Source organism: Arvicanthis niloticus, chromosome 25 (assembly GCF_011762505.2).
Source record: "Arvicanthis niloticus isolate mArvNil1 chromosome 25, mArvNil1.pat.X, whole genome shotgun sequence".
NCBI lineage: Eukaryota > Metazoa > Chordata > Mammalia > Rodentia > Muridae > Arvicanthis > Arvicanthis niloticus.
Genome location: NC_133433.1, coordinates 19484850 through 19556938, shown reverse-complemented (window position 1 = coordinate 19556938; position 72089 = coordinate 19484850). Strand labels below are relative to the sequence as shown.

General features: G+C 40.4%; 2 protein-coding genes across 7 annotated transcripts; one reads left to right on the top strand and one right to left on the bottom strand.

Moving 5' to 3' along the window:
• Positions 1 to 16206: 16206 nt before the first annotated feature.
• Positions 16207 to 61916, bottom strand: Tmem67 (transmembrane protein 67). Of its 3 annotated transcripts, XM_076924157.1 has the most exons (29): positions 61777 to 61916; positions 60729 to 61014; positions 59116 to 59204; positions 53123 to 53216; positions 50407 to 50506; positions 48948 to 49017; positions 48780 to 48854; positions 46805 to 46867; positions 44804 to 44958; positions 44592 to 44700; positions 43758 to 43835; positions 43178 to 43243; positions 40771 to 40927; positions 40137 to 40260; positions 38937 to 39042; positions 35457 to 35513; positions 34054 to 34152; positions 31299 to 31397; positions 30997 to 31083; positions 29928 to 30027; positions 29700 to 29839; positions 27680 to 27820; positions 24386 to 24466; positions 23878 to 23994; positions 20616 to 20732; positions 20407 to 20511; positions 19642 to 19744; positions 18022 to 18164; positions 16207 to 17307 (listed from the first exon to the last, which is right to left on the bottom strand). In XM_076924157.1, the coding sequence occupies exons 2-29, from the start codon at positions 60964 to 60966 to the stop codon at positions 17227 to 17229; spliced, it is 2994 nt and encodes a 997-aa protein (XP_076780272.1). In that variant the 5' UTR covers positions 60967 to 61014; positions 61777 to 61916; the 3' UTR covers positions 16207 to 17226. The 3 variants fall into 3 exon arrangements, with proteins under 3 accessions (XP_076780272.1, XP_076780273.1, XP_076780274.1); XM_076924158.1 differs by lacking the exons at positions 59116 to 59204; positions 60729 to 61014; positions 61777 to 61916 and having other exon boundaries at positions 17061 to 17307; positions 50407 to 50546; XM_076924159.1 differs by lacking the exons at positions 16207 to 17307; positions 18022 to 18164; positions 19642 to 19744 and having other exon boundaries at positions 20405 to 20511; positions 23942 to 23994.
• Positions 61917 to 61957: 41 nt separating this feature from the next.
• LOC143438528 (RNA-binding protein 12B-A-like) lies at positions 61958 to 69049 on the top strand. Of its 4 annotated transcripts, none has more exons than XM_076924160.1 (4): positions 62181 to 62314; positions 62475 to 62537; positions 65347 to 65396; positions 65929 to 69049. In XM_076924160.1, exon 4 carries the CDS (start codon positions 65957 to 65959, stop codon positions 68465 to 68467), a length of 2511 nt encoding a protein of 836 aa, XP_076780275.1. In that variant the 5' UTR covers positions 62181 to 62314; positions 62475 to 62537; positions 65347 to 65396; positions 65929 to 65956; the 3' UTR covers positions 68468 to 69049. The 4 variants fall into 4 exon arrangements, with proteins under 4 accessions (XP_076780278.1, XP_076780275.1, XP_076780277.1 ...); XM_076924161.1 differs by having other exon boundaries at positions 62253 to 62380; positions 65929 to 68616; XM_076924163.1 differs by lacking the exons at positions 62181 to 62314; positions 62475 to 62537 and adding an exon at positions 61958 to 61981 and having other exon boundaries at positions 65929 to 68616.
• The last annotated feature ends 3040 nt before the right edge of the window (positions 69050 to 72089 follow it).

Sequence of the window (72089 nt, the reverse complement as noted above, 5' to 3'; positions counted from 1 at the left end):
AATCAATTCAGATGTAAACCGCAGATGAATACTGTCTAAACTGTGTGCTCTTCTGTGCAGTCAGAAAAAGCAAAAATATTTGGTGGAATGGAGGCCGAAGAAGAGAAAGGATGGCCCATCTCTGATGCCAAGTTGAGGCAAAGTCGATTAGGCCATGTTTTTTTAAGGCATATTTTTATCTTCTGAGGTAACATTTTTTTCTTGTCAGATATACTCAGGGCTATAAACCAATGGCATATAACAAAGAAAAAAAAAACCTTAGTGGCTTTTTTCCCTTTGGGGCATATTAAAAAATTGGATTCTACTCTTCGTTTAGCTGGTTGATTGGGGGAAATGCTTCAAGGAGAAGTCCAGATAAGAACACATTTGCTAGATCAAGCAATCCTTACTTGACATCCTCCATAGGATACAAACTTACTGGCCTTTATTCTACTTCTTCTTTGAGAGATGAAACGTCTTTGTCTGCTGGTGCTGCTCAAAAGTTGCCTGTTAGACAACCAGTCCAGTGACCTGTGCTGTCTGCAGAAAGCCAGCTGAGCTCTGTGGTTCTGTCTCTAAGCAGGTGGGAATACAACCGCATTCCTTTCAATGCATTGGCTAGGAGCTCTCCCCTGCCAAGAACTGAACGCTTTAATTCTGTGATTCATCAAAGCTATCCCCTATACATGGTGTCAAATAACCTTTCTTTTCAGGAGTCTAACCCAGTAGCCTCCCAGACCTCAGGATGAAAGCAAGAGGCATGTACATGGTGTGCAGGAAGAACAAAGGAGAGACGCATTCAAAGCTGAGCCCCGAGTTACATAAGGCCCTGTGTTAGAAAAATCCATGACCCATAAAACATTTACCTACTTTGTGGGGTTTAAATAAAGCAGAGTGGTGTTCCTTTTTAAAGAACTACTTTACAGTTATCTTTCTGTCAGAATTCCAATTATTCTATGACTCAGTGGGTATGTGTCTAGCTTTTTAAAAAATCTCCTTCTTTATTATTTTGGATAAGAATGAAGTTTTCATATGAAGTTTGTAAAGGACAAATTTATATAAGAATGCATTGCAGCATCAAACACATACACACTTTATTTCATGTTTGAAATAAAATACTTTAAATGATATGTTAAGAATTGAGGCTTACCCATAGGGGAAGGGCATTTTCTTTGGCGTATCTATCTGAGTGTGAAGTAATGCAGTCCTGTCTAGAAACCCACTCAGGTCTGTGGCAAGAATGAGGGTCATCCACTTCACCTTACTTGGGTGTTAGGATAAAGCCCACCAGAGAAGAAGCCTACTCAATCTATATACACATGAGAGACATTTCCCCAGGTTTCATAAGCCTTGTCTACAGGCCCTGTTAGATTTCATCTGCAGCAGTACCTGGCTGGCTGCTCACATTGAAGAATTTCACCTTCTGCCGAACACTCTGGAGACTGGTTTTTTTTTCCCAGAACCCTTGCATATTGGGTATAGCCTGTGACTTGTTCTGTCCTGTGGAGCACGTTCAGACATGAGGTACTTACCTTCCTCTGACCCAGTGAAAGTTCCATGTGGCTGCTCACCAAGTGGCACAGGATCCAAACAGTCCCCTAAGGAGAGTTGAAGTCACAAAACAAGTGGCCACATGACAATCCTATATATGCATGTGACTGTGAACTTTGAGAAAGTAAAAAATAAAATCTCATTATCTCAAGTCAGTAAAGTCTGAGTATTTAGGTCTAGTTGTTTTAGCACTGGCTCTCACTGCATTACCCATCCATCGCCTCTTCTATCTTCGCCCCCCATTTCTTGCTCCTATTGTTTCTCAGTGTGTGTGTGTGTGTGTGTGTGTGTGTGTGTGTGTGTGTGTTAGCCAGAGGTTTATACTGAGCATCTTCCCTTATCTCTCCATTCAGTTACACTGGTGGATATTGAGCTCTGGAGACCCACTAGTCACCACATCCCTGGGGTTAGACTCACAGACGTATGCCACTGTGCCTAGCTCTTACATGGGTGCTGTAGATCTGAACTCAAGTTCAAATATCTTTATAGTAAGCATTTTACCCATGGAATCATCTTCCTAGCCTGTAGTTCTTTCTTCGTGACTAAATTAGGGTGTCTGTAGGTGGACGTAGGATTAAAGCCTTCACTGTGTTGAAATGACAACCAATTCAACTTTTTAAAGATCTTCCAATTTAAATACTTAAGATAATTTTTGTCGAACACCGTTTGAGTGGATAGTAACATAGACCATCTAATTCCCTTGTGATTAATTCTCTCTGGGAACTTGGACAAATATGGTTATCTCCATACTAATGACCCAGCGGATGTGTACATGACAACTCTTTACTGATACATATTAACACCAGTGTACACAGGCTTACAGATCAATATTAGCCAGAGCACTGGGCAGACTCTGAGTGTCTGCATGGCTTCTGGACTTTGTAGCCTGCTGTCAAGCTGCTGCGAAAGACATCTGAATGGGAAAGGCATCAGAACAGCTTATGACTGGCTCAGACTTCCAAAAGAATTCTAGTTTCAAGAGTGCATTAAAGAGCAAACAACTGAAGTTCAGGTCTGACCTTGCTTGAGACCTTGTAACTACATTCTTTCAGCTCTGGTGTGGCAGTTAACCCTTTCTTCTCTTTGCTTCTTCCCCCGTAGATGGTTGCTCTGAAACTAGATTCTAGGGGAACCCCATTTCAAGGCTACCTCAAAAAATAGACCCCAGGCAACTCATTCTGGATTTAACCAGAAAACCTTAATTTTGTTGTGCTTTACAAATTGCGTTTTGACATAGGAATTTGCTTTCGTTTTCGAGTGGGGAGACTCCCCCCTCCCCCCACCATGGGCCTTACAGGTTTCATACTGTAGAGTTAGGTTTCATAAGAATGCCACGTCTACTTCTAGTTTTAGCCTCACAAACGCCCAGTGCTGTCCTTATCTGAATCCACACACAGCACATCACTTTCTGAGCCCCCGACACAGGCCCACTCACACTCCACCATCTTCGCTTGCTGGATGTCTCATACACACCTCCTCGGAGTATTCCTGGAATCACCCTGCCTACTCTTCCTTCCTAATTGATGACATCACCAACTTCCTGATGATTCAGCACAACACTCTGAACCACACTGAACTCTCTTATCTACTTTCTCCACATTCGGTCAGCCCCGTTTGTAAGCTGTCCTAATTACTTCTAAATGATCTTCTTCCTCTCCATCCCTACTGCCCCCGGCTTGGTGTGGGAGCTGCTCATCAATCTGCATCCACCATTACAAGATTGCAATCAGCTCTCATAGCAACCTGCCGGATGGATGGCTGCCCTGACCATTCTTCAAACCACAGTAGAAATCATAATAGTTGCTACCGGGTTGCAACTTTTTAGCTAACAAACTGCTTTCTTGTACATCCTCACACTTCTCCTAATATTCTATTTTAAGCTTTCTTTTCAACAGGATATTTTGTTAATTTTTGAGATTTTCATTTAATGATTTTGATTACACCTTCTACCCTGCCCCCAATCCTCCCTCCCAGACCCGCAGCACGCACCTCCCCCATCCCACCCTACTCCTGCTGCTAGCTGATCTCTTGCTCTCTTTTTAAAAATAACCTTCCAAGTCAATTTGTGCCAGGCCTCCACTGGAATGTAGCCTGCCTACCAGGGACCTCCCTGACTCTTCCCTCCTCCGAAGATAGGAGGGAGAACTCACGATCCCTTCCCCAGATCTATGCCACAATGTCGGCAGGTCTTGTACAGGCAACCAGAGTGTTGTGACTTCATAAATATATATCCTGTCATGTCCAGAAGACACTGTTTTGCTCTGGTCCTCCTCAGCTTTTGGTTCTTGCAATCCCTTTGCCCCTCTTCCCTGATGGTCTCTGAGACACTTTGGAGGAAGAGTATGATACAGATGTAACATTTGTGGCCTAGTACACCACTGGCTGACGCTTGTTCTCTGCACTCTGACCAGTTGTGAGAGTCTGCATTAGCTATTATTTCGGATGAAGTCTGAGAGCTGGTCTAGCCTGTGAGTACAGAGAATGGAATTTAAGGAAAGATGGATACTATGCTTTAGCAGAACAATAGCAGCCTGTAAGCTCCCCAACCCTGGGGTGTTGGCCAGTACATCTCCCAACACTCTAACAAGAAGGTAACGTCATTATTCTAATTTAGAACAGGACACTGAGCCTTAAATGATTATATTGACCAAATAGTCTTGCAAAGATACAAAGAGCTGGGATTTGAATCCAGTTCTGAAGATCCTGTGTGTGTGTGCATGACACTGAGCCACTCCACCAAGCATGTATCGCCACTGTCTTCAGAAATCAATGCTTTCGGTCTGGAGGAATTTTTAAACTGTGCCTTAGAGCTTCTTCCTGGGTTCAGAGTACAGCTTGAGACGGAGCTTGCATTCTAGAGCGAAACCTTGGATCGGTTATTCGAGGTCTCTCAGCCTCAGCTTCTTAATGTGCAGAGTAAAGCTAGCAATGCTGTGTCCCCCTCCCCCACTCCCCAGCGCTGTCATGGGCCTTAATAAGAGAGCGCACATGATGCTCTTCTGCACTTTGCCTGTGATGTACTCACAGTGCTCAGTACTGTTGGATGTTAGGAAAAATTTAACAGTCTCATTGTGCTGGCTATTTTAAGTCATCTAAGAGGACAGAACGTCAATTGAGAAAATGCCTCCATAAGGTTGGGCTGTCGGGCAAGCCTGTAGGGCAGCAGTTTTCAACCTGTGGGTCTCGACCCCTTTGGGGGCTGCATATCAGATATCCTGAATATCAGATATTTTCATTACAATTTATAACAGTAGCAACATTACAGTTATGAAGTAGCAACAAAATAATCTTGTAGTCGGGGTCACTACAACAGGAGGAACTGTATTAAAGGGTTGCAGCATTAGGAAGGCTGAGAACCATTGTGGTAGAGCATTTTCTGATCAGTGATTGATGCAAGAGGCCATTCCACACCTGGGCTGGTGGTCCTGGGTTCTATAAGAGCAGGCTGAGCAGGCCACGTGGAACAAGCCAGTAAGAAGCACTCCTTCATGGCCCCTGCATCAGCTCCTGCCTCCAGGTTTGAGTTCCTGCCTTAGCATTCCTCAACAGACTCGGGGATGTGTAAGCCCAGGAAACCCTGTCCTCCTCACTGCTGCTTTTGGTCCCCAGGATGTTTCATCACAGCAACAGTAACCCTAGCTAGAAGACTCATCCTACACCATGTCCTTTTCATCTTCTATCCACAGGCAGACCAGATCACAATCTGTTACTTTCTCTATGAAGCTTTAAAAATATCAGTTGATGACCAACTCTCCCCCACAGCACCGTTTAAGTATCTGCCTCTATAGTTAGATATGTGGTTGGATAATAAAGTCCTTAAGAGCTGCATGAAATTTCTTCTGGGGCTGGTCAATAGGTCTTCAAGAACATCCCTTTTCATAGCAGATTTGAATTGTTCTTCCTGCAAACTCTTCTAGTCTGGTTCTTTCTTGTTTATCGAGTCTTTGCACTACGGCTCCCTGACTCCTCCCACTCCTGACTTCACATTTGTCCTTGAGGCTCTTTTTTTGCTCTAGCTTGCCAGCCCTGCAGCCTGACTCCATCTGGGGACAGTTATCAGACCTCAGCCCCAAGCCTGGATTGTGTCCCTAGGCAAGGCTGTTGCTTTGCTTTCTCTGGCATCTGACCTCACTCTGCCCCCTGCTCATAGCTTTTCCGGCGCTGACAGTACCCAAGGACTGACCGACGATAGTTCCAATAAGATAATCACAGCTCTTATCATCCCGCTGTCTGTTATTCATCTTTCTTGTCTGACAGATGAACTTTTCCAGGATGTAGAGACCTTGTCCTTGATATTAGTAGATTCTCCATAGGACCTGGTTTAGAATAAGCTCGTACTGAATGATTATTGGTTGGATATATTATTCCGTCTCAACCTGGTGACACTGGGTCCTCTGGCTCTGTCTGTTCTAAGTCCTTAAGGAGGTATTTCATAGCACGTGCACTGCCTCTCCATTACACAGCCAGGTTCAGGTAAATGGGAAGAGCAGATAGCGATGACTCTGTGTGAGTTTTAGAATTTTCACCAGAATATGAAAGTGTTTTACCATCTCACCTACGAAAGGCTTTTTTCTTACCCATTTCCATCATACGCCGTTTCTATAAACTTGAATGTTACCAACATCCTCTATTCATGTTGCTTCATTTATATATTCTCAGAAGTAATGCTCTGCATTTTACCAAAGTAGTTTGTTAACATTAATCTCCTACTCTGGTCCATTAGTTCCCTGAAGGAAAGCTTTTCTGATTTTCTCTCTGTCTGTATGTGCTTGTGTGTGAGTGTGTGTCAGTGTGTCTGTGACTGTGTGAATGTGTTTGTGTGTGTGTGTCTGTGTGTGTGTGACCTTGTGCCACCTATTACAAAGCATATATTACAAAATAGTGATTAAGTTGAAAGACACATAAGACTATAAGATAAGCTCATTTTCTGTTTCATTCAACTACCGTGGCTCTCCTCCAATACATTTCCCTTAACAACTAGTCCTTAATTATTTTTGGCTATAAAAAAAAATAGAGATACTTAAGTGATCATGCTTCTTTTTACTTCCGAATGTCTGTGGCCTGTGGTTCTCAGACTGTATTTAAGATCTTGGTGTTTCCTTGTCTCTGATGATCTCAGAATTAGTTTAAAGAATTTTAAAATGTTATTATTATTTTACTAAGAGACATATGCACCTTGAAATTATTCATTATTAAAATATACAAGGTCATACCACTTCTCACTTTCCTTTTACTCACAGACATACACTTTAGAGAAATATACATTATTAACTCAGTGAGATACTACAGACTGTCTACAGACAACTTATTCCTGATGTTGAAGGATGGTACCGGACATCATTGTTAGGATGTAATCTGGGACAAACTTTACAGAAGAAAACTTGATAGTATGTGTCATCTCACTTAAAATACATCTTTTTTTCCAACTATGGAATGAAATTTATTATAACAATAAAGAATATATATGATACAATGTAAAATGTAATACATAAAGTAAAAATGATTTGTAATTAATATATAGTAATATGGAAAAAGCAAAGGAAATGCTTTGTAATAAGCTTTTCTGAACTAAGTTGGGGCGGGAAGGAAACACTCAAGCAGGGCGAGCTGGGTCCTGCGAGATCTTATTCAAGGCTCAGGTCCACAGTCTAAGAGCATCACTTTGGGAATCTCTGCTGGCTAATGGTGGCATGGCCAATATCTTTTTGAAGAATTCTCCTTTCTGCACAAACCAGAAGATTCAAACAAATTCTGTCAAAAGCTGCAAGTAGTGGACAAAATAGTTTTCAGTTTAATAACTGGGGAAGAGAAGGCGAAATAGAAATCAAATGCAGTTCTGAGGATTCACGTCTCCAGTAATGGAGAAAATGACAGGCAGGAAGATAGCTTGTCCCATCCACGTGCTGCCTCAGCCATTGTCCTCCTCAGCAGTTGGTTCTGTGGAACACACAACGTTTAATGGTACTGGATAAAGAGGTTGTTCTGTTTAAAAATAAATCTTTTAAAATGCATATGCCTTTTCAATTCTTCTAGATATTCTCCTAAATATCTAATTGATACACGTGTAAAGTTATAAGTTATAGATAGCTAAATGGTTCTTCTCAGACTTTAGTAAAGGAAACAAACTCACCAAATGTTTGTGAATTGGAGACTGGGACAGTCGATCAAGTGCTTGGAAGGCAAGCATAAGGGCTGAGCTCAGATGCTGAGCTCGCACATAAGAAGCCAAGATGGCATCATGTGGCTGCAACCACATGAGGAGGCAAGCCCCATGGGGCTTGTAAGCCTGCCTAGTATAGCTCAGCAAGTTCCCAGCTCAGTGAATGACTCTGTCTTCAAAAACAAGGTGGGAAGGGATTGAGGAAGACACTAGCCTTCACACACAGGCATATATGTGTATGTTAATACCATACAACATACATGCAAATGCATGCTTGCACACACACAAACACATACACACAGATACACGCACAGACACATACACAAACACATACACATAGACACACAAACAAACACATACACACAGACACACAAACACATACACACATACACACATACACACACAGACACACACAAACACATACACACAGACACACACACAAACACACACAGACACAAACACATACAGACACATACACACGCAGATACACACAAACACATACAGACACATACACACGCAGATACACACAAACACATATACACAGACACAGACACAGAGTCTGTGAATTGAACAAAGTAGCATTTCTTAAATAAAGGGCAACACATACCACATGTTTGGGGTTACTGCTCTCAAGTAGGGTGTGCCTTGTTACACACAATAAAGAAGAGATGTGTAAACACTGATGGGGGAAGGGTTATTTTAGGAAGGACCACTTTCCTGAATCCTTTCCCCAGCTCCATTATAGGACAAACCAGAGTCAATGGGAAATCTCATGATTTGAGCCAGAGGTCTGAAGAGGAACTTGGAAGGGGAGAAAACAAGGGAGATAACAAGGGGTAAAAAGGCAGAAGGTGAGAGAGGAGGCCAGGGGAGAGGGACTTCTAGACGAATCACAGTAGGTGGTTCCAGGAGCCCAAGGAGACTCTCTTGTGCCACCTTCTGAGAAGCACACGTAAATGCACCAGAGAGATCTTACTCTCATGGACTGTACTTCTGCTCTTTTAAATGGTTGGTATACAGTAAGAGTTTCCTAATGATTCTGCTATACTAATAGGTTGGCGCCCAGTGCAGTTGGCATCAGAGAGGCTTCATCCAGCAACTGATGGAAACAGATGCAGAGACCCTCAGACAAATATTAGGTGGAGCTTGGAGAATCCTGTAGAAGCCAGGGAGGAAGGATTGTAGGAGCCAGAAGGGTTAAGAAGACCTACAGAATCAACAAACCTGGGTCCATAAGCGCTCACAGAGACTGAACTGACAATCAGGGATCCAGCACGGGACTGACTTAGGCCTTCTGCATGTATGTAATAGTTGTGTACCTTGGTCTTCATATGAGACTCCTTCCTAACAGTGGAAGCAGGGGTTGTCTCTGATTTTTTTTTTGCCTGTCTTTGGGGCCCCTTTCCCTAGACTCATTGCCTCAACCAGCCTTAATATGAGGCAAGTTTTACTGCAATTTGACATGTCATGTTTGGTTGATATCCATGAGAGGCCTTCTTTTTTCTGACAAGAAATGAAGGGTTGGGGAGAGGGGAGATGAGAGGGGAGGACCTAGGATGAGAGGAAGGAGGGGAAACTGTGGTTGGGTATAAAAAATAATTAAAGAGTTTAGAGTAGCAAACAAGGAAAAGGTACAACGTTGAAAGATAGTTTGAGAAAATGTTCAGTATTTGCTGACATGAAGAGCTATTTATGCACTCTGTGTGTCTGTGTGTGTGTGAATGAGAGATGCAAGAAACAAAAAAAGTGCACAGTAACCTTTTACTATAAAAACCAACATACACATACATATGTACATACATGCATACATACATACATATCCACAGACAGATGAGTTATGGAGTGAGACAATTTAAGAAAGTGCTAATATTTTAGGAACTGGATTTAGACATACAATATCACATAGGCAAAACCCCTCTCATACACTCCTCATTCCCATAGGGAAATGTGTGACATGAAAATCTATCAAAATCAGTTAATTGGACAATATTAAGTTAATCTGATATAAAGCTTGTACCACATACTACTCCCATGCTAGAGATATAATACTGTGAGCAGACTAAGCAGGCGTGACCTCTGCCCCCACAGAGGTGTCAGTCCTTCTGAGGGGCAGACAGAGCAAGTTCAGGCTGACACAGTGAAAAATGCTGTGACCACGTAGTGAGGATGCCATGATGATGGAGACACAGGACCCATCGTCTGGCTCCGAGCGAGAGTCAGTGATGGCAGCCTCTGGGGAAAACCTGAGTTCACAGGTAAAAGACAGGTCAAGAGTCCCCCCAAAACGACCATGATGGTTTGGAAGCTTCCAGAAGGAAGGTAAACCAGGGAAACAGACAGCACACTGCTGGATAACTGTTGATTCCCTGCCTGAGGTGTTTAGAGTTTGCATGAATGGGATAGTGAGGAGAGGGAAGGGTGGAGAGGGAGTGTTTGGAGTTGACCTTGAATTCTCTCTCAAAGGTCATCACCAATGGTTCAAGGATTCAGTAAATGGGTTAACCTTACTCTTAGGAAGAAACCATTATTTTTTTCACTTAAAAAGGGGAGGGTGACTGGAGAGATGGCTCAGAGGTTAAGAGCACTGACTACTTTTCCAAAAGTTCTGAGTTCAATTCCCAGCAACCACATGGTGGCTCACAACCATCTGTATGGGATCTGATGTCCTCTTCTGATGTGTCTGAAGACAGTGTACTCACATTAAATACATACATACATACATACATACATACATACATAAATACATAAAGAAAGAAAGAGAAAATCTTTACAATTAAACAACAACAACAAATAAATAAAAGCCCTAATAACCAGGGTCTTGCTATGCTGCCCAGGATGGACTTTAAGTCCCAGGCCTACATACGCTTCATTCTTATGGGACAATATATAAAAATATAATAAATGTTTTTATATATATTAATTTGTTTAAAATCAGTCCTTGAAGGATATTCAATCAAGTGTAATATGCTTTTTCCTTAGCATTTTAAAAAGTAAGACATATGTATCACATAATCCCATTATGCAAAAGACTATAGATAAGGCATATGTTATACATAATATAAAGAAAACTGTTTGGGGAATATGCTAAGCCAGAATGTAAGGAGATGGCATTTTTTCTTTTTACTTGTATGCTTCTGTATTTCCTAAAACTTCTATAAAGAATAAATATTATTTACTAAATAACATTTAATTAAAGGACATTTAAATGTACATAAACTATTTAGGGACAGAAAATGGTGTCATAAAGTTAAAAGTTGGTAACTCTCCTAATGATCCAAATGATAGTTTCTTTCTTTTGACAACACAACATAATTTTTCTTATTCTCAGATATTCCTTACCCATACAACTAATATATGTACATATGTTTGCATACATAATCATGTCATTTGCATACAACTTAGCCATCTAAGCCTGTGGTTCTCAACCTGTGGGTCACAACCCTCTTTGAGGTCTTCATATCAGATATTCTGCATATCAGATATTTACATTGACATTCATAACAGAAACAAAATTACAGTTACAAAGTAGCAATGAAATAATTTTATGCTTGGGGATCATCACAACAGGAGGAACTATATTAAAAGGTCATAATAGTAAGAAGGTTGAGAATCGATGCTGAGTCCAAGGCATGTTCAGAAGAATTCTGAGCCACACTGGCTGCATTTGTCGAGTAGGGTAAACAACTTATATTAGATCGGTCCTGAGGGAACTTTCCAGTGAGGGATGTACCAGTGTCCTTGGGCCTTCTACAGCACTGTTTTCCAGAGTCTCTGATAAGAGGTAAGCGACAACTGTATGGACCCAATAACCCTGATGATTTAGGATATTGCTTCCTCTTTGTAGAACTTAACAGTATATTAATTGGAGAGTGAAGACTCCACTTTGAATACTAATAATGTCAATCTCACAGGCTTTACAGAGGAATGCCTGAACCTGGACAGAGAGAGCTGTAGGAGAGCTGAGGCTGGTTTTCTGTTTGAGGCATAGCCAGAGGGAACTTTTGATGAGCTAGGCAAAGGACATTCTGGAAGGAAAAGGTTCTGCAGAGAGGGAAGTAGGTAAAGCAGAGAATGGGGATTTTAATGGCAAGGGGAGGGGCGGCTGTGCCCACAAGGTGCCATTAGCCCTTTTCTACAGTTTATTTTTATTTTTTAAACTTATTCTTCTCTCGTATGTCTGCACCAGAATTTCCCTTCTCTCCACTCTTCCCTGTACCCACCCTTCCATCTTCTTCTCTCCCCCATATCCATTCCTCTTGTTTCCCTTCAGAAAAGATCAAGCCTCCCAGCAATGTCAACTGAACATGGCATATCAAGTCAAGACTAGGCACATACCCTCATATCAAAGTGGGATAAGGCAACCTAGGAGGAGGGAAAATATCCCAAGTGGTGGCAAAACGTCAGAGACACCTCCACTCCCGCTGTTAGGAGGCCCACAAGAATGCCAAGCTACACAATCATAATGTATATGTGCAGAGCACCTAGCCCAGACCCATGCAGGTTCTGTGACTGTTCCTTCATTCTCTGTGAGCCCCTGTGAATTCTGCTTATTTGATTCTATGGACCATGTTCTCCTGGTGTCCTCCACCCATCTGGTTCTGACAATCCTCCCTCTAACCCCTTCTGCAGGGTTTCCTGAGCTCTGCCTAATGTTTGGTTAAGGGTCTCTGCATCAATTGCTGAATGAAGCCTCTTTATGACCATTGGGCTAGGCACTGATTCTGCAGAGTTATCATCACTTGCCTACAAGTTAGACCCTTCAACCCAACCTTCAACAATATACAGTCTAGGGACGAGCACTGTGCTTTTAATCAATGGTAACTTGGAGGTAGGTCCTTTAGCCTCCATTCTCTTACAGGTTATTTTCCTTTTGGCAACTTTCACAGAGTTAGGGAGGTTTTGAGTCACGGGCTCTCTGTGGTACTTTTTTTTTTTTTTTTTTTTTTTTTTTTGACATGTTCACTTTTAAGGCTATAGTTTAAAGATTAAGATTTTGAAGTGGTTCTATGAAGACAGGACTTCTTTTGGTTATCAATGGAAATGTGTGGCTTGAAGCTTAATAGTTAAACCAAGTCCTGAAAGGAGCACAGTAGATATTACTTACGGCTTCTGTTATGCCATTGTTGATAGTGATAACAAAATGATTTATTTCTATTGTTAAATTAAGCCCCGTGACTAAGAGGTCTCTGAAATGAAGGACTGATTGAACTGTGACAAATGATACAATGTCTCCAAGCCACCAGCAATGTGGCTAGAGAGCAGGTGGGCGAATATCCTCTCGATGTAAGGGGGTCAGGGTGTTGTACCATGGTTTGAAGGGGGAAAGGCAAGCATGGTTGACTCTGTTCCTACATAGGCTACGTGTAAAAGGGTCAGGACTGAGTGAAATGGGCCAAATCCTTGGTAGGAAGTTTGTCCATGAAGAGATGGTTTTGCTACGTCTTGACTGGTTGTTCCTGGAAGCAGAATGCCATGTGGTCACTGCCCTCAGCACATGGCAGTGACTGTGAGAACATTTTGTGTCTTTGATTTAGTTTCATGCTGTGGGGTACAGCGGACTTCTGTGGGTTCTCTGGCCAGCAACTCAGTTTAGGGCATCTCTGGACCCTCTTACAACAACATTCAGAACAAAGTAGTAAAATCCAACAGGGACAGGCCCCTGTCATTGAGAATCAGAACCACACTGACCCCAGCCAGAAGCAGACCTTTCCAAACCAGGACTGGCTCAGTGGTGTGTGGGGGCTTTGAGTTCTGAGCTGGGTCTCTCTCACTTCTAGATAATGGTCATTAAAGCCATGTAGTGAAGGCTTTGAGGGAGCCTCTGGAAAAGAAATAGTTAGTGTATTGAACCACATTTAGCTAGCTACAAAGTCCAACCTAAAACAAAGACTCACTCTGTCTGTGGCAGTGGGAGAGGTCAAAGGCACAGATGAGACGGATAAAACACCAAGTTTTGTTTTTTCTTGCTTTGAAATTTTCTGCCAGATTCTAAGCACATCCTTTCTCTCTGTTGCTCAATGTCTAATGATCCATCCAAGGCTCTGTTGGCCTTTTCACACGTTTCTGCTGCATGGAAACCTTCAACCTGATTCATATCCCATAATCCCTCGCTTCTGTTCATCTTTTGTCTCAATTAAAATAGCTTTTTCATACCCCCTTTCAGACCACTCAAACTACTCAGGAATGCTAATTTCATATTTTTTATCCTTGTACTCCATAGAAAGGTTGCACTTCTGGTGGGCAGAATGTCTCCTACCTTAAAAAATGCCTATACCCTAATATGTTACAGAAGGGAATTACCTGAAATACCCAGTGGGTCCAATACAGCCTCGGAAATCCTCATAATCAAAAGAGGAGGGCTAGAGGGACTGGAGAGAGATCTGAGGAAGCTCTGTGGCTGGCTTTCAGATGAGGAGGAAGCAAGAGTGAGGGATGCGAGCATCCGCTAGAAGCTAGTGAAGGCAAGAAAAGGGATCTTCCCTACAGCTTCCAGAACACAGGCAGCCTGGATGACAACCTGAGTCCAGTGAAGTGTTTTTTCAGACTTCTGATTCCCAGCACTGGGAGATGATCCCCTGTTGATGCAGGACACAAAACCCTACTCATGTTACAAAATTAACAAAATAAATACTGTACGGAATATATATATATACCTTTCCCTCTGTCTTCCCTTATCCACTGGTTTCTTAGTGCATAGGCTCAGTAGCTGTCACTCAAAAGCACAGGATACATATTTGTAAACTTATTGTGCTCCAGAGGAGCCAATGGTAAGGGCAGGGGGAGGTGGATCATCACAACAGCCAATGCCAATCAAAATCTCTGCTGGCTGTTCTTTCCTTTAAGTGTTTCTTGGGTGTCTCTATTACTTTCCAGACAATCAAGCTGAGACAGAGAACAAAGGCGACCCAGCCCCTCCGCAGCACCTGTATGTCCCAAACAACTGAGGAGTGGAGCCTGTTGCTGATATTTGGTGAAATGTCTTGTTTATATTTTCCATGACATTTGTAATAAACAAACAGACAGGAAGGATTCATAACTGGAGGATATATAAGGAGGTTGCTGATATATTCGAGAAATGACTAGGAAGTTGCTTGAGTAAGTGACAGTCCCATAACTTTTGGGTAAGTATGGATAAATGCCACTGCCCCTCAAAAGAAAATAAACAGGCTCAAAGTGGGGGCTTCTGCTGGTGGAAACTGGACCTGCCGACAGGCTGGTCATAACTCTTCCCATTCAACCAAGATTTTATGTGATTAATTTTTCTTTTTCTATTACGTAAATGACTAGAAGAAACAGACTAGAAAAGTAATAGCACAGCAATACTGAAAAGTGCAAACACTTCATAACGAAAGGGGGCACACCCATATGCATGAATACTTTAACACTGGCAAAATATATAACAGTTTTTCCTAATGTGGAGGTTTCAATCTTGCTATAAACGGCAAGAAAACAAGGTAAACTTAATAATCTTTGGAATTACATTGCCTTGTAAACGTTTTAAGTTGCAATACTAAGATATATAATGAGTTATTAAGGATTTAGAATATAGCATTGCAGAAGGGGCATTACTCAGTATAATAATACTCGTTAATAGTCTAATTAAAAATATTTTAATGCAAGTGGGTATTACATTAAAATGAGTAGAAAGAGATTCTATAAGCATTAGGTGATGTGCTTTTCTGTGATCTGAGGCCAGAGTTATGCTGTGTCTCTCTTCCTCAGTAGAGGACAGTATTGGTATTTAATTCAAAAGCTGGTTTAGACAGAGTAGGGACAGAGCGTGCTGGCTGGCTGAGCTGCCTAACACTCTGCTACAGTACAGAGGAAGCCAATGAAGGGAGGGATGACATGTGGGGAAGCCTAGGGCCAGAGGGTGGCCAGTTTCTGAGGCTCCGGAGTCCAGAGAGCACACACCTTCCTCACGTTAATATATATATATATTAGAAAAGCCCCGCGCTGTCCTGAAAAGCTCAGTGTGCTCTCCACTGCCACCTGCTGTTGATTGTGGGGAAGTCTTCACAATGGCCAGTTGGAAAGTTTCAGATTAAGATGACTTCATGTAGAGAAAACAATATGAAAGCTCCTCTATTCTAACAGCACTGACAACACGTGATAAAACTTTAAAAAAAAAAGAAGTCAGTGTGATGTCATAGTATTTTCCCTTTTCATCCTCAGCAAGTACAGCACAGACCTTGTATTTTGAGATTTATTTAAGGCTTTCACCTTAGTAGTAACTATTTATTGTGGAAAGAAAGCTGAATTGCTTCTAAGTAGGTGGTTTTAAAACTCCATGCTGCTTCATTTATTCACCTCTGTAGCTTTTATAAAGACATCCCTGTTCTGAGGCCCTTCAGAAACCATAGTTCTAAGGACTTCATTTTTTTCCCTCCTTCCTTTTTCTGTTCAGTCACCCACAAAACGAAAGCTCCAGCCCCGGCAGTGGTCAGGCACCCTGCCCTGACAGCACTGCATTCCTGAATGCTAGTTCTTCTGGTAGACACAAATCAAACAGGAAATAGAAATGCAAAAGATTTTATTATATATTCTCAATTCACAAATATATACAGTATGTACACAGCACTGCATTTACGTGGTCACACAGCATCACTGTGGAAAGCAGCGAGGCATGCTGGGTGGGGTGTGGCAACATCCTGCTGCACCAGGGCCCTCCAAGTATATGGCATGCCATGAAAAGAATTACTTAAGATTAAGTATATGGTTCAGGACTTAAATGTATCTTGAATCCTTTCTTTTTCCTTAGAAAATAATTACTGACTCATGAAGCTGAAGTTTGCTTTCAATAAATTAGTCAAAATAAGATGATATATTTATGGCCTATTATTGGTAATATTTAGTCATGATTAAAAACCAACATCTTTGAGGAGTACTCTTAAAAGACCAAAATGTGTGAAAAATCCTACGTTGCAAAAAATTTCACCCAGTTTAACAAATGTAAGTGACCACAGAGACCAGGAACATAGAGGACTGGATGTGTAACCCACCATGCTATGTCTAATGGAGACCTGCCCACTGACAGACAGAGTGAGTTATTAGAGAAAAGTCCACTGAGTCACCAATAATGCAAACCAAATTTTTAAGTAAATTTGAAAATACCTTTTAAAATTTATTTAACCATGATTATAAATAAAACATGCAAACACTGAACTGAATAGTAATTTTGAGTTTTCAAATCAATTTGAAACCATGAGGAAAAGCAGGCAGGTCATGTTCTGAAAGAATGACAAGGGCTGGGGTTAGCCTGCCATCAAGACCCGGAAGGGTGCTGGACGTGGGGCTGGGAGGGGTTTGTTTTGTTTGCTTGCTTCCTGGTTAGTGTTAATATATTATTTACTAAATTAAATACAACACGTAATGGGGAAATAGTATTTTTTACTATATCTTATTATTTTACAAACTATAAAAATAAATCTTTCTATAGATAAAAAATGGAAGAATAATATGTATTAAAGTTTTAAAAAATACAATAGCATCACGGCTTGGCCACATTACTGAGTCCTGAAGTTCTGTATCACCGATTAGATCAGAAATCTTTCATCCACTAATGTTTTGGTTGCCAAATTCTTTTGTCCTACTGTATTGCGGATAAATCGGAAAATCTGGAAAAGCAAAACAAGTAAGAAGAAAATTAAATAGGCAAATCAATTTAAAGTATCTAAATTAAACTAGCTAATTTCCCAACCACTTCATGTCATAAATGAGATACTTTAATTACTAGATAAAATTATTTTTAAAAATATACACATTGGGAAATGTTTTATGAATTAATATATACTTCTCATGCTCACAAGAATATACTTTTAAATACTTAAGGAATTTAACTCCTAAAACTATGTGAATATCAAAAATATCTCCCTGGTAAGGGCAGAATTTGTCTATGACTCTAAGTCCAGGGGTAATAAACCATGTAGTAACTCCTGCATCCTTCATGCAGGAGGCTCCACCAGTGAGGCTGTGCACAGTTGGGTACAGCCCTGAACCACGGCCCCAGTGCTTGTTCCTGTGTCTGAATGGGACTTAGGAAAATTCATGCTCACTCTTCATATGTGGGAGACTGGTGGTAGATAAGTATCTTCCTAGATGATCAAGCCACTTCTTCCTTCCACTGGGTCCCAGAGCATTTACTGTCCCAGGGGCAGAGTGCAGTGGGGTCTGTTGAATGGCTCTTCTTTCCTTTGGTAGTGTTAATCATATTCTAAACGTTCACAAAACCCTACTGAAAGTGGATGCTCTTACATTCTGTTAAGAAAATAAATACCCCCACTTCTAACATTTCTGCTTGAGAAGAAACCAGGATATGCTGTTAGATTTACCTCTTGTTGCAGGTAGGTGAGGAAGGATGCTAAAACAAAGTTCTGGCAAGCCAAGTCCACCACACAGAAGAACAACAGATCAAAGATGAGGAGTGTGGCCTCGTTCCCGTAATACAGCACACTGCTGAAAGAATGGCCTTCGTCTACAAAAACCATGTGGAAGATGTGTCAATCAGTGACAGAAAAGGTCTGTGCTACCTCTGGTGACAACAGATTAAACACGGAGTATGTTATGCTAACACTGAAGTCAAAGGTGCTAAGTCTGCCAGTCTAAAATGCTAGTCAAAGCACTCAGACAAATTCTGAAGCAGTAGTTTTAACATCAAAGCAAACGTTGATAATTGCTATAGTGTGCTTATCCATGAACGCCTTCTAAAGAGCAGTTAGTGCATATTCCTCCTCTGCCTATAGAGCTAAAAGGCTAAATTAATCTTAGAGGTCGTGTCTAAGATAAAGAATAAAAGATGAAAATTCAAGTCATAGCATGAGCATTTGAGAATTCCTGTGTCAATTTCCTACAGTTTTGTCCTCCTTGCACTCAACACGCAATTCTGTCTTTTTGGGGATTTGAACATCTTTTTTAAAAACCTGATAAGTGCTATAGACACTGTTGTCATGGAAAATAACAAACAAACAAACACAAACAAAAATCCAAACGTGCGCCTCCTCTTCCTCCCCAGAGCTGCTCTGCTATAGTTCCTTAATGGCACCTTTCCTGTCTCAAATTACCTCCATACTGGCTCAGTTCGCACACTTCAATACCCAGCCTATTAGCAGTGGCTTTCATTGTGTGTCCTCACCAAAATCAAATGCTGCTAATAACTCTCAAAATAAAGTTACCTTTTATATTATCAATTTTAAAAAAATACAGGTTAAGAATAATGGAATGACATTTATGAAATATTTTTAGTATTTCATACCCATGGATCAATTTACATATAGCTGGTGATGCATATTCAATTTTTTTTCGTGGAATGACTAGTCTATAAGATAAAGGGAAACTCATAAAACAAACTCTTTAAAAAAAATTTTTTTTAAATAGGGCTTGAAAGGTGTCTCAGAAGTTAAGAGCACTGGTTGCTCTTCCAAAGAACTGGGCTTGATTCCCAGCGCCCATGGCATGGCTCACAACTGTCTTGTAACTGGGGGATTCAATGCCCTTGTCTGACCTTGGTAGGTACCAGGCATATACATGGTACACAGATATATTTTTAAGCAATATATTTAAAAATGATTCCTATTACTAGCATAAGTTATTTTTTAAGACTTTGGCTAAAAGTAAATTAGATATGGAAGACAACCCAATTAGCATTCTTTAAACATTTTATAAGTCTGTCATTAAATGAATATTATAATAAAATAAAAATTTAATGTATTTGTTTTACTATCTGTTTGAGATATATGGCTAATTCTGAATGTAGCCCTTTGCTTTCTTGTATATACACATATTTACATTTCAATATAACATGGAACACAGAAATGACTATAGTTCAATCAGGTTGACCTAATTAAGTCCCCATTGTTTCTGTATAAAATTACAAAAATCAATGAAAAAAATAACTGAAAGCACCCTGCCTCCCCCAAACAGGACTGAAACTCAGCAAGGACATGAGAAGTCACCGTTGTAGAAGATGCTCTTCTCCATGGGCTCCATGAATTCCATCCCAAGGATTCTTTCAAGAAGCAACTTATCTTTTATAAAGTAATCCATTTCCTTATGAACCTAGTTTGAGAAGATAGTGATATAAAAAACTGTAATGAAATAAATGTTTTCTAATTAATGAAAAGTTAGAAGTAGAAAAACTGAGGAATAATATACAAAGAAAAACTTGTGTAAAATGAATCACTATCCTAGAATTTAAATTAATTAGTATTAATTTTTAAATATTAAAAATTATTTTAGAAATGTTTTAAATTCTAAATTCTTAAATTTAAGATTGAAAATCCTTAGGATTTTAACTTAATTTAAAATTAAGATCTTAAATCTTTAAAATGTTAAATTTAAGGCTAGATATACTGAAAACTGATTTATAAAATGCTTTTTAAGAATGCAACCATAGTGTAAAGATTTCAAATGAGAAACAACATTTTGGTGACAAAATCGAGTATAATATAAAATTCTACTATAGAATTTTATGGGACATATATAAGGGAGTCATCATTTGCTAATGGGCACATTAAAATCACATTTTTCTTTTAGATAATCTAACTTTATCTCTAAATTGTAAGTTGCTTGTGGCTATTTATTCCTAAGTACTAAATGTGACAGCAAACAGAAGCATGCAGTTCTCTGACATGGTGGACTAAAACTGTAACTGAATTCCCATTTAACTTTTCAAGATCAGCAGACCACCCTGGCTTCCATACAGACATCTGAATACATACGTGGTCAATGAAAGAGCCAAGGAACTTATTCATTGCGTGGTATGCCTTTATGCTTTGTTCAAAAGTACTCCCTGATGAACTCAGCAGTCTTGCTGGGCCATTTCTCTAATGTACAAAAGAGAAATGTATAAACATAACACACCTTATGCTTTGGAATTTAAATGACTTTAAGTATGGCAAAATTCATGTGAGCAATGCTTTATACAAACCCTTGTTAATGTCTCATGGATCCTGTCGTAGTGTTGTCTCATCTGACTAGAAACTGCAATCTGAAATGTCTGCCCATCCGTGTTGGGCACCAAACCTCTTTGGCTGCACAAATTTTCCTGAAAAAAAAATTTTTTTTTTAAATTTAAAGTAAGATAGAAATTAAGAAAAAAAAGAAAGCATACCATTTTCCTTCAGTTTGTACTACATGTTACAAGATTTTTTTAACCTATTGAAATCTTGCTGATATTGTACTTGAAACAAGACTAGTATTACTCAAGGCTCGCCACTGCCAGATGTGACCTCATTCCAGCTTTTGTGCAGTCTCCATGTCACCTCCTTCACTCTGCTCTACTTAAACCACCAAGTGTATTGTGTATTTGGTATTCTTGCCATTCTTTAATGTTTGTAAGAAAAGGCTGAACAGTGAAAGCTATAGACAGGTCACCTTCTCACAAGATTACACACTGACAAACACAAACTCACATTTTTGCACTAGCTCACTGTCTAGCCAGTTTCTACCGATGGCTCATGGTCCTATCAGATTCTGGCTCCATGACACCTGTTCACCTACGTCAGAACTTACTATTCTCTTTCATCTGGTCCCATTACAGCGTTTGTCTCCACAACTTAAAGGAAGATATATACAATGAGCTTCTCTATTTTAAATAAAAATTTAAATTAACAAGGTACAGGCAATTGTGGAGAATGAAGAATATATAAACTATGAAGAGGAACTAAGAAAAGAAGATTAGCTATAAATTTCAACAGCTGGACTAAATATATTTAAAGCACTTCATTTCTAGTTCTTTTCTAAGTCAAATACAGATGATGACAACAACAACAAAAAAACTGGAATCACACTTTTCTTTGTTAAACATTATATCCTGAGCAATTTTCCATGTCACTACTAGTCTATAAACCATTTGGGGGGTGTAGAAAGGGTGACTTTTTATTTATATATAAAAAGTGGCATCATAAAAGTGGTACATAGGTATGATCTGACACCTCTGCTCAGCCAGATTTGATGACCCCCGGTCTTCATAGCGTCCATCTGGCTGGTAAACCAATAATGATGGGGATCTTTTGGGCCTTGAGCTCCTTCACTGTGATGAGCAAAGGGTCGTCTTCTGCTCAAGGTCCACCGTCCTGGGCACATATGGAAAACTGGAGTACTCAGGGCCCAGCACCCACTGGGGCACACATGGAAAACTGGGGTGCTCGGGGCCCAGCACCCACTGGGGCACACATGGAAAACTGGGGTGCTCGGGGCCCAGCACCCACTGGGGCACACATGGAAAACTGGGGTGCTCGGGGCCCAGCACCCACTGGGGCACACATGGAAAACTGGGGTGCTCGGGGCCCAGCACGCACTGGGGCACACATGGAAAACTGGGGTGCTCGGGGCCCAGCAACCACTGGGGCACACATGGAAAACTGGGGTACTCGGGCCCAGCACCCACTGGGGCACACATGGAAACCTGGGGTACTCGGGGCCCAGCACCCACTGGGGCACACATGGAAACCTGGGGTGCTCGGGCCCAGCACCCACTGGCTTGCTAGTGCTTGCTCATGTGTGGGGAAGTGACTCTTGTTGACCTTCAGTTGTTCCCTAGCCTTCCTAGGCATTTTCAAAGACATTTACGCCTTCATCATCCTCCTCTTCAAAGTCATTGCCCCTGAAATTGTCCTCATTGTCTGACATGAGGACAACGGACTCCCATCTTTAATATAAAATATTTAAGCACTAACTTTAGAGATTTTATTGTAAAGATAAACCAACTTACATAATAACCTCAAACTTTTGCATGTTTTCTTGTTGTCTAAAAATCTAGACTCTATGTAGCTATTGTATTTTGAATTTTCCTCAAGTTAAAATCCACCTAACCAGTCAGACTATAGAGTCCCAAGAAGCTCCAGGTGTATACTACTCAAAATGTTCTCCATTTGTAAAAGTTTTCCTGATAACACTTGTTTTATGGGAGCCCATTTTATTAACTTTTATTAGCTTCAAAAAAGTGTGGTAAGTTGAAGAGGGAAAGCCATGGTTTTGGATATCAATATTGCTGACCTATTAGTTATATGCACTTTACCCTAATTTGCTATCATTTATTTATGACTAATATACATGTCTTATGTTACTAAAGTAAACTAAATTACTACTCACTTCCTAAGCCTTTCTATGAGTAATGCTTTTAATGGCATTCCTCGGTTGGACATCTTTTTTCTCAGGGGCTTATGGTTTAAGTTATTACAGGTAACCTTCCAACCCAGGGTCACTTCTAAGAGATAAGCAAGAGTCTAGCTCCTAACTTCTCCACCTCACAGATATGGCTCACTGACCCCTCAGGATTTCTTCCTACCAGTCCTTGTTCTTTTGGGGGAGTGTAGAGTAGAAAAAACAGAATCAGCCTTCACTCAGGTTTCAGCATTACCAACATTTAACCAATCTTTGTTCCATTTATCTCCCCAGGTTTCTTTTTATTTAGTGTATTTTACAGCAGACTTCAGATCCTATCATTTTGCTTGTGAATCTCTAATAAGGACTTAATAAAATAACTACCACTGTCATTTTTATAACTTACAAAATTATCACTTTAAAATAAGTTAACAGCAAATCCACTAAGCCAGATTTTATTCAAAGTCCATATCTCAAGCTTCATTGCTTTGTTTCCTAAGCGTCCCTCATGCACGGCATCTGCTCTCCCCCCTGCCCCGCATCAGCCTTCCTCTCCTTTTATGCTGTTGGCTTGTTAAAGACAGTCATTTGCTCGATGGCGCTTTGCACACTGGATGTGCTAAGAACTTCCATCAGTTCTGTCTAAGCTGCTCCTCTAGTCTTTTGTTACTTCCTATAAAACTGTGGTTAGATCTAAAGATTTGATTACACTCAGACTCAATTCTCATATCATAGCAGGAAGTGTACAGTGTCAGCTTGCTTCATTTTTAACTTACTAAAAGGAGTCCCTCACTGCGTCCTGATCATGCCAGCATGACCCTTTGTTAGAGTTCCCCATTGACAAGCACTGTTTTAAGATCCAGATGACTGCAGCCTGTTCTCACCCATTCATTAGTCACAGTGGAATGATGAGTTCCTAAGCTTCTCTGTTGCATTGATTACTCTGAAATGCAGTTTACATGGAAACTGCAGACAAACCAGGCTCTACTCATGCTCAGGTCATGACTTGGTTACCCTGCAACTTGCAAACGTCATTTGTCAAGATTACGTTTTCAACTTAAAGAAGATGGAGAATACGTTCTTACTGCCTCTCGCTTAAGGTTCATATTCATTTCTTCCATGTTAGTGTCTGCATGGCCATGGACTGACCTCCCATGAATGTAATATCCAAAACATCTGTGGGACAGCAGGAACACTGACACCTGCAGAAAGAGAAGACAAGTGAAGTGGAAACCGAAATAGCAAGGAAAATAATGTATTGTTCTGTATAAAGTTGATGGGAAGAAGCCTGGAGCTGTTTTCTAAGAATGCATGAAAAAAACCTCAGGGGCTGTAGGACGAATGAATCATTAATTCTTCCTAATTAAGAACTGCAGATAAAGAACAAAAACGGTGCGGCAGTAGTACTAACTTGTAGAACAGAATATCCATTCTTCAAAATTCGATTAGATCCAATCATCGCAAACTAACTAAGTAAACTGCTCTAGAACCGCTTGGTGAAATGGATGGGTACATGTTAATGCCTCTCTACACATACTTGTAGACACAAAGTTGAAAAGTAAGAGTTGCAAGATGATATCAGAAAGTACTCACATTACTCATGGAGCACAGATCAACGAACTGCCGGATTTTGTCTTCTATGAATCTCTCATAAAAGGCAGCAAAGAAAACAACCTGAAACAGTAAGTCACAGTCACGTGTGCTGCCTCCCTTGGGATGTCCGCCTTCCTTAATAACCACAGTGCAGTATTTTAAGAAAACAGAAGTTCCAGCCATGAACACAGTGGCCTCTAAAGGATCCTTGGGATAAAATCCCATTTGTCTGCTCTGAGTCTATCCTCAAAGGAAGCAAGAATCAGAATTATGTCAAGAGTTCTCGAGTGACCATTTTGAAAAGAACCATATTTAGAGCCCTCCCCACCATTCTCCTATCCCAACCTCTACTCTCCTTTGTTACCTATCTCACATTCCTGTCAAATATCTTCACCGCACTTGTCACACTCTAGGTAGCTCTTGTTAGTGTTAGGGCTTTCACTAACAACAGTGTCTATTAGAGGAAACAGGCTTACACCTAAGGATGGGTTAAAGACTCCATAGCAGCTCATTTGTAGTATGTCTTTAAATTAAACAACAACAACAACAACACACACACACTTTTAGAGAACATAAAATACTGACAGTCAAGATTTAAAATGTAAAAGCAGTGAACACTAAAGCCTGACTGTTAGACCATTTGTGAAGAGGTTAGACCCACTTGTGAAGAGGTTAGATATTAGGTGTAGTCTTAAAAACACTACCCCGCTTTCGCCTGGGACCTTGGCAGCGTACCAGGCCCTCCTGGCTCCCTTTTGTTCCACCCAACTAAGCTCTGGGATAGCCGTTGCCAGCCCTGACCAAGCTTCTCTTTACACCCACCTTTGCTCTGGGAGGGGTCGAGTTACCAGCCCATTCTGGAGACCCATGAATTCTTGGATTAAAGACACACACACACACATACACACACACACACACACACACACACAGAGAGAGAGAGAGAGAGAGAGAGAGAGAGAGAGAGAGAGAGAGAGAGAGAGAGTCAATTCTGTTACCTTTTAACTTGCCTGCTAAGCACAATTGCTGGGAGTAGATACCTCCCCCCTGGAAATGTGTGCCCTTACCAATTTATTATCTCCGTCCCTCTTTCCGCCCTAAACTTAGTGGCTTGTTCCAAGTAGCCCCTGCCAAACATCTTTGGCCACCCGCCCATAGCGCGGAGGCCACAGGCCCTAGCTCTCCCCAAGGAGAGATTGCAGCATTCTCTTTCCTCTGAAGCATGGCAGAAAAGCCCTTCTCTACTTCCCTGCGGCTCCTTTTCCTCTTGGGACCCAGAAGTCCCACCTGTACTTTCTTCCCAATTGGCTCCCAGCCTTCTTTATTGACAAATCAAGAACCACTTAGGGAACTAGACCTTAGTATCAGTTAGACCTGCTTGGGAACAGGCAAAGGAACTCACAGCTATATTTGAGGGATGACCTTAGAACAAACAGAAAGGCTTTATCATTGGTCTGAAGGCAAAGCACAGAATGTCAGCTACTGTCCTAACCACCTTCCCCATTTCTTCTTAACCACAGGCCTGTCCTTTGGTCAGGACACACAGGTGCCCAGTTGAAGGGCATCAGTACAGTTAGGTGTGGCCACAGGACTGAGTTCTAGCCAAGAAGATATTGAACTTCACAAAAGCTCTTGGTGTTTTGTTTTTTGAGTTTTTTTTTGGTATATTTGAAATTTTTTACTTGTTTTTTAGGTGTGTGTGCGTCTGCTGGTGAGTGTGTGTGTGTGCTTGTGTATGCAGCTGTCTACAGAGGTCAGAGAGGCCATTGATCCTCTAGAGCTACAGTTAGAGTGGGTTTCCAGGAACATAATTTGAGTGCTTCGAACCAAATTCTGGTTCTCTGCAGAAGTACCAAGGTGATTCTAGCTACCTTAATTCACCAACTTGATATGACTCAGAGTCACCTGAGTAGGGAGGTTAATTTGGGGACTACCCAGGTCAGATTGGCCTGTAGCCATGTCTGCTGGGGACTGTCCTGATTATTAACTGATATAGGAGAGCCCAGTTACCTCTGGGCAGCACTGTTCTCTGGGTAGGTGGTCCTGTGCTGTATGAGAAACCAAGTCAGGCAAGGGCTCATGGGCGGGCCAGCAAGCAGCCCTGCTCCACACGAAGGCTTCAAGTTCCTGCTGGATTTTCTGCCCTCACATCCCTCTGTGATCACCTGTGACCCGGAAGGATAAGGCCAAAGAATCTTTTGTCCCCTAAGTTGTTTTTGTAATTGGCGTATGTCACAGCCACAGAGTCGAAGTAGAACATGCTCTTAACCGCTGAGTCATTTCTCCTGCCCCACGACTTAAAAAGGGAGAGGAAAAACTAGACTCCCAATTAATTTCCTCCTATAAATCCTCCAGCTGTTATGGCCTAGGGGATGGACCCAGGGCTGGAGGTTCCATGTGGCAGAAAGCAGGCTCCTGGGTCCGGATGACAACGAAAGCTGATACTATATTCTGGCTTCTGCTCTTCTTTTTCACAAGAAGGTGGAAGGGGAAGAAAATATTTACTTTCTTATTACATTTAATGAAATGGGAAACACTTCGTATGGCATTCCATGAACTTCCCTCCAACGATGCTACTTTACACAGTGGACTGTGCACAGTACTACCAAACATCAAACCACACTCACCAAAGGGTCTCATTTCAAATTCTATCACATGTGTGTCCTCTCTCCTGGTATTAAATTCACTAGCTCTCACTAGCTCCAGCTCTGTAGCTTCGGGTTTGAACAGTGTCACCAATACTCAAAAAATGTACATTTCAAAAGTCAGTTCTTAGGATTGGGAGTGGGGGAGGAAGTCCACCCTCAGGTTGTGGAATGCCACACAAATCCAATTTAAAGGAAAATGTTAATTTAAACAAACAGGTAAAGAAAATGCCATATAAAAAATATAAACAACAAAAGAAAATACAGTGCACATCCGCCCTGGATCTGAGTCTCCAAAAAAAGTCCCTTCAGAGTCCACAACTGATAAGAAGTGAACTCTGACACCAAACTGCCTGGGTTCAAATTCCAGTGTTGCCATCTCCAGGTGTGTGACCTTTAGCAACTGGTTACGCTCCAGAGCCTCAAGTCTGGCTTGTAACAAGACGATGCTGACTTAACCTGTCTGTGGAGGCTGAGGTACAGACAAAGTAGTTAGTGTTTACAGAGCAGCTATTGATTCTCACAGTGCCTGGGTCATGATACAACACAGAGCGCTTTATTACTGCCTTTGCCACCTTCTTTCTGCTGTAGGACTTAGCATCTGAGAGATGTAGGTACATAAGCAGGGTTCTAAACCAGCAACGGCATTTACCTGTATTATTCCAATCACCAGCCAGATAGCGGTAGCCACTGCATATCTCAAAATTCGGCTGTAAGGAGCTGTGTAGTCTGACGGGTTTCTAGAAAGGCTGGAGGATGGATCCATTAATGCTAAGTTTTTGAATCCCACAACCTGAGAGTAAAGGAAAAATGAGATTTTAAACAGACACAGGAAAAGTTTCTACACTGAAAATGAAATACTTTTCCTACCTGCCTTGAAAAACAAGCTTGCAAGCAGTAACTTGACACAAATCAAACCTAAATCTACCAAAAAATTAAACGAACAACTAACAATTCATGAGTATTTAACACATACCAGGCACTATGCTAAATACTTTCTGTATTTCAAAAACAGTACATTCCAAACGTCTTCCAAGGAATGTACCTTCTTGGATGAAATGAAGCTGTAGTTAAAGAACTTTGATGGGCACATAAAACTGACTGCCATGTCTCTTCCCCATGTAAAATAAAACAAAGAGTTTGAAAATTGTTACAGTAGGTAATTTTATTTACTCTAGTGTTTTGCAAAGTTAACTGCAGAATCATGTAGCACCTTTTCAAGTTCACCAAGTATTCAAATTCTATTATTTATTTATTTAGCATTTGAAGCTGGGTCTCCTTAACGTAGGCTGAGGTGGAACTTGCTGCCTTTGTTTTTAGTGTCCTACTGGAGACACTGGGAGACACTGACATATAAGTGGACACACTGTTGTTGCTGACTACTGAAGAAGAGATGTGCTTCTGTTAACAATCTCTATCATGAAAAGTGGCCTATAATTAGCAACCGTGACATCTTGCAAGCTTGTGTCATCTCACAATATTACATGTCATGGTTGGAAAGTCATCCCAAAAAGCATGTGTTGGAAGCTGAATCCTCAATGTAACAGTGTTAAAATGAGAGGCCTACAGGAGAGGGTTAAAGACAGAAGGACTCCACCCTCAGGAGTGGAACAATAGGCCTAGTAAAAGAGGCTTGGGTCAGCAAGGTGGATGACCTTGAATTCTTGATTCTCTTCTGCTTCTACCTTTGGAGACTTGGGGTAACAGTACTGTACTACCACACCTGATTTCATCAAACAGTATTAAAATAAAACAAGACACTGCTTACCAAAAAGATATGTAAGGCAAAAGAAATGCTGAGAAGCTTGATTCAGCCACCTAAAATATATATGTACACTGACAAATCATGCTGTCTACTATAAACACATATTCTGTGTGAAGGGATATGCTGGAGAGTAAACCTGGGTCTCTTGGATGCTGAGTAACTGCTTTATTATTGAGCTATCTACTCCTGCACAGAATGACACACTTTCTATAACTATTTTAAATATAAATATTTTAAATTGTCCAGACTAGCCTTGAACTTATTCTCAAGGCCAGGTAGACCTTGAACTTGTGACCCTCTCACTTCAAATAACCAAGTAGAAAATGTACAATAATGTAGAAGTAGTCCTGAGGCAGGGATGAGAATATGGATCATATACAAAGGAAGTTTTTGAAAATATATAGAGGAGATCACCTGAAAGCTACTAAAACTAATCTGTAATGATAAGCACACAGGTATTTTATACAAGTTCACTAGGAATTCTGCCACGGATCACTGGTACTCTGGCTTTAGAAGATACAAGGTAGAGTGGTGGTACCCAGGGCTGCAGGGAGGGGAAATGGGGACTGTGAACCGTTGCACAGGAACAAAGATCTTGTGGTTATAAGACATAGCTCTGGAGACAGATGTGGTGAGAATTTCTAACAATGTGGATGTACTACAGCACTGAGATTCACATTTAAAAGAGGTTCTAATGGGGACCCTTCTAAGGGCCCATCACGGTGTATTTAAGTTTTGCTTTTGTTTGTTTTTTAGGAAGCACAAAGGGGGAATGTAAAAGCATTTCCTTATAGTGTTTGCCAACAATACTTCACCAGAGAAAACTGCTGCGCCGTCTGAGAAATCACTTGAGATGATCACACTCAGGCTGTGCTAATAAGCTGTACCAAGTGATTACAGTGCTTACCTCCAAGAAGAAGAGCGTGGTGAGAACTTGAAAGAGTGGATTAATTTTTCTCACAGTCTGAATCTCATTCCATTCATTTGCCACAAAATATGTTCTCCATATGCTCACAGGAACAGTGGCACTCCGCACACCGCCCTCACCTGGGAAGGGAGATGCAGTGAGTAAAAGCCTTGTTTCCTTTGCTGCGGGCAGCAAGAGAATTACGGCACAAACACTGATTTCAGTTACCTTCAACAGCTTTAAGAACTTTTCCTTTCGGCCGTTCCCAATCAATAAAGAATATATCTATGGTAATCTGGGATATGAGTTTATGCAAAAATTGCAGAGCCTAAAAATAACATACAACAAAACCCTTGAAAAGAATCGTCACTTGAGAGTAACCATAAGCTACATACTCTTTACAGAGCACATCAAATACCAAGTGTATCGAACTGCCACATGCCTATTAGTTCACTTTCTTTTTTCCCTTAAAGTAGAACATGAAGAAGAGGAGACATCCTCCTTCACCCTCTCCTATAGGACCCTTGTATCAACGACTCTCTTCTTCTAGGCTCTGCACATTATCTGACTTCTTTATACAAATGGTAAGTTGCAAAGCCCTGTGGAAGCAGTAGATACCCCTGCTGTCTTTTCTGTCTCTGGAACTGAGATAAAAAGTACCGTGTTGTTGAAACATATTTCTCTTAGTTACAGGAACAGTCCATCTAAACTGAGGTCTCATCCTGGGGGCACTGGTGATCAAGGGATAAAAATCCAAGTACAGGAGGTAAACTCTCTTGAAGAGTCTCTTTCTCAATGGGTAAAGCAGACACTTCACTTCCAAAAGCCAATGGGATTTGGCCTACCAAACAGGGATGTGAGGAGCCGTCAGCTACGTGGGTGAAGACAAGCTTGACGGGTGGTTGCCACAGAAAGATGAGGAGAAAAGGTTAATACTAACTTGTACAATTCCAACACATCACCAGACTTAGCTTTTAATCCTCATTAACAGAGACAAAATCCAGTATGGAAGGTATTTCGTCCTATTGTGCTTTTAAAGAAAAAAATTAAACATTGAAATATCATTTTGTCAAATTAGCTGTAAACCATGATTGCCAATGCAAATTTATAGCTCCTTTGAAGACATGATTTAAGGTATAACTTTAAATGGGCACATTTATAAATAAAGGCACATTTCCTTTCTAAAATAAAATAACTCATGTTTTCTTTCAAAACCCCCAAACAATTTTAAATGAATTTGAAAGACTGGATTTTTAGCAGGCTTTTGAAATTGGGTAACCTGTCCTTTGAAACATACCTTCATAGCAAAGGCACACCCCACATAAGTAACGAAACGTTCCTCCTGAACTGGCATTGGCAGCAAAACAGAGACAGACTTCTGTGCCTATAGTAATAATCACACAAGGCTTTACTACACAGTTTATAAACCAAAGGAAGCACACACACAGCAACTAGCATTGTCCGCCATAAACAGGACCCCACAGGGAGGGGGGATTAGCAGCTACTTTAATGAGCTGGAACAGAATTAGGTCTCTTATAAAAACTGCTTACTACTTATTCAGATATTAACATCGGTGTTGAATTCAGAAACTCACTCACTTTGAAGAAAATAAGCCAGTAAAGACCTGTTCCCACTGTGATGATAAAGAACACATTGGCCAGGTCACCAGCATAATGCAGCAGGAACTTCATAACTGTCTGCAATGTAGAAAGAATTATAATGGTTAAACGTTTCATTTGTTACCTGCTCATTACATTTATTTCTACTAAACAACTGAGCAAAAAATATAAGCTCTATTTCACTTTCATATATATATATATATATATATATATATATATATATATATATATAACATATATATATATATATATATATATATATATATAACATATATATATATAATAGGAATAATAAAAGCACTGCTTTTATTTTAAGAACTTAAAAGTATAAAAATACTTTTCTTTCTCACTATGTGTGTATGTATTTGTGCATGTGCGGGCTTACATGTGTGATTGCATGATCTGGGTGCCTAAGTGTTACGTACCATGGAATGTATTTATTTAGAGGTCAGAGGACAACTTTATGGAGTCTGTTCTTTCCTACCTTTATGCATGTTCCTGGAGTAGAACCTGCTGAGGGCCATGCAGGAGGAATGAAAAATGGCTTTAGAATTCATGGAATGCAGCCTCCCAGGTTACCACAGCCACATGGGTGAGCTTCGGTGTGGCACAGCCCCAAGGGCCATGTGTGTTGAGGACTCCGTGCTGCTGTTATGGAGTTCTGCTCTGCTTGCTGCCCTCACAGCCGTGTGTGTGTGTGTGTGTGTGTGTGTGTGTGTGGTTATACAATGTTCTATTCAATAAATTTAGTAACGCATCTCATATATTTCCTCCCTGCTTAAAATTAAGGCCATTTACTAATTAACCCTTAAAATGACAACCTAAGTATAAGTTATAAAATGACCATAACCAGACACCCAAGCCCAAGTAGTCAGGATGACAACTCTTCACACCTTTCTGCTGAATTGAGGTAACAAATGTATTTTTAAGGGGTAAGTCAGGGTACAAAAATTAGAAAAATTGATTAGAATTAAGAAAGCTAGCATTAGCATCTGTTATCCAGTATCTGTACGCTGAGAAGACTCAGGGTTTGACTGAAGATTCAGGATCTGTCCGAAAGGCTGTTCTTTGGGAACAATTTAAAGTTCAGAAAGGCACACTCTTATTAGTTAAGGGACCTTTTGTTGGTCAGGGAACAAGAACAATGGCATCACTGGCTGATGAGACTGATATGATTTATTAAGATTTGCTGAAGAATGCATTCTGAGGATTTAAATTAATATGACTGATTTTTATATAAAAGTTTGTCTGTGTTACCATCACATTGCCCATTACCTGACACTCCACAGCAGACCCTCGGTGATCACTGTGTGATGAACAGTTTAAAGTTGGCCTGTGTGAAAGGCCTGCTTTGACTATCCCTACAGGAGCACAGCCCTCTTGCTCCAACTCCTTATCATGCTGTCCTTGGAGACAGGAGGATGGTCTGGCTACACAAGGTAACACAGGACCTTTCTCATCTCATGCTCTTTTTTTTGGGGGGGGGGGGGTGTTTCGAGACAGGGTTTCTCTGTGTAGCCCTGGCTGTCCTGGAACTCACTCTGTAGACCAGGCTGGCCTCCAACTCAGAACTCCGCCTGCCTCTGCCTCCCGAGTGCTGGGATTAAAGGCGTGCGCCACCACCGCCTGGCTCTCACGCTCTTGATATGGAAGATGAAAACGATAGCTGCTGTTGAGTTACTCAAAAGTTAAGCAGAAAATCTAAGCTCTACTTCCCTGTTGTCATATGTAAAACGGGAATAATAACAATGCCCAGCTAGATGAAGGTATGAGAAGATTAATTAAACTATACATAGAAAACTTAAAAATGTGCCTGGTGCACAGTAAACATTCAATAAATGTTAGGCAAAAAAATTTCAAACATTAAATGAGAAGTAAACTATAAATTTAATGGAGTAAAAGGTGGAAGAATATCTTTCAGTGTTGAGAAGGGCAAGTCTTCTAAACAAAATAAACATAATATATATAACACAAAATTCATATGACAGTGTGGAAGTTAAATACTCGATGCTAATTATATATTGACTGTCAAAGGCATGGATAAGATAACAGTTAGCTCATAAATTTGCATAAAATATTTCAATATGAAAACAAAAAGGAGATTAATATTTTCAAAAGACAAGCTCCTTCATATGAATAAGAAAAAGAAGAAACTTAACAGAAAAACAAACAAGAGATTTAAATAGTTCACAAGAAAGGAGCCCAAATATTTACAAAGTGTATAAAAGGCTGGAGAGATGGCTGAGCAGTAAGAACACTTTCTGCTCTTCCAGATGTCTGATTCCCAGCACCCATCTCTCGCAACCATCTCTAACTTCTGTTCCAGGGGATCTGGTGTCCTTGCCCTCTTCTGGGACTAGACACACATGCAATGCACAGGTATACATGCAGGCAAAATGCCATGCACACAAAATAAGAAATCTGAAGTATATGAAAAATAAATCAAAGAAAATAAAATCAATATATGCCATTGTATTGAGCAAAACAGAAAGGTTGAGACATACCAAGCATTGGCAAAGACAAGAAAAAGAACGGTGGTGGGAATGGGGATGAACTATGGAATCCTGGGAAGGAAGAGAGCTTGCATATGTTTTATGGCCTCAAAATAATTTTCTTAATTTAAACTCCAGAAAAATCAGAGGCAACTTTCTTCTTCATCTTCTAGCTGTATCTTATGAGAAAGATCTAGAATAGTCAAAAGATTAAAAAATTTCATCTAAAAACAAAAGTGTACCTGTAAATCAATCATGGGGCTCCCGATACGCCTCTTCCATCCTGCTGTCTTCAAAAGAGATGATAACACAGCCAGCCCACCCAGCACACCCAAAGCAATCTAAAACAGAAAAAACAAACCAGAGAAAAAAGAAAACATTTAGAACTTACTTACTTCCTCCCACTCATTGGTACTGAAAACCTCTGTAAACAGAGTGTACTCAAACACTAAGTACGCTTAGAGGAGTGCTTGAAATGACATGGGGGCTCAACTAGATTCCAATGGCTAAGTCTGGGAGAAACTGAGCAAGGAAAATGAATAACAATGGAATATAAAATCACCCACATTGAATATCCATGAGATCATATTGACCTAAAAAATTGAATAAATAATTTGTGAGGGCAAGGGGAAAGCTCTGCTTTCTAATAAAGTTCCAATTTATAAATTCAGAAGAAATGAAGGAAATCCATCAGGCAATCACCACAGCGATGCTTTCTGCAGACAGGCATCACCAGTGGGCACCAGAATTAGAGATGCAGCAGCTGTGGAGAGGGCTCAGTCAGCAAGTGCTTGCCGCAGTTGGGTCCCAGAACCCATGCAATACCCACATAAAAAACAGAGTGTCATGTGACTGCAATCTTAATGCTGCAACGGGAGAGACTGAGGATCCCTGCAGCTTGTGGTCGGCTAGACATGCCAAATCTGTGAGCTCAAGGTTCAGTGAATGACTCCTCTTGAAAAAGGCGTAGATCTACAGATTCACACACACACAGAGACACAGGCACACACAGATACACACACACAGATATACACACACACACACAGATACACACACACACACACACAGAGAAACACACACAGAGACATACACACACACACACACACACACACACACACAGAGACACATACAGATACACACACACAGAGACATACACACACACACACACACACACACACACACAGAGACACACATACAGATACACACACACATATACACACACACACACACATACACCTTGACTCTAGACACTGAGCAGAGCCTGATTCACTCTTTTGACATCTTTAACACAACTACACAAACTCAATTTAATCACAGGAAACTTCTAGAAAACCCAAATTGATGGTCAAAAAATGCTAACAAAGTATCACGGCCATGAAAGACAAAGGAACACTGGGGCACTGTCACGGGGTGGAGGACAGACAGAAGATATGACAACCGAAACTACTGTAGAATCAGAAAATGATAGAGACCAACTTGTGATCGGTAAAGCTAAGCAGAACGCAGGTCTACGTTCCTATCCATTGCCTGGTTACCATCATTGTATCAAAGGGAAGCCAGGATAAAAGCACACAACTTTATTTACAACTGTACATTTTAAAATTGAAAATGAATGTAAATATTTAACAAGTTAAGAGGTACTCACATCTGTCTGAACAAACGCATCTCCTTGATTCATCTCATATTTCACTGAAAAGGAAATCTGGGATTTAAAAGAAAACAGATCAGTCATACTAAAATTCTATACCATACATCTATGTTCATTATAATAAATTTGTACCTGGATTTTGCCAAGAGTGCTATATTTTTAACAATCACAATTGTGGATGTTGGCCTTTATTCACACAGAGATATGCTTTTCTGAGAACTTTTACACTGTGCTAATCTCTCTCTTGAACATGCAGAGAGGAAAGAAGGGTTTCTTGGAAACCAAGGTCTCTGGCAGTAGTTCAAGCCAAGTTAATCATAGTTCACTTCCAGACAGGCTTTTGTCACTGAGAAATATGATTGGCTTTGTATCAAAAGTTTATCAACTAGCTAAACAACCATCCCCTAAAAAGGCATTATTCTCAAATATTGGAACAGGAATCCTGACGACAGCATGGTGTTAAGATACAAGGGAAAGTACTGGGGCTCACAGAGACTGAAGTGACAATCACAGGCCCTGTATTTTGAGTTAGGTCCTCTGTATATGTTATGGTTATGTAGCTGAGTGTCCTGTGAGACTCCTCAAAGTCAGTGGGAGTGTGTGTGTGTGTGTGTGTGTGTGTGTGTGTGTGTGTGTGTAGGGAGGGTGTCTTTGATGCTTTTGCTTGTGCTTGAGACTTTTTCCTCCTACTGTGTTGCCTCATTCAGTCTTGATAAGAAAATCTAAGCCTGCCTTTTTAAAAGGAAAACTGAGGAGGAGTGGATCTGGAGGAGAGGGGAGGTGTGTGTGTGGGGTGGGGGTGGGGGACTGGGAAGAGTGGAGGGAGGAGAAACTGAGAAAAGATACAAGAGAAAGAACCAGAGTATGAGAGGTAGGAGAGCAGTTCCTTTGGCTTTATCAAGGCTATAGAAGAGTGATTTTGGGGAAGGACAGCGGAGTCAAGAAAAGTCACATGGAGAAATACCAAGGTAAAGATGGCTGACCTTCATGAGAGATTTTCAGAGAAGAAAAATGTCAAGAGCTGGAGTGGAAATAATGAGTCAAGTGGTTGGAAAATGGAAGGAAAAGAACCAGTGCAGGCTGAGGAGCCAGCAGTATCAAGGAAAGATCTGACTGGCTGTTAGTGGCTTTAGTGTGTTTTTAAGGTGAAGCTCCCAAGAGGTTTACAAGCAACAGAGAGGAGAAAGGGGCATTACAAAGGCCCAGGTTAGCTGAGGAGGTGAGGGGACAAATAAGACCAGGAAACAAAGCACAGAGTTTTTCTTAGGCATTAAAGAGGAAACTCAAGGGAACTCCTGTTGTACGGCTGACCTGCTTGGTGAGGCCGGAAGTGAACCCAGCTGCTGAGGCTACAGAGAAAAGGACAGACATCTGGATGCTAAAAACTCAAACACAGCTTCTGTAATGGCTGTCATAAAGAATGTAAGAGGACAGAGTTCTATTTTAATTAAAATGTATTATAACTAAAATGATCAAACAACTGTATATTTTGCATTTACAATACATTTGAGGTGAGTCTTATCAAATCAAGGTAGTTCATTATTCTAAATTTCTCTTTTTCTTCTTTTATCTTTTTTTTCCCCCCATGAGACTCGGGCGGAGACGCATGGGACAGAGAGGGATTCGAATGCGTGGAGACAGAGAGCGCGCGCAGAGGGCCCGAGCCCTCTGCAGGCCGCCTTAGCCGCTGCACCACCGCCGGTTCGCTTCTTCTTTTATCTTTAATTAATTAGTTAATTAATTAATTAGTGTGTGTGTGTGTGTAGGAGCACATGCATGCCATGTGACATATGTGAAGGTCAGAGGACAGCTTTGTGTAGTCAGTTCTCTCCTTCCACCATCGGGCAGTTCGGGGACTGGAGCCATGGTGTCCGCGTCCGTGGGGCACCCTTTCCCACCGAGGAACCAGCTGGTGCCGTTCTTTTATATCTTATGTTTCAGTTTCTCAAGACTTAGTTTGCAAACTGTGGGCAATAATAATACTTAAAGAAAGGAGCGTTTGCATTAAAAGTATACTCACTAGGAAATTTTAATCCAGGAGCCTTTTTTGTTGCTGTTTGGCATGTTTGTGGATTTTCTTCTCAGGGAACAAAAGTAAACCCAGCGAATAGAAGCTGACTTGACCTAATTGGTTTTGGTACTACAAATGAGGACAAGGTCCCTCTCTTGCAGTGGTTCTTAGCCTGTGGGTAGTGACTACTGTAGGGGGTCTCAGATCAGATTACTTATTTCCAACTCCTAACCATAGCAAAATCAGCTATGAAGTAGCAACAAAACTAACTTATGTGTGTCTGAGAGGGCCCGCCTCTGAAAGAGGCAAAGCTCACACATCCACACCACATGAGGAACTGCATTACAGGGCTGCAGCGTTAGGAAGGTCAAGAACCTTCTATGAAAGCCTGGTCACAAGCAGGGTGAGAGCACCACACCAGCTAAGCAATGCAGAAGACTAATAATAAAGACAATAATAAAAAGCAGAATAACAGAAATCAAAAGTTATCAGTGAGTGATGGTGGTAAGGAGAGCTTATCTCCTACTTCATACATCCCAGAGGACAGGCAACCTCCACATCTCCAGGAGAAAATAAAGCATTCAGGATTTCCTGTCGATCCCTCTCTCTTATCTGCCCTCCAAGTAGGAATGCTTTGTCCAAGGGACAGACCGAGCGAGGGAGGCACTGGCTGTGTGTGACCAGGGTTTTCCACGGTTATTCTTTGGTACAGCCTGCCTTTTGGGTGTACGAGCTCTGTCTTTCACAGGTGGGCCCTCTTGGACACAGAGGCCTTCACTCTTCAGTGAATCAGGGCTGCAGGTCCAAACTTCATTCTCTGGTCCATCTTTGTGCTCCTAGTTACAAAGCTGACGATTCTCATCTGTCTGTCTGTCTACTGAAGCATCTCCATCCAGCGACCCACGGAATGCTGAGCCCACATATACCCACTGTAATTCCTGAGTTGCTGGTTCAACCAGGCGAGGAAGCAAAAAGCAACATGATCAGGAAAGATGGAGACAGATGCTATGTGCCTCAGTAGAATACTGTAGCAGGGGTGCTTAGCCACTGAGACACTGAAAGAATGGCTCAGTGGTCAGGAGTGCATACTGCTCTTACAGAGGACCTGAGCTCAATTCCCAGTTCCCAGGCTGAGTGAGCCATCCTCAATTCCACCTCACTCCAGCTCATTCCAGGGGAACCTGATGGCTCTGGCCTGCATGGGAGTCTACACTCACCTGCCGCCCCTCCCCCCACTAGACAGATATACATAATAAAGAATAAAAATGTCATTCACTATTGCCTTTTAATATTCAACATCCTTAAGCTTCTCTCTTTCATTAGACACCAATAATTAAGATTTGGATATATAAACAAAGGGATTTGTTTAAAACTTTAAAAAAATATTACCTTTTAGCTATGATAAGCTACAACCGCATTATAGTAATATTTATAAGTATTAGGGCACCGACTAATGAAGAACTCACCTTCACAACCTGGCTATGAGCATTTTTGATGTCAATGTCACTGTAGGCAATGGTAAGTAAGGGAGTGTAGATGTTTCCATTTTTTGTGTTGGGTACAAGGCGTATGCTGTTAAAAGAAAATATACTCAAACTTATAAATATATTTAACCCTTTAGACATATATTTATCATTTCTTTTTATTTTGCATAAAGTGTCTTGATATTTTACTAAGGACTAGAGGAGGCTCAGTATAAACTAAGAGTTAAACCATAGATCACTCTCATTCGTTAAAAAGTATACTTCAGGAGACAAGATCTAGGTTCTGAGATTCACATGAAACCACTGAAGCACTGTGAAAGATGTCTAAGGAACATCAGAAAGAGCTACACTGCATGACACCTAAACAAAAGCAGATAAACTGTGGATTTTCAGATAACAAAGATGAATTTTTGCCAAAACACATGTCACATTTAGTTTTGTCTCAGGTTAATTTGGCAACTACAGTGTATTAGTAACATACAGTTAGTGAGCCCAAAAAGAAAATGGCAGCCCTGATTAGGTTTGATGTCATCTTTGTTAGGAATTCTACACTGGCAGATTAAGCCCACGTTTAAGCACAGTGCGTATGGCGTCAGCATGAAGTACAAGGAAGTTCCCGCAGTGCCCGACTCCTAAGATTGCTGTGAGACTAAATGAACAGCAAGCCAATGATGAGCATGTGAAGTGCTCCAAGTGTAAAATGAATGCATTCAAAGCACACATCAGAACACGCTATTACATGGAAAAGAGAACACAGGCTGCATGGTGGCATGCTGAGGTATGTAGGGGATGCTGGGTAACCGGGTCAATCTAGACTCTCGATTCTAGACAGAAAGTCATGAAAGGAAATGGGGTTGGAGAGGATGAACACACTCGTTCCTAAGCTCTTACTGAAGTACCATTGCAGCCACAGGTATCAGCTTCCTTCCCCTCTCAGCCTACTGTAATTCACCAGGTACAGAGAGGCCAAGAACATGAATTTGCGCAAACTCCTGAGGGCGGCTGGCATCAGTTTTCCACTTTAGCCCTTAACCTTTACTGGATTCTGCCAATCTACACATATCTAAGGAAAGCTTAGGTGTTGTTTCAGCTTGGTTCTCCCTATTGTTTCAGCCTGAAAATGACTGATAAACACCTTCCTCATATACTCCCAAATCTACTTAGTCATTAGGCAGTTTTTACCTCAATGAAATCTGGGTAGCAACTCGAATTACTCTTGGCTGATTTCCTAGGTCATTTTCTCGTCCACTTACTGCATCCACCAAGAAAATGCGCCGAGTCAAAAGCCACTTGCTGGAGCTACTGTCTTTTATTATAAAAACAGAAAAGGCGGCATTAGGAAAGCTGCTTTTGAACTACTTACAATGGTACTCACAACACTTACTGAAGAAATCAACATTAAAACCTAGTCTTTTGTTTTATGTAAGATAGCCACAAAGAGCTACTCCTGTAAGAAATTGTCAGCCATCTCTACTCTCTGCCTAGGTCACATTTTATAGCATGGGTAGCAACAAAAGAAATTATTTTATCCCAAAAGAGAGTCAGAAACAGTGAAGAGAAAGACTCAATTCACAATTCTACTCAGTTTCCTTGGGATATATACTCTCAGCAAGGGTATGATGTCTTAAAGTCCTGAAAATCAAATCAGGAAATGTCCTACAGCTACAGAGGGAGCCTGATTGTGCCTTAGCTCGTACTGTATAAAATCATACACTAAGAGCATCCAGAAGCCCTATCATCATCCCTGGTTTCCTGAGATGATCATATTGGTTTATATCTACTGATTTCAGCTATGAAGGAACGGGAGATGTCTTACCTTGGTTCACAAACAGTTTATTGTGTTGAAGATTTAGGTTTAGCACTGGTATAGCCCAAAGGTAACGGTGTTGCTCTTCATCAGAATATTCGAGATAAACATCATAAAATACTGGACTGGGAAAGTCAGCCAGGATTTTAGAGAGAGAAATTTCACACTAGGAAGTAAAATAAAAACAAACACACCACAGCTCAAAATTAGAAAGCATATTAAACATTTCTTTTTTTAATTTATAAAGTATCTTTATATTGTTTGCATATACTTCCAAGAGACTTCCAAAATATAAATTTCTAAAAGTACCACTCAAAAAAAGAAAAAGAAAAAAAAAGCCAACCAGTAAAGAACTTTTCTGTTTTTAATCTGTAACATGAGAAGATTGGCTTTTACTTCCAATACTAAGTACATATCAAAGAAGAGACTTAAAACCAGTGTTGTCCTATGGGAAGAACAGTTTTTCTTTTTCCTGATGTATACTCATGCATATGACTGGCTCCCTTCAGGAGGGCTAAGCTCATCTGACTGTTCCCTTCCAGTCTATACCCATCTGTGCATATCAACCAGGTACAGTTCCTTACCATGTATGTGCCAGGCCCTCCCAGCCTCCCAACATCACCAGTGTGGGTTCTGCATAAATAAATTTGTTACTTTCTATGTTCCATCCAACTTCTGTTCATTATATACCTTGAGTACCACTGACTCTCCAGCCCTCCTGTACATCTCTGAGAACGGATGTCTTATGCATCTCCACAGTATAACACTTGAACAGTTTCTGCCATTCTCTGCCTGTATAGCTAGTGTCATTACTGAGCTGTGAACTACTTTTGTGAGTAACAGCCAGTTATACTGCAGTATACACCTTGGTTTTACACCTATCAGAACATTTACCTGATGCAACCATTTTGGTGATCACCTAATATTACTGAGTGTCACTGAAGCACAGACACCAAGTTCCTCACTTGGTTGTTTTATGAATTGAAGGAGACATCATTGAGACAATGCTGAGTACATCACCATGTACTTCACACCTGTACAGTCTCCCTTCTTATAGTCAACATTGTTATAAAAAGATGACAAAACACCTTGTAAGTCATTTCTGATCACAAAATTCATGTTGATGGTAGAAAATTTGGAAATTATAAGATATAAAACAAAAATAATCTCTGGCACAACTGTCCAATATTAATCAATAAAAGTGTTTATTTTCTTCCAATGAATTTCTCACGAAGGCACTGTTCACTGCGGGTTTTGTTCTATGTGTATGCACATACAAGATGTTAAAACATTTTTATATTTTTATATGAAGGTCTTTCAAATGTTAAATGGCTCACAATATTTTTTTGTACCATACTGCAATGTCAAAGCAAAAGAAACTCATGATAGGAAGGAGAAAGGAAAGTTTGGAGACAGGGATGTGTACGGGGAGATTCCGATACTAAGGTCTAGTTCCCTAATTGGTTCTTGATTTGTCAATAAAGAACACTGGCAGCCAATTGTTAGGCAGAAGGTACAGGTGGGACTTCTGGGTCCCAAGAGGAAAAGGCGCCGCAGGGAAGTAGAGAAGGGCTTTTCTGCCATGCTTCAGAGGAAAGAGGATGCTGCAATCTCTCCTTGGAGAGAGCTAGGGCCTGTGGCCTCTGCTATGAGCGGGTGGCCAAAGATGTTTGGCAGGGGCTACTTGGAACAAGCCACTAAGTTTAGGGTGGAAAGAGGGACGGAGATAATAAATTGGTAAGGGCACACATTTCCAGGGGGGAGATATTTACGCCCAGCAATTGTGCCTAGGGGCCAAGTTATAAAGTAACAGAACTGTGTGTCTTTTGTCCACCGATTCAAGGGTCTTGGATGGAAGCTGGTGGTGAGACCCCGGAAGTGGAGGCGGGTTGAGAGAGAGGTTGGTTTGGGGCTGGTAGTGGCCATCCTGGAGCTAAGCCGGCGGAACAAAAGGGAGCTGGGAGGGGCTGGTAGTGTGGCAGTTCACAGGCAAAGGAGGTAGCGTGTTTTTAAAACTACACGCAACAGGGAGGTATTAAAAGAAACATGAGGCACTGTTATTTTATTGGGTGGTAAACTGAACAGGGAATTACATTTTTAGTAGCCTCTAAACATACAGTAGTATTTTAACTTTATTATAAAGTGCTCACCAGTGGCATTATGCTCATGATACAGAAGCCTAGAGGCAGTTAAACAGTTGACTGTGAAAATCGAACACTGTAAAATATTTAAAACTCTGTAGATGCAAATGTACCTTCGTCTCGATGATTAACATTTTCTGTGCCCAGACAATATAAGATTGATTAATTCATGAAAGTGTTATTACCATTAAAATAATTTCTGAATTAAAAAAACTTCACCTCTCATTCCAGTCGTTTGAATGAAGTGAAATACGGGCTAACAGAGCCACACTCACAGTTTGCTCGTATGTCGTTCCAAAAGAATACGCAGCATCTAGTCTTCTCTCCGTGTCTGGACAAAGCTTCAGCAGAGAACACAACTGATAAGTACCTCTCACAAATTCTTTGTTGAAAGAGCCCTCTGGCCTCCATGTGAACATATGCTCTATTTTCTACTTTTTTTTTTTTTTAATGTGTGAAGGCCACGAAAAGCTAAGGAAGTATTAACTTGGAAAACAATTTTAAGAAATTACAACTTGGGGCTGGCAAGATGGTTCAGGAGGTAAAGGCACTTCACACCGGGCTTCAATCTTTGGGACCAGAAGGAGAGAACTGATTGCCACAAGCTGTCCTCTATCCTATGTACATGTTACATGTATGCATGAACATGCATGCGTGCACATGTACATGCGCGCGCATACAGACACAGACAGACAGACAGATACACACACACACTGTAATTTTAAAGACCTTATTTAAAGCATCAGGAACCCTTTCATTGATTCTCTTCAAGCAATACTCTAGTCTGTTCCTCTAGTCTTTGCTTTAGATAAAAATAAAGTACATCAGTAATATTTTAGCTGGGATCATATTTACCTGTAAAACACCACCTTCTAAAGTTTGCCATTTGATGAAGTTTCCTCGTATATCATAGGAAGCAGCAACAAACTTCAGCTTTATGTTTTGGTTAAAGAACAACAGTAAATTTATGTTAAATACTCTATGGAGGGTATTTTTCATTACTGAGTATCTTTTCAATGTTAACACTGTTTTGTTGAAAATTTTAATTCTACCAAATTTATCTGAGTGTAAATTAATTCCACTTTACAATTCCACTTTTAATACAATTCAATACACTTTAAATAGGACTGGTATTTTGCAGAAGTGTTACTTTAGGATTTGGAGGCGGCACTATGGCAGACACCGTCCTCTCAAATCTGACACATGGGAAGAGTGTGGGGAAAGGGTTAGGACCTCATTCTGGAAAGCTCATTGGTTAGTGGTTGAGAATGAGGAGCTGTGACATTTCTGGAAGCTATCTTAAAATTATGGGTGCATATAATAGAGAGGCATTTGCATTAGGTGGTGAAATCCTTCTTCTCAACCCTCCAAGTGCCACCATACCCACACAATCCAGATGTCTATGCAGCAAAGAGAGAAAGCCCAACCCTTCACTCTGCCGTTTCTATGAGCAGCTGATATTTACATACTTGAGTATGTAGACTTTTAAAAATAATCTTGGACACTAACAAGTGTGACTAGTGACTGTCTCTTTTTTCTGACACTGGGGACTGCGGGAATGAAGCCAGGGCCTGTGTATGTCAGGTAGGCATACCACCCCTGAGCCCCATCTCCAGCTACAGTTACTTTTTTATCTTAAAGTTCGGAGATCATGTGTAGTCATCGCTCCTGTGACACAGGGACTTGTACCTGGTTTTGTCCTTTAAAACTGAAATTTGTAGGAAGAGGAGTAGTACTGAGAATTTGAGGAGCCAATCCTGGCTGGTCTCCGTAGAACAGCCAAGGGAGGTTCTGTCTCCTACAAACAATTAGACTCGCCTTAATAAGTGGAAGAAATAGTTCATATTATTAACATTCATGAAATAACCACTGGAGTATTTCATCAGTCCAAATATCCTCACCAGAATGGAATCGAATGCACACTGATCAACCCAGCAGTGCTTTCAAAGATGTAATGGAACAGTCGACAAGCATCGAATGTGGTAGAGTCGTAAGAGTTCATGTTCAGCACACACATATTTCCGAGAGCTTGGCAAGATGTCAGGTTGGAGTGAGTCTACACAAGGAAGTGGAGCACATTAGCAGTGAAAGCAAAAGTTAATAGAAAAATTAAGTCTCATTTAATTGTATCTAATCTACTAATTAATATTTTCTTTTGCGTTGTTAATATTTCTCTGGAAGCCCAGGAGACAATAAACTTTTAAGTATCTTTATTTCCATGTCTGTGGGCTTTGCCTGCATGTATGTCTGTATCATGTACATGCCTCATGCCAACAAAAGCCAGAAGAAGCCTTCAGTTTCCCCAAATGTAGACAGTCGTGAGTCACCATGTGGGTGCTGGAATCGAACCTCGGTCCTTTGCAAGAGCAGCCAGTGCCCTTAATTGCTGAGCCGTCTCCCCAGTCCCCCCAACTCTTAATACTTGAAGATGAAGAATAACAATATTTTAATTGTAAATTTTAGGCAAAATGCTAGCATGACTACCTGAAAGAAGCACAAATATAGAGAATGATATTTTAAAGAACCTATTAGCGAGAATAGGTACACTTTAAGTAGTACCGTGGTTATATAGTACATCTGCGAGAATAGGTACAGTTTAAGTAGTACCGTGGTTATATAGTACATCTGAAGTAGGATTTATTCCACTTTGCTTGAGTAATTTGTTTTTAAGAACAACAAAATAAGATCATTAGTTGAGTTTAATCTCTCACGTTTCTTTCCCAGTCTTCCCTATCTGGAATAAAACAACTCCACTTTGTTATTCAAGTAAAAAAACTTTAGAAAGAATTTATCTTTTCGCCTTCTCATATCAGACTTGCCAGTGAATCTGTTGCTCAGTCTTCACATGAGAAGCAGAGCTCAACACTCCCCTTGCTTCTCCAGCCCCATCCACACCCGTGCTTTCCCTCACTCGTTACTTTAACACGACTCTAGATGATGTCCTGTTGTGGCCCAGCAAATGTATCCTTCAGGCTATAGCAACAGTGACCTTCTGTAGAAATCCTCCTACGTCTTCCCGAGAGCCACCCACTCCCTGTAGCTGTGACTCTGCACCCACGTTCCCTGCCCACTCTGCTCAGCCTCTCCTATCTACTCCCAGATTCTTAAGCACACGTACACACACACACACACACACACTCTTACTTTCTTTGTTCTTTATTCTAATACATTGTCTTACTGCGCTATCAACAGCCTAACATTTATTTTGAACAAATGTAGAGGAACGGTAAGTACATTGTGATTACTTATATGAGGAAATGTTTCTTTCTTCTGAATGTCAAAGCTGAGAACAGGCCTGTCACATACCATGTCACCTCCTTCCTATAGGAATGTCTTCCTAGGACATTCACTTTCTCCAGACAGTAAGGTACAACTGCGGTGGTTTGAATGAGAACTGGCCCCATAGACTCATCTGTTTGAATACGAGGGTCCCGGTTCATGAAACTGTTAGGGAAGGAAGTGTGGTCATGGTGGAGGAAGTGTGTCAAGGGAGTGCCTTGAGGTTTCAAAAGACTCCTTGCCATTCCCAGTGCCCTCTGTCTTCTACTTGTGGATTACAATGTGAGCTCTCAGCTGTTCCTGCCACCATGCCATGCCATCAGGGACTATAATTTTCTTAACTATAAGTACAATTAAATGCTTTCTTTTATAAGTTGCCTTGGTCATGATGTTTTGTCACAGCAATTAAGAAGTAACTAGGACAAACAATCAAATAACCCTGGAGACAGTCAGTCTATGTAAATTGCATAATATCTTAAGTATTCTATTTCAATCCAATGGAAAGGCTTTATTCTTCTTATAGAACATAAATATAAAGGTGTGTGTCTACTTAGAAAACATTTAAGTTAAAAAGATACTATAATTATCAATGTAAAATTGATTTTAAAAACATTTAAACTTACCCAGCATGCAGCTGCTGTTGCCTGCAAATACTTGGCAAACCATTCTGAATTTAATGACATGCCCTATAAACAGAAAAATGAAGACAGGTTTAAATTCAAAGGAAGATTCCTTAGCCTTATGTGTTAGTAAGACATTAATACATACATCAACTGAGAAAGGACCAATTTTATTGCCTCATTGTTATTAGAAAACTAGAACCTACTGGAATTTTAAAATGCTGATGAATGTCTTCTACAATTAAAGCTGCATGACAGAAATAAAGATGCTTAGACAAAGAATGTAAGATGACAAACTATGTATATACTCCTAAAATATACATGGGCAATGCCACTAATATAAAAAGTAGCAAAATGATGGAGCCAGACTGAGTACTGAATGCTTAGTATTTATTGACTTAGGATTACTATAAGTATATTAAATTGATGATCACTAAAAAAAAAAAAATAGAACAATTTCTACACAGTGGGAAAGTTGGGATCCTCAGAGTAACATCTAACATCTCCAAAATGGTGCTTTAGAAACAACGCAGGACTTGAGAACAACCTCCAGAAGGTCCTAAAATCAGAAAATACCTGATCTAACCAAAACCAACCAGAACTGCCAGAATCACCAGAAGGCCAAGGCAGGCATATGTGTTTTTTGCTTTATTGAGACAGGCTTCTTGTAGCCCAGATTGGTCTCAAACTCACTCGATAGCCACCTGCAACCCTGAACTTCCTGGTCCTCCTATCTCCATTTTCAAGTGCTAGGACAATAGAGGGGTGTTAACTGAATTCTCAGAGCTAGAGCTATAAGCCTCTGGCCAAGACTCAACACTAAGATCTACCCATACAACTTGCTAAAAGCTGAGACACTGAGAATACAAGGGTAAGTCACAGATTCACAGAGGAGACACAAGCAAATTGTCTGGAGGATGGCAGCACAGCTATCAAACACAGTTAAAATAAAATCAGAAGATGTTTTTCATCTCTTCAATAAGGAAAATGTTCTCTTTTAAGAAAATGAGTAAATGCCTAGAATAAGGCTGAAGAAAACACACACATGCACAGTTACACTCACACACACACACACACACATGCACAGTTACACTCACACACACACACACATATTCACACAGGCACAAATGTTTTCTATGATAGAATGTCAATGAATAAACGTGGAAGGTTGTTAAAGGAAAAAAATCACAAAAAGGAGACCAGCTCGTGTGTTAAGAGTTAGTGAAGTATAACCTTTGAAGTTCTCCTCACACCATCTGTGGCCATGTCACCCTGATTGTGCCTGATCTCAGAGGGTAAGCAAGGTCGGGCTTGGATAGTCCTTGGACAGAAGTTCTCCTCAAAAAAGCAGTATTCAATTACAAAGGTGGAAACGGAGAGTTCAGGGAAGTGTGCTGACTTCATGGCAGCTGTTCAAGACTGAAGAGTTTCAGTGACAGGACAGGAGGACAGACACTGTATGCTCTCTTACATGATGTAAAGTCCTGAGTTGAGCACACCATTTCTTCTTCCGTGGCTTTCTACAAAGCACACATTGAATCTAACAAAAGACAGCACAGATGCAGGCTGGGAGTTATCCCACAGAGGGAAGCCTTGGACCTGAACTGTCAAGTTCATGAACAGAAAGACCGAGGACTCATCTCACGCTGAGAAACAATAAGATAGAACCTCCAAAAGTCTGGCCATGTCAAGAAAAGAACATGTTGTTGTGACTTTTTGGAAATTTTATTTCAGTTTTAATTATGTGAAAAGTAAATCCATGCAAATTAAAGGAATATAAGAAATGTATAGAAGAAAGAACACTTTTAAAATGCAGTGCTGAGTCAGACTGCGGTTTTTAGTTGTTTTTATTTTACAGTGACTTCAACATAAATCTTTCTCAATTTTTCTGAAATTAATCAAAGGAAGAAATGCAGATCAACCTTTCTCAAACAAATACGCAAAATAAAACACCCCCCCCCCCAAGAACTATACTCACAAGCTCTCCGTAACGTGCAGTGGAAATTACACGTTGACGAAAATTCCCTGTGTTGCTGAAACATAATCCACCTGTCTTCACAGATCATTAAGAGAAAAATATCCAATTATAGAAATGTATCATCCATTGAATTAAAAATATCTACTTTATCCACTCGATTGTCCTTACTAAAATGTGCGGCTCTGAGCATGAACAGGACCTGCTTGTATTCACGAATGTTGGTTCGCAGCGGACACACCTGGTCAAATATAACAAAGATAATTTTTTAAAATGTTAATGAATGACACGAAACCTGATTTAACTGAGAACTTATCTTCCTAAATGACATATTAGAACATAATAAGTCAGCTAAGCAATTAATTATATAAGTTCAAAACATTAGCATGACTTTAAAGAGTTTTACATCATTTTTATATTATAAGGCAAAATAAAAATGAAATTGGACCATTTTCCTAACTACATACATAAACCTGAATGAATGAGTAACAACACTAAATGGCAAAGATTATAAAGCTATTAACCAACAACAGAGCCCAACAAACTCATATAAACAGTGCTAAATCAGCTTGTATAAGAAGGTAGATCAAATATACCTTTTCAGTGTAAGCTGAGAACATGAACATATTTACAGTTTTTTTAAGCCTGTAAGACACTTTACTGTCTTTATTATTTTCAATTAGGAATGAGATAGAGTGTTCTGGACTAGTTGGGGGTTCAGATGGGCTTACATGGACATAAATTACCTATAACAGTGAGGTTGAGAAGCAGGCTACCGCATGGCATGGAACTCAGGCCAGGTTTGGGGAAGGATCAGAGAGGCAAACTTATAAGTCAACCCCGGGGCAAATATTGGTTGTTTTAGCTTAAGTCAATCAGAGTTTATAAATAATCTGCTGCTAAGTTTCACAAGAAGTTCTGCTACTTTCTACAATAAATTTAGGAAGTGAAGAGAGGCAAGTTACCGATGCACACTTCTGGAAAGTCTGAAAAGGTGGGAGTAGATGTAACGTGTTTATACTGAAGGAATGTGTGTAAACCACAGCGCCCCCTGCCTGCGCCCCCACCCACCCCCCACCCCCGCCTACATGTCAGGATCCAGAGCTCTCAGCTCCTATTCTCACAGACCAAGCCTCTAACTCTAAGCAAACCCCCAATTAAATGCTTTCTTTTCTAAGAGTTATCTTGGTCATGGTTCCTCTTCACACCAAGAGCACAGTAATCAAGACATCGTTCCATGTACAATTACAATATAAAATGGCTTTAGACACATACTCTATACATATTACACTATAGCTCATGTATAAATTACACAATCCCAAAAATAGCATTGGTAAGAAATTAGTGAAGCACTATGCTCAGACCTTTGCATAGTTATTTTAAGGCAGGACAGCTTATGAAACCTATGAACTGGAGAGTATACTTCCCTTCTAAATACAGGAGATTGTGTCTATCTTAAGCCAAACTATTAGAAGGCTAATCCAAGACTTGAACTCAAGTTTTCATGGATTCTGAAATTTCATGGATTCTCAGCTCCTTTAACGTCTACGTATACTCGTTCTTGGGATACACAGATGGTACATACAAATAAGGTAGTAACGAATCTGGCCTTCGAAAGCATACTACGCACCTGGTTCCAAACGCATTGGCTTTTGTAAACGAGTTTTCATTTGCATCACAAAGCTCGCAAGTTGCTTGGGATAACAAAGACCCGCTAACATTTCTTTCCACTGTCCAAGACATGAAGCAGTGAGTGTTGTATTATAAACTCTGAAATAGTCACATGTACCTATAATTATTAGTGAGATAATAATTCTCAAAGCAGCATCATTTGCTTGAAAGGCATGCTGAACATGTATAAAATAAAATATAAAAACAAATCTTCCCCATCCCAACTGAAAACATATACAACTAGTGTTCTAAGTGCTTATAACAGTAAATCAACATTTTCCCTAAACAAAATGTCTCAACATCTTTTCCTTACATACTGGGATGAGGAGACATATTATCTTTATAGATTGATGGCAGGTTGTCATAAATGTGAGGGCTTCTAATAACCTCCAAATTCGTATACCCCACACAACACTATTTTATTTTTAGACACAAACCTACAGATGTGTGTACCAGTACAGAACAACATTCGTTGAAGTGTAGAACAGAACTGAAATATCTAAGGCAGCAAAATGGTGAGACACCTATGATTATTGTTTTCAAGTTATAATAGATTTTGTCTCTGACTTTGGTGACTTTCAGGTATTTTAAAAATTATAAGCCACAGGCAGGGTGTCACATGCCCATCTATCATCCAGAACATGGGAGGAAGAGGAGCGGAATCAGGAGTTCAAGTTCATCTCTGACTACACATCAGGCCTTAGTCAGCCTGGTCTATAGGGCCCTGCCTCAAAACAAATAAGGTAGCATACATCTTATGGGTAGGGAGGAGGGAGCTACAAGGGTACAAGGCGGCTAAAGGAGGAGGCTGAGTATAATTAGAATATGTTATATTCATGTACAAAACTGTCAGTCAGCAAATGTAACTAATAAAAGAGAAAAACAGTATATATCTCAGTTAATAATTTGTAGGATGATCCTTACACTTATTGAAGAACTAGGAACTCTAATTCTTGTCCACCTTATGAGATTTTCTTTAGTTTGCAGTTTGGTTTTAGGTACTTCTGTGTGTTTATGTGGGTGGATCTGACTATGTATTGGTGTGTAGAGGTCAAACGGGTGTCTTCCTATGTAATGTTCTACCTTATTGCTTAAGGTATCTCTTGCCAAATTGTGCACATGTTCTCATGTGCACACCTCACTCCTGGTGCTGCCATTATACATGTGTGCACACACTTGGTTTCCACATGGGTTATGGGGACCTAAACTCAGGTCCATGTTTGGCTGCAAGAACTTAACCCACTGAGCAGCTCTTCAGTCCTTTGCTTTGGTACTTTCATTATATTTAACAATTTTTATGCAGTCAAATTTGTCAATTTTTCCTTCTGAGGCTTTAGGGTTGTTGGTTTTCTATACTTAAAAAACCCTTACATACAAAGAATGTAAGTTTGTCTTTATTTTAAGACTTTTATGTTTTACAGTAAATATTTAAATAGTGAGTTTAGTTGGAATTTAAGGACTGAAGTAGAAGCCTGACTCAAAGTTTTCTTAGCACCAGTTAGCAGTTAGTCAGTGTCAACCTCACTGATAAAAATGCCAGCTTTTCACATCAAATTCCCACACTGATTGGACTCATTTTAATTGTTTTAAGTTCCACAAATGCTGCTGTTGAAAGCATAAAATACACATGATATCTGACAGTATAGTTTCTTCTTTCAGAATTTTCATGTATTTTGTGGTATAAACTTGAGAAATCTGTGTATACATGATACATACATATACGTGTGTGTGTGTGTGTGTGTATGTGCACGTGTATAATAAATGTTGGCTGAATTTATGATTAATACCATTCCTTAATATATAGTTTGGCAGGACAGTTGACAGTTTTTATAATATTTAATCATCTCAACCAAATATGAAGAGTATGTTTTCATTATTGGCAGTCCGGCCAACGCTGCCATGATCATGTGACCTGCAGCCTTTCTTTTACCTTTTGTTTAGAGACGTAGGCTGCAGACATATGGCTGACTCAAGTTCTCCTGCTCTGGGCACAGCTGAGATTTGCAATTTGCTGGCTCTGAGATGTTTTTCTCTTAAACTCTAATAAAATTACAATTAGCTTAAAAAAAAAGTCTTCCTTCAAAGTTCATTTAAATATATCTTGTATTAATTTATCTTGTACATTTCTTATAAAGTCTATTCCATTGCTCTTCATTTTCTGACATCACATTCTCTAATGACTTGGTTTTTACATGTAACATACCTTTTGCAGAATAATTTTGCAACTTAAGAAACTGTGTTTTATAGGATTTTTTAATGATTTTTAACCTTTGGTTTTCCAAACATACAGTGACTTTAACTTGAAATAATGACTTTTTAGAAAACTTTTCTTTCAGAAGAATACTTTCAACTCTTACCTGAGTATAACAGTTCGTATCCTTTCCAAGTACTGACATTAACAGACATGCTTACAACTTCTCCCTGTTAGGAATTCTGGGTGTCATGCCTGGTGATACACACCTTTAAACCTAGCCCTTGGGAGGTGGAAGCAGGTGGAACCTGAGCTACTGAACTGGGAGGAATTTTTCAAATTGTTCTTCTCAACGTGTGTGTTAAGCATCATGAAATTTTGCACTACAACATTTTTTTTACACAACTACAAAGGATATTTAAATTACTATCCTTTACAAAATAAACACAGAAATCCATCACCATTCTTTATATATTATTCTTACCTAATATATGGCCAGTGGGGCAGTGGCACTTCCCCTCAGCAGTTAAGCCACTAGGGCAAGAAATGCAGTCCCAGCCATCTTTGGTAACGCCTTTCTAAAATTGAAAAAAAAAAAAAAAAAAAAAAAAAAAAACCAGGAGATTTTCTTTTTAATTAACTTGTTTCTTAATTGATCATATAAATTCAAAATTAATTTTTTCACCTTTAGACTTACAAGTATAAAATACAACAAAACTCAATGTAATTTAGTAAATAAGAACCCAGTTATGTTTACTCTTATCGGTTCCAAAGTACTCTAATTTTTTAAAAAAAATTTAAGGTTATTGGCTTTTAAATTTTAGTTATGACATGCCAACTATCTAGTTATTAATTTGATTTAAGAAACCAGTAGAATACTGATCTACGTGCTTAGTAAAGTATACGAACAAAGGTTTTAATAAGGTTTGGCATTATGAAGACTTGACCTCATACCACATGGTTTAGGAAAACTCTGGAATAATTTAGGAAGTCAGACAGGTGGTGAGGAGAGAAGACAGGAATAGGTGACCAGAAAGTTAGCTTCCTTGAATTGAATATGAGAAGTGTGGCTCTGACTAGCGGTACATTCTTGTAGATGAATACATGGAGGTGTTGCTGTAACACCTTATTAAACAAGCATTGTTTCAAGTCCAATCTTGTGTAAGCTGACTCCAGTAACCAGAGAGCCCAGAGATAAATTCTGCCCATCAAAGCAACCAGGGCAAGTAGCGCTGCTACTGGTGATGGCTGACAGCAACGGAGAAGGCAAAGACAAACCCAATGAGCACAGAACACAGAAAACGCACACACTCAAAGAAAAGTCAGAAACAAAACATGGGGTGGCCACCATACCATTCATATACCCAACTGAGTCTGCCCAATTTGCACCTCGGCTCGGGGTTTTTACAAATCTTATGGATACACCAGAAAGCATAGGCCCATCTGCACACAGAAAGCAGACAGACAAAACTGTCCAAACAACCATGATAAGGTGAGTGGGCTACATCTTGCCTTTTGCCCTGCAAGGGAGTGAAAGGGTTTTGTAACCAGAATGAGAGGGGAATGATGTTTGGCTATAGAGGAGTTTGGGTGTCCCATACCTCAGGACCCAACTGAGCTGGTAACGGAAAGGGTGTGTCAAAATGTGTGGTTTGGAGGAGAAGGAGGCGGGCATAGCTAGTAAACCTGCCATCAAGTGGATGAGGGAAACAAAAGAAATACAGGTTCCTACTTTAGCTGTGAGTAAAGTAAGGGCACAGTAAGGGCACAGGACTGGTTAGTACCACTTGGGAGGGTTAAGGGGAATACCCCTAAAAATATAGCTAAGTGGTGGGGTTTGGTGAGGCTGGTAAGGATGTTCCTCTACTCTGATAACAGAAGAACAAGAAGGATAGATGGATTCCCCAAAACTTTATCATGACTGAGAAGTAGCCCTGGTGTCCAGAAGGAAGCAGATGGGCCCTTGTATTATGATGGCTATCTGAGGCTCCCTGTCTGAAATGGCTGTGGTCAGGCCAAGGAAGCCAGGGCCCCCTTGGTCATCCATGGCCAGATCTAGGAGGTCAGCTAGAGGGTGATTTAGGCTTGATATCCTCACATGGCGAAGGACATAAGGACAGCCAGTAGCCCAGTGTCCCTCTTGATAGCACTGGGGGCATGGTTGGAATGGTTCGTGAGGGTTTAGACAGACTGGGCCCAATGACCCTCCTAACAGTATTTGAAACAGGGACCCAGAGGCTCTTTGGCTTTGGGAGGCTGTACAGCAGCTGGCTGGCTGATAGTCCTTAGCCAGCATCAGATATTTTTGTTTTCAGGCTTTTTCATCTCTCCCATGGTACACCTTGAAGGCCATGGCTAAGACTTCTCTGTGGTGTCAGGAGTCCTTTTTATAGACATTTAAGTTTGGCCCTAATATCAGGGAAATTCCGGGTGAGGTAGGTGATAAGGAGTTGGTTTCCATCTGAGGACTCATGATCCAGATTGGTATACTGTAAGAGGGCCTTTGTAAGGCGGTCTAGGAGTTGAGGTGGGTTTTCATGTTTGTTCTGGATGCTCTCTTGATTCTATCATAATTTATCTCTTTAAGGGTAGCCTTGTGGAGACCAGTCAGGAGGCAAGGTATAAATGTATTCATAGTGATGATGTCCCTTTGGGTATTGTAATTCCATTTAGGATCTTGGTCAGGGACTGCCTCAGCCCTGACTGGGTGGGCAATATTAGTTTGATAGACTTCATCTGCATGTTCCTTAGCCTGGTCCCAGACTTGCCTGCACTCTTCAGGGAGAATATTGTTGGTGAGAATCATATAAAGGCCGTGGAAGGTGAGGTTGTAAGATTGGGCAATACACTGGAAATCTTTAACAAAGGTGGAAGAATTAAGAACATATGATTCCCATCTCTTTTTGAGAGAGTTCACTTAATGAGAAGGGGCTGTGTTCCCTGACCCAGCTGTCCACCCCAGCAACCTCCCACAGAGGAAGAACCCTGCAGCTTTAGGGTGGGTGGGGGGGAGGTAAAGAGTCACATGGAAGAGTGGGGATGAGTAGTGGGAGGTCTAAGGGTGCCAATGGCTGAAGGGGGTTCCTGAGAGGCTTGACTTGAATGGCCTGTGGCTGGGGAGGGAGGAAGGGAGACTCAAGAGGGAAAGAAGGAATTGTGGGTTGGGGCTGATAAGGGGAGGCTCATCAGTGTGATCAAAAACAGTGGGGGGGGGGGGAAATCATCTTGCTTGGGCTTTCTAGGTAGGAGCTGTTTTTCCCTTGGTTTTATGTCATGTGGTCACTTTTAATCAAGATGGGAGTGAGGTTACTTGGCAAAGTCCGTCTTTTATAACCCTAGAAAGGTGGTTGTCAGCCACATGACTGCCTCCATCCAGATGAGGACAGCAGCTAAGCTAACGCAAGCCACATGCTTTCTTTAAGATTACCTATGTATACATTTTAACTCTCAACCTGCGTGTCACCAGTTTTAGGTTGACCCATTTGTTACAGATTTTTATAAGGTTTTTAATCATTCCCAATATGCTTACAAAAGTTTTACAGTTAAACCAAAAGCAAAAGAGTATGAGATTAGTAGCAATAGTCCCTGTTGGGACTACTCTGTCCCTTTATTTTATTTTGTTTTCCTTTCTCTGTCTCATAGGCAGGTGGCTCACCTGATCTGAGACAGAAATTTTGGAGGAAACCTTTAAACAAGCATGGCTGGGTCCAGAGGAGGAGAGTCACACTCTAACTCCAGGGCCCACTTTTAATTAAAGTTGGGCAGCACAAAACAAGAGTCTAATATCACTCACACCTAAAACATTTCAGAATCTCTCCAATTCTGAAACCAGTAAGCTGAGAACAAAGAAGCCTTAGAGACAGGAAAATTCTGAGCCCTGGGTATAGACAGAGCCTATGGGAGGAAGCTGAGAGACACATCAGCCAGCAAAGAGTGTGTGCACACAGGCCTATTTCTTTGCTTTCCCCCCCTCCTGGTAAGTTCAGCCCCTGGCTCCCACTTTGCAACAAACTTACAAATCCATCAGTGGTAATTTAGGGCATTTACAGTGTGTACTAGGGAGACCAGACAAAAACAAACGGCTTGGAGCTGAGAAAAGAGAAATAAGGAAAGGGGACTCTCTTTTCATTTTCCCTACCACTCTCAGTATTTGAATAATATTATGATCTGATTATCTAAGGGGTACTGAGGCTCAATTTGACTGCAAAACTGAACAGTTTTAGGGGCCTTTAAGTCTGGTACTCAGTGGAGAGGCTGAAGGTTTTCCAATAGGCATCCCAAGTGGGAAGGAGAGGGTATGGAAGACATTATTTCCATGGAGGAGAGGAAGGGGAAGAAAAATGTCACTCTAACTTTTAGTTGCAGGAGTCCCCAGGACTAAAGGAGGCCAAGCCATTCTTTGGGTTGTCACTGTACTCAGTGGGGGTCAGGGCCTTAGCCTGGCTGAGCTGGGGGAGAGACTCAGCACCTGATAACAGAGGTGTTTTCACAAATGCCAGAAGGCAAGGACAAAAACTAAGCTCTAGGAGTGGGGTCCCATCCACAGGTAAGGGTTAGAAAAGAGTCCCAAAAGCCATGAGGCCCTAGGGAAGCTGTGGGATTACAGGCAGCTCCAAGGGAAGGAGGGAGAAGAGAGCAGGAGGGGGCACAATAGCCCAGCAGGATGAGGACAGGTGAAGAGGGCCAGACATAGCCTTAAAGACTGTGGCTGGGAGTACATCTGCTTCCAGAGTACCAGAGGGGTGCTGGACTCTCAAGGGTAACTTCCTCAGACTTAGGGAAATGTTTACACCAAGGAAAGGGGAACTAATTGGTAGGTAAGGAGCTGAGCGACTGATTGGTAAGCTAGAAGATAAGTCTGTTATGGGTAGACTTGGAGAGGAGGGATATGGTCCCAGTGGAGCTTAGACCTGCAAGGGCACCAGGAGAGCTTATGCAGTCACCAGACCAATGTAAGCATTACAGCTCTTAAGGGAAAGGTATCCTGACAGTCTAGAACCAAGGAATACCACAGAGTCACACAGCACCACATATCTCACACAAGAGATTTATTGAGAGGGAAAAACCCAGGAGGGCAGCTGCCTCTGCTTGAATGAGAAGCAGGACTGAGCAAAAGACAGGGTTTATATAACATTTCTTGGAAGCAGAACTTTCCAGGGTGAGAAGGTCCAGGGTTGGGATTGGTGGGTTCAAGTCCTGGCCTTGGGCTTTTTTACTCTTTAGGGTGGGATTGGGTCCAGCTGTTAGGGCAATTAGTGTCTTCTATCGATAGAACCTGGTGATTTGACGTCCTCAGGGGAGGGGCCTGGCCACTCATGTGCCTCAGGGGCTTATAGTTATAACTGAAACCAATAGAGACTAATGCTAAAACTGACAAAAATTAGGCTTTGTTGGAGAGACTGGACTTACTAATGTTTTTATATTTGGCATGCTTCCATAACACTAAAAACCTACAATAGCTTTAATAAACTCATAGACTTTAAATAAACCTACCTCTGGAACTATATTCTATCCATAGCCCTTCATTATCAATCTCTTAGCTACAACTAGTACTTACAAAACATGAACTAAATATAAATATGGCAATCAGATCTACAGGACAAACAGCTCAGAGGATGACTGCTAATGACATTAGATTCTTAGATTGAATTTTCTAATAGAATAAGAAACAACACTACAACAGAACTCAGAACTGTTAGAGACTCCTAGTTAGCTTAAATGATTAGAAAACATATTTCTGGAGCTGGAGAGATGGCTCGGAGGTTGAGGGCACTGACTGGTCTTCCAGAGGACCCAGGTTCAAATCCCAGCACACACATGACAGCTCTCAACTGTCTGTAACTCCAAGGTCTGACACCTTCACACAGGCATGCATGCAAGCAAAACACCATTGCACATAAAATGCAAATAAATAAATTTAAAAAAGAAAAAAAATAGTTCTATTAATTGATAATTATCCCATGGACTTAGCCTACTAATTGAATCTCCCTGAACCAATGTAATGAGGAGACTAACCAAACTGCAAATGATTACATTTCTATTGCTGTAACTGGTATTACAACAACTTACTGTACCTTATGTAGCATTATGAGTATCAACCATCATGTAAGACCACAGTACATCTAAGACAGTGAATGCCATCTACAGCAAAGGGATTGTACCCTGAATGGCTCCACATACATAATATTCACCTTCTCTTCTTTATACCCTACTTACTCTGTGGGGCAAATAGAAATATTTTTTTCACGGATTTGTATTTTGGGGTATCTGACTCAAACACTTTCATAACAAAATTTGTTGTTTTTTTTCCCCAAAGTTTTCTTTTTCACTTTATTGATCTCTCAAAATGTACACTAATAAAGTTAGCTTAATAAGTTCAAAGTATTTGAACAAATGGGAAAGATTATATTGAAGTTTGAGAAATAGACATTTATTACTTTTTTTCTCAAAAGTTATGTTAAAATAAACCATACATACCATGTTTTCTGGACACTTTTTACAGATAATGGAAGGTCCTCCATTATTAGAGATCATATGATATCCTGGTAGACATACACAGGAAGTTCCTGAAAAAAATAAAAGCCGATTTTGTCCTTAGTAGACAAAACTCCAAGACACAGAAACTTAACAGTTCTTAAGATCTTGAAGCTTGGAGTGATAGTGTATGCTTGTAACCTCAATACTTGGGAGGAAGAGGCAGAAAGTTCAGGCAGGAGTTCAAGGTTATCCTCACCCACATAGAGTAGGAGGCCAGATTGGGCATTATATGAGACAACAGGTATCTCTGTCTGTCTGTGCATGTGCATGTGCATGTGTCTATGTGTCTGTGTGTGTACATGCAAACACTTAGTGGGTCAATGAACTTTATACTTTGGCTTCTTGTTTAGTAAAATGGAGAAAAAAACCAGGACCTACCTAATAGGGTCAAAGCTTAAAAATATGCCTGGCATTATATTGCTACTTTTTAAATTGCAATTATTATTAAACTATGAAAACTACTTACCTGCTCTAGGAATTACATTTCCACATCACTAAACCGTATGTGTGTTTAGTGAGTTTTAATTTTGCAAATATCGTAGTGGAAAATTACTTTCATTAAAATATATCATGGTTACTCTTTGTTTAGAAAGACAATAAATGTTTGGTAATTACAATTAAACTCAGCTAGTTAAGGAAAGAATTCTCTTAAGAACTCTAAGTATAACCAGACCATAAGTATAGACCTGTAGGAGTCTATGTACATCACATGTCTTCATTCATATTCATGAAACCAATACAACACAGACCATGTTTGCTCTTCCCACTTCCTCTTCTGACACAATGATCTGCACAACTCAGTGACTTACTATATCAAGCCTAAAGCCAGTAGAGTTAACCAAACTGAGATTCACAGCATTTTAAACTTTAGTAAACAGAAAGACTTATTCTGAGTAGTTTAAGTGAGAACTAGACCAACTGATACAACTAAGTCTAGAAAGACATTAAGAGCAAATAGTAACAATCAATAACAAAACGCATAGGTCCCAAGGAAATCCGTAATGATAGAAGCAAAGCCACGTGCTGGGAATGCATAGCTAGAAAGTGAGGGAAGAGACAAGAGTTCTCTTAGCTTCCAGTGTATGCCACACAGATGTCACAACATCTGGGTTTCAATTTTCTTTGCATACAGAATCTGATCATAGACGCGGTTGCAAACAGCTTTAAATATCTTGAATTTTTAAGCAGAATTAACGATCACATGAGTTTACCAACTCACATTTATTTCCCCCTTTGCTTTTCTGTCAGGGTGCCTCACTAGATGCCTCAGGTTATTTCTTTACTATTTCTATTACACCTTTCTTAGGAAGCATTCGGGTGCCACGCGAAAGATTCCTTTCCAGGGACTGACTCCTGGAAATGAGTTTCTGGATAAGGGTAGGGTGGTGGGCCTGAGGGTTATTGGTCACATTAGTGTGCCAACTGCAATACTCCCAGGAAACCCTTTCTTGCTTGGTGGCTTTGTATATTCTGAAACATGCTTCTAACAAGATAGCTGGCTCTCAAGACTGCTTCATTTTGGTCAGAGTCCATCCACCCCCAAACCGCCTCACCTAGTGCATCCCGCCGCTGGTTGGCGCCACAGGGAGCACAGGAGAGCGCCGAGATGTCGAAGTACTGGTTGAGATCACAGGTCTCCGGCCGCCGGAAAGGGAAGGAGAAAATTTGGGCCCATGAGACTTCGCAGAGAACCAAGAAAAGGTACGTGGTGCCAGTCCAGGATGAAGAACAGGATCTGACCGCCATGGCAGCCACAGGCCTTGTACGCGTCACCATGGCACCCATACCCATGGCACACAGTCTCCCGCTCCCAGCAGCCACCTCGGTGAGTCCGCTGAGCTGATTGGACAACAGGGATCAGAAAAAAACAAAAACAAAACAAAACAAAACAAAAAAAACCTCAGCCTTGCAGCCTCTGGTTGCTAGGTTACCACGCACGCGGACACAATCAAACATGTGCTAAATAAATTAGGGGCAGATATTTAAAATGTATTTCAAACTCTGGGACGCAGTCAATTTAGCGTGTAAGGAAATACTACTACAGCAACGGAAAATATCTGGTTACACCACTTAAAGGTGTTTCATGAAAGTGACAGTGGCACCTACATGAGAGTTTATCCAGGGAATATAATTTTCACAACAAAGGAGGTGCGGTAAGTTTTTACATTATTTAAATCCCACTGAGGATGGGGGTTGTTTCATGTCCTGAGCTTGAGTTTTAGAAAAGCAATACAGACAAAACGCTCATTGATTTTATATGCAATACGAGCATATCTTAATGACAAAGCTTAGGGGAAACCCTTGCCTACGAGATCTTGTTTTCCTACTTTCCCTGTTTTGTGCACAGAGCACCCACATACACACCTCACCTCACTTGGTTTGTAAACCAAATTAGGACATAAAACAACGCTGTCTATTTCAGGAGACAACCTTGCAGACTGTTAGCGCAAATATATTTTGGCCTAATAAAAGCCTTATATACCCTTTGTCCCCTGTCTCTTCTGTCCTCCGTTTCCCAGAGGATACCTCTATTTCCTCTCACAAAAAACTTCTCTGCTGAGAACTGCCACAAAGTATGATTTCTTGAGACTTGTCACATACATCTAAGATGCTTTCTGTAACACCGACTTCAGCAAGGCAGCCTGCTGGCTTGTTCTAAATACAGCTTCCTTTTGTCACTCTGTGCAACTGTCCTGTTTTTCTCAGGTCTAACAGACACTGCAGCAGAGTGAAGGATAAAGAAATCTCCAACTTTCCTCTTCCACATCTTTTCTTTCTCCTGAAAAGAAAAGAAGAAACCTGTTGGGTTTGTATATTTTTGCTGTTGTCTCCCGCTGATTGGAATTTTCCGGAGGTAGGCCAGGGTTCAAGGATGGTCCAGCAATGGAGTATGCACAAAAGCCCCCTTCCGCACTCACGCCCTCCAATCACTGTAAGCAATCGCTGGGCGTGTGCGCACGCGCGTTTCCGAAGCCTAGGTTGCGGGTGGGGCTTGGACTGCGCATGAGCAGACAAAGGGTGCGTCGGTTTGTTCCGACCGGAGGGAAGCGCGGTCTCCATTTCCTTCTGGCCGCGTTGGGGACTAGTTGGCCCTGTGGAGGCAGCTGCAAGGAGGAGCGTCCCGATCTCCGTTTGTGTGGTGTGTGGTCATTGCCCAGTGCGAAGCACTTCTCCTCTGGAGGCCGGGCACGGGGGAAGGAAGGGGGTGAGATCCGGAAGGACGGGCATGCTGGGCGGGGGGCGAGCGCGACTTGTGCGGTTAGGGCCGCGCTCGCTGACCCCCGACTTCCTCCTGTCAGCCTCCGTGTGGCGGTGCGTGAATGTCCAGGGATCTTGACAGCGAAAGTCGGAGCAGCGCCTAGGTATTTCTTTTCTTTGCCATGTCCACGTTGGTAGCGGCGCGGGAAAGCCCGGCAGGCCGGTTTTGTGGGGCTGGAGGTGCGCAGAGCGGTTCAGTGAGGTTGGGAGCCCGTCCCCTCGGGCGAGCTGGGGTGGTGCGGTTGCCCTCAGGACCGCGGGGCGCGAAGGAACGCGGGTTGGGCGGTCTTGGTTAATTTGAAAGCCGATTTGGGCACGGAGTCTGGAGACAGTATCGGATCCGACCTAGGAAGTTGAAGTTGGCCTGGCGCTAAAAGAAGGAAACTCTGGTCCTTGGAAGCGTGGACAAAGTCAAGACGCTGTCTTCGGAGGATTTCCCCATTGATGGTGGATGTCGTGGGAAGTGTGTGTCCTGTGGGATCGTCTTCACTTAACCGTTCCTGACCCGGAACTATGGCCCTATGTGGTCATGAAGTTTTTTTATTTTGAACATCTACATCGTATAAGGCAGATTTTATCAGAGAATGTTTGTGGACTGAGGTAGATTTTCTGCAAGGACAATTCTTACTTAGGATTTGAATGGTTCTAAATACTGGGCAGTTATGACATAGTTGGAGGCACGTAGTAAAACTTTTGCCTCTCTTGCCAGGTCCGGAAAATGACTTGTGCCAGTTAAAATCAAGTGGGACTGAAATTATAGCTCTTAAGTTCCACCTGTTTTTCTGCGAGTCATGAGTAAAAGATGCACACATAATAAGATCATTTATTTAAGGTGATTTAAGTGGAGGGATGGCTTGGTAAAATTAGCAAAGTTGTTTAAACTGGGTTTATCATTAAATGAAGGATCCTCTTCCTTTCCATAGCAGTTCATAGAGGCCTGACAGCAACAGCATCATGAAACAACAGGGTTGCTGTATTGTTCGATATTTGTGCAGTGGCATCTAAAACTAGAACAGGAGACTGTGTTTTGACTTTGGTGCAGGCTAATGTGTCAGTAGACTTTCTGGAGAGTGTAAGGAAATAGTGTATGCTTTGAGTTTCTGAGACGCTCTCCTACGTGTTACTGATTAGCCTACTATGGCAAGGGCGACGAAGTTAAACATTAGCTTTCATTTGGCAAATTAGAGCAAACTTATGGTCTGTTGGATTGGAACTCAATAGCCTTGTGCCTGTGAAACTGCTTAATGAAGATGGTTTTAGTTAAGACACGTAGAAAAGTGATTTTTAAAGTAAGGACGTGTTGTGAGAGGCACGTTAAACTTGGTGTGTACTTATCTCCTTGACTGTCTCAGAACTGATGTATGTGCAGCTCAGTTCTTGTCCTCAGGGTATACAGCTCCTGTGGATTTCAGAAGAGTTTAATGTCAGATGAGTTGAAAAGCATCCACATCAGGTTTCATAGGAGTCTTAGAATTTGGATTTGGACAAGTTTCAAGGAGCCATTTATAGGTTTTGTTGAAGATTGTGAATATTGGCTTGTTGAAATCAGGCTTAGAGTTTTGGTTTTTGATTTTTTTTTCCCATTTTGGTTTGGTTCTGTTTTTTTGTTTGTTTGTTTTGTATTTTGTACTGCCAAGATTTTCATAGCAAATCTCAATAATTTTTGAATTTACTTTGTACCATTATTTTTACTGATTAACTTTTACTTTAAGCATTTAATCTGTAGACCCTACCCACCAGGATTTTAAAGACAGCCTTTCAAACTTGAAGGTAGTGTTACTTAAGTTTAAGGGAACCCAAACTTTTATTTGCACATCAATATTAATTAAATGATATATTTGGGACCTTTAAGAAGTTAATTGGTATGTCATGTTTGGTTGTCTGTGAAAGTGCTACAAGTAAGTTTTCTTAAATAATTTAAGTTGAGGGTTTTTTTTGTTTGTTTGTTTTTAGTAATGATATTGTCAGTCCCAATATTGCAAACCAGTAAGTCTTTATATTGCTTATGTTCATATTATTATAATGTAAGGTGTAGGATAGTTTTTTTAAAAGTGTCTGCTGGCATGGTTAAATTCACAGTTGATGCAGTGTGTGTGTTTGTATATGTTTGAGGTAAATTTTAGTAGTCTACTGATTGTTGTAAGCTTAGGAAATGAGTGGCATTGAACTTTTTCAGTTTTACTTTAGGGATGATTTAATATTTTCCTTAATTGTATCATAATGACATTGATTTCTGTATTTGTAATATGCAGAACTTAAAATTGTAACCAAAGAGCAGTCATTGGTTTGGATTTACTGCCTAATAATTGATAGTTCTTGAGCTCTGGTATTTTTATTCACTATATTATTTTGAATTGTTGCTTTGTTTAATTTAGTATTATGTTTTGGAAGGTGCAGAATGGCATGTGAGTTGGATATAAGTATGAGCGACAAGTTTAGATCACCATCAGGTGAAGTGATGTAAGGCCCTTTAAAAATACTTGGTCTTCAAACTGGTGTAAAACAGATTTTAAGTACATGTAAAACTTCAGTATGTCAGCATGGGATAAGCTTGGACTTGATTTAATGATAGAATTCAATGGGCTTTGATATATTCATACACTCAATGTAAAGACCACTACCCTGAAAATATCTAATACTTCCTTCATATTTTTTCAGGCTAATTCCAACCAAATAGTATAACGTTCAGCATGAATTTTTTCATGTTTTATACCTCCCAGTTGTCTGTTCTGGTGTTACACTTTTGCAAAAGTATAATTAATTTCCCTTTGAGACAAATGAGACCATTTGTAATGGCTGTAATTGTGATGCCTTATATTGTTTTACTTTAATAGGTCATTTTGAGATGGACATCAAGCATTGAGATTGACTGCAGAACTCAAAGATTAATTGTATTTCATTTTCTTTCCACAGTTAAGTTGCTTTTACAGAATAAACAGGTCTCCAAGAAATAAAAGGAAAAGGTAAGACATCAGAGTATAAGGCTTTGCACAGAAGTGTGACAAGCTCAGATAGACTAGTGGATCTTTGTACTTGTCCTTCTGCCCTTTACCTGGTGACCAGTTGATAAAGTGTGCAGAATTGTATTCTGACCATAGCTGGCTTTTCTGAATATGTAAACTCTATTATGGTTAGTGAAAGACAGATGAGTAGGAGGCAATGCTTCTAAAGAATCTGAAAGTAGTTTGGTCTTGTTGTGAAGCAGCATTTGGCAGGCAGACTTACAAAGGAAGATGTGATATTTTCGATGATCGTATTGAATAGGGTAGGTGACATGAAGTGTTTAAGGCAGTTGGTTTATTTGTATGTTTATATGGGAGAACATGTATTTGTTTTAAGACTTAGATAAGCTCAGGTTTTCCTGTGGAGTAGTGTTTTGTTTTCCATTTATGAACGCTGAAGAAGGCAGGAACGAGGTAATTATTAAGCTAGTGTGTGCTAAGTAAGGTACTGCAGAAATAAGACTTGCTATTATGTGTACCTTTTTGTCTGCAGGTCATTATTGCTGTGGTTTGAGCTCAGCATGGCTGTAGTCATCCGTTTACTGGGGCTTCCTTTTGTTGCGGGTCCTGTGGATATCCGTCACTTCTTCAAGGGATTGACTATTCCTGATGGAGGAGTGCATATAATTGGAGGGAAAGTTGGGGAGGCTTTTATTATTTTTGCAACAGATGAAGATGCAAGACGTGCCATAAGTCGCTCAGGAGGGTTTATCAAGGATTCATCTGTAGAGCTTTTTCTTAGTAGCAAGGTAGAAATGCAGAAGACCATAGAGATGAAAAGAAGTGCTCGTGTAGGAAGAGAGCGGCCAGGATCTGGGCCATCAGGGGTTGGCAACATGTATCATTTTATTGATGCTCTGAAGGAAGAGGAAAGTTATTCTGGATATGGCTCTTCGGTTAATCGAGATGCTGGGTTTCATACAAATGGTACAGGACTTGACTTGAGGCCAAGAAAGACCAGGCCATTGAAGGCTGAGAACCCTTACTTGTTTCTACGAGGTTTGCCTTACTTAGTAAATGAAGATGATGTCCGTGCCTTTTTCTCTGGGTTGTGTGTTGATGGAGTGATTCTCTTAAAACACCATGATGGCCGAAATAATGGTGATGCTATAGTAAAATTTGCTTCATGTACCGATGCTTCAGGAGGTCTTAAATGCCATAGAAGTTTCATGGGTTCAAGATTTATAGAAGTCATGCAGGGTTCAGAACAACAGTGGATTGAATATGGTGGTACTGCAACCAAGGATGGTGACACTCCTCGTATGAGATCTGAAGAACATTCTCCTTCAAGAAGACATTTTCGGAAATGGTCTCATTCAAAATCTAGAACACGTTCTCGCTCCCCTCTTGGATTTTATGTTCACTTAAAAAATCTGTCCTTAAATACTAACAAAAGGGATTTAAGGAATCTCTTTAGAGATACTGACCTGACTAATGAACAGATTAAGTTTTTATATAAAGATGAACGGAGAACACGGTATGCCTTTGTCATGTTTAAGAATCAAAGAGACTATAATACTGCCCTGGGTCTGCATAAGACCGTTCTACAGTATCGTCCAGTTCTTATTGACCCAGTTTCTAGAAAGGAAATGGTGAAAATCATTGAATGCTATGAAAAGAAGAGACCAGAGTCTTTAGAGCACGAAAGGCCAGGGTGTGCTGCTCAAAAGTACTCTCAAGAAGGCTTCCCTGGCTCTGGGCAGAAGCTGTGCATCTATATTAGAAATTTACCGTTTGATGTTTCAAAAGGTGAAGTGCAGAAGTTCTTTGCAGACTTTCCTCTTGTTGAGGATGACATTTACTTGCTTTGTGATGACAAGGGGGTTGGTTTGGGGGAAGCACTGGTGAGATTTAAATCAGAAGAAGAGGCCGTGAAAGCTGAACGTTTGAACCGCCGAAGATTCTTGGGGATAGAGGTGTTGCTGAGACGTATATCTGAGGAACAAATGCAGGAGTTTGGTGTCAATTTTTCCTGGATGTCTAATGAGAAGACACAAGCCTGTTCCTGGTCACACGATGGAGATGACTGTTCTTGCCTGTTTGACTTAAAAGATGCACCAGCATGTTCATTTGGCCAGTCTGAAAGCGTTCGTTATCAGCCAAAAGACTTAAGGAAAATGGGTCATTTCAGGCACCCCCAAGGGTATTTCCAGAGTTCTGAGAGGCACTCTCCTGAGGACTTCAGGTACTCCCGGGAAGACCATAGGCACCCCAGGGAGGAACATAGCAGGCACTCTAGGGAGGAAGACTGGAGACAGCCTTTTGAGGATTGGAAATGGCCACTGCAAGATGATTTTAGGCAGTCTCATGAAAAAGATTATAGGCAGCTACCAGAGAAGGATTTCAGATGCCCTTGGGAAGAAGACTTCCGACAGCCATCTCAGGAGCACTTCAGGAGATCCTATCAGGAGCACATTAGACGGCCACCCCAAGAACATTTCAGGCATTCCCGAGAGGAAGATTTCAGGCGTATGGCAGATGAAGACTTTAGGCACCCTTCTGATGAGGACTTCAGGACCTTGCAAGAAGATCTGAGACGACCCACTGATGAGGACTTCAGGCAGTTGTCTGTGGAAGACTTCAGGGAAGTTCCAGAGGAGGACTTCAGACTTACTGATAATTTTAGACTTCCTGGAGAGGAGTTTTGGACCTCACCTGATTTCAGAGGTCACCATTCTTTTGGGAGGTTTGGTCAACTAGAAAGTGACAAATTTGATTTTGGAAAGTATAATATGGGAAGTTTTCCTGAGGGAAAAGATATGTGTGATCAAAATTTAAATTCTGGTTCAGGTAGAATAATTCCTGTTAAGATCTCAAATCTTCCATTTAAAGCCGGTGCTGGTGAAATTTTAGACTTTTTCCATGGTTATAAAGTCATACCTGATTCAGTTTCATTACAGTATAATGAGGCAGGATTACCTTTGGGAGAAGCTATTGTTGCTATGACAAATTATACTGAAGCTCTATCTGCTGTTAAAGAGCTAAGTGGTAGACCAGTTGGTCCCCGCAAGGTGAAGCTTAGCTTGCTTTAGAGGGCCTTTCCAAGTGACCAGTTTTATTCTACAGTATTGATGCAGTGAAAGTACAGGGTTTGGTTTGGTTTCTTAAGTTTATTTTTAATTATTTAAAAAATTTAAACTTGTGAATAGAAAAACATTGTCTTATAAATCTGGTTTCCTTTTGCTTACTAATGGACATGCTTATTCTGCCCTGATTTAAAATGACATATGTTCTGTGTTTGATAGGGGAGAGAGAACAAACTTCTTCAATTCATTAGGTTCATTGATGGTAAGGATAAGACTCAGTCTTGTTAAAAGTGGAGTTGTGTTTGTGGAAGGTGAATTTATCTTTGATTTTGTTTCTATCATCCTTTACTCAGAGTACATAGGGAGATGAAGGCTGACTGATGAATCAGGTTTGGCACTTTTACTGCTACTTGCCCAGTGAACTGTTTGAGGGGACATTGCAAATGTCTCCTATAAACTCTAAATAGTCTAGAAAATGAACATACTGTGAAATACATTTTTCTTATGTGAAGCCTTAGGAAAGTCTCAAAATTTGTGTTCACAACTTTGAAAAGTTTTATAAAAATAAAATTTCAAGTGAAATACTTACTAACTTGTATTTGAGTAACAGGAACAAAGACAAAAGAGCTGCTGCTGGGTTGTGTGAGCTTTTCCACAGCAAGGCTAATGTATGTGCTGAACCGGACAGATAATCTGTACTAAAAATGTACAGGTCTATGATTTCTTCAACATCCTTTTATCCTAAGCACTGAGGTCTAGGGGTTATCCTAAGTAGATTGCTAAGTTAATACACAACGTTCAGAAGAGTATAATAAAATAATCTGTATAGGGTAAAAGAGGAACTCTCAGCCTGGGAAGAACATTACAGTTTTTTTAGGAAGAACTTACTGGTGATTCATTGTATTCCGTTTAGCTTCAAAACTGTGTAGTTCCTGACAGACCCAATCAATACAGATTTCTGAGTGAATTTTGACTTTTTTCATACTCACTTTTTTTGCTTATCTAAATTAGATTTTCTTTGTCCATGTTAATAGAACCAATTTACATTTGGTATGTATATTAGACAATAAGCACATTATACATATGATATCAATGTTTATTATATGTATATTTCATATATGAGAAATGAAATTTAGAAAAGTTAAGCAAGGTGTCTGACGTTAGACTAAGTTCAACACCAGCAGATCCCTGATTATACCCTGTTCATACATAGTTTTTGCTGTGTTAGTTTCTTACATGCTATTTTTAAGCTTAGTAGAATCATGATAAAAATATTTATAGGAGTAAATAATACTTTCTTCTATTTGTTTTTAAAGTTGTATTTAAAGAATGATAAAAAGTATAGTACTTAAAAAGTTGTTAGATTAATTGAGGAGAAAATGAGTTAAGAATTCATAATTTCTTTGGGGATTTAATATATTGGTTTCCAAGTCAAAGTTTTTATTTTTCATTTTATTTATGAGTTTTATAATTTATATGAAACAGTTTTAGTCACTTCCTTCCATTAGACATTTCCCATACTGAATAAAGTATAAACAAAGTTTACTTTTTAATTCGCTGTATCATTTAGCTATTGCAGAAGTGTAGAATACTTTCAGTATGCTGAATCAACATTCAGTGACTTAAAGAAATCTGAAGCCTGGGTAAGTTTCTGTTTTTACTAGTAAATATCCTACTTAATAGAATAAATCAGTAAATTATGTTGAAAAAAAATAAAGACATAATCCTCAAGCTAGTAGGCTTTTACAGGTAGAATGAAACACTTATGCCTAAGCCACACACAATGAGACAACTGAGATAAAGCTTAAAGTGAAAGATTATTGAACATATAGTTGCTTCTCAAAATGGGCTGTGCTGGGCTGGTAGTGGTGGGTAGAGAACAGCAGGTAAAGGCAGCACTGTGTCTTGATTTTTGTTTACTTAATGTCATTTATGTGTGAGTGATTTGCATGTTTGTTTGTGAACCTTGTGTCTGTGGAGCTAAGAAGAATTCATCAGATTCCCTGAAACTGGATCTACAGACAGTTGGGAGCCACCTTGGGCATGCTGGGAAGTGAACCTTACACAGCAGTTTGTGCTCCCAGCTGCTGGACCATCTCTTCAGTCCCATGCCTTGATTTGAAATAAGTACTGTGGCTGTTTTCTTTTCTCAGTTGTCAGGCTTACTATACATGTACTGGTGTGTTTGTATGGAGGCTAGAATTTGAAGGTGGTGTCTTGGTCAAATACTTTTCACTTTTTCGAGGCAAGATCTCTCACTGAAACTGGAGTTCACCAATTTGCTGGATGGACTGGCCAGCAGATCCCCAGGCTCTTCCTGTATTTGCTTCCTAAATGCTTTCAGGTTCTTGTGGTAGTGCAGTAAACACTTTACTGACTGAGCCATCTCCGTCAGCTTCAGGCTTATTATTTTGTAAACATCATTATAAAAATTTATTATAGAAAACTTGTTTCCTAAATAGTAGAAGGGGAACTATAATTGCACATCTCTTTTTTTAATACTGCCTTGAGTAACATGTTGATTTAACTTCACTTGGCCACGATAGTAGGTAATATTTTTACCATGGGACTTAGTAAATGGAGCAAGGCACAGTATTCTCCTCGTTTGTCAACTCTTGGGAACTGAACACAGCTGTTTGAGACATAGTTTGGAGAATAGTCCCAAAGCTTCATGTTTTTATTACCCAGCTTCAACAATTTCATGACCAGTTTTCTGTCTACTGACAGTATGTATACTGGGAGTGTATTCTTTTTAACAGGACACCCAATGTCAGTTTGCATTCAAGTTACACTTTTTTTATGGTCAAAGTATTAAAACATATGTAGGAAGTAAAACTTAATCCTGTAGTGTATATAAACCATCCTAGAAGTCTTCATCCACCTAAGCAACTGAGAATATTATTAAAAAGCAGTGACTTTTGATCCTTATTACCTATTAAGCAGTGACCTTGTCACTTTATTTTTACATTATATATTAGCTGCTGGTGTTCATAATTATCAATCTGATAATCTTAATATTCATTAGAGATATAAATCTACAGGCTTTTTAACATATTGGGGTTTGCCTGTTTTGGGGAGTCAGGGGGTGCTGGAATTGAATCCTAGGCTGTCACCATGCATTTTATATTAGTGCTAACCACCAGCCCAGTTTTCATATTCTTGGATGTAGTTACACTGTAACTCGTTGTGTAAGTAGTCGTATAATGGCTTTATTTTTCCTCACTGCCCTCAACATTTGATATATAATATTCCTTTCATTTTTATAAACATACTTATATAAGGCGTCTTAATAAGTTCATCTTGTTTGTGTTTTGACAGTCTCATGTAGACAAGGTTGGTCCTGAACTCACTGAAGCCGAAGATGACAACTGATCCTCCTGCTTCTGGCTTCCAAGTAGTGGGAGAACAGGCTAGTATAACCACACTGGTTCTTAGGACATTCTGTGCAGGACAGGGACTGCCCAGAATTATTTGCTGCATTAGACATTACCTTGATAGATGAGTCAGTTGATGCTTGAGAGAGGTTGCTATTTGTTGAAATAAATAATCTGATGAAATACCATAGCTGTGTTCTCCTAACATCCAATTTGAATACTGACCAAGAGAATATAGAAGTTCAGTTATACCC

Excerpts from the sequence above, each read along its gene's own strand:
- LOC143438528 (XM_076924160.1), top strand. The coding sequence starts at position 65,957 with ATGGCTGTAGTCATCCGTTTACTGGGGCTTCCTTTTGTTGCGGGTCCT.
- Tmem67 (XM_076924157.1), bottom strand. The coding sequence starts at position 60,966 with ATGGGTATGGGTGCCATGGTGACGCGTACAAGGCCTGTGGCTGCCATG. Across the intron at positions 48,855-48,947 it reads GCTCAGAGCCGCACATTTTA|ACAGGTGGATTATGTTTCAG; the intron begins GTAAGGACAATC and ends TGATCTGTGAAG. Across the intron at positions 40,928-43,177 it reads GAACGACATACGAGCAAACT|TGTGAAATTTCTCTCTCTAA; the intron begins GTGAGTGTGGCT and ends TTTACTTCCTAG.